Raw genomic sequence first — 72,089 nt, 5'->3', positions numbered from 1 at the left:
CAGCAAAGAAAGCAAGAGTGAAGAAAATATACTCAAAGCTATAGCCATATCTGTCACTTTTGCATATTTTGCATTCCCTGCAGGGAGGGTATATATACCTCTCTGGTATTACTTTATCCCCTACCAATAACATCACCCATACCCTTGGGAGAACTGAGGGATCTTCTTCTAACTGGACTAGTATTCCATTTTCTGAAGTCCTGAACAAACAGAAAAGAATTTTTTTTCCCCTAAAATATAGGTCAAGAGACACTCACAGGTGGACACACTAAAGCAAAGGAAAATCTCTAGGCAAGCAACAGCGTAAGTGTACACTGCAGAGATTCCAATCCTGTCATATCAAGCATTTTTTGGAACGAATTTTACCTTTTAGCTGGATATAAAATCTATCAAAAAGCATGTAGGATGGTCCCATTGCACACCAGATTTTATTCTCTCCAGCCAGCCCACCACCCAATGGCTCCCGCTGCTGCCGCTGAACATCTAAAGAAGATAAAGTACAGACCTGCAGTCCTGCATGGTTGCTACAGACTGACAGAAACAGCCCATTTACAGGGTAGATTCAGGCGCCATCCCTGAGTTTTAAGACATGTTTGCAAATACTTCCTGTTTAACAATAAACATAACTACACTGTAAACATCTCACTTATTTCTGATGACACACTGCTCAAGAACTGCAGAAAACTGTATCATTAGGTGCATTCATAGGCTCCATGGGTGGCAGAACCTAAGTCTGATTCAGACTCAATTGTCAGTGTTTGTTTCCACGGTAAACTTAGTGAAAATCACAAAACCATAGAGTAGTTGGGAGAAGCTACCAGAAGAAGTCTGGAGAAATACTGTGGCCAACTAGTGCACACAAATAAATGGGAAAAATACTCACTGTAAGTTCAGAGACATTAACCTACATATCAACTTAAAATAAAGGTAGACCTCATGCCCCTTTTTACTTCATATCAACCCTAAGATGAAGAAACTGCTGTCTTCTAGTCTCCACTAACCATTCTGAGACCACAGAAACAGTGATTTGAAAGATCTGTATGATATAATATGGATATGTGCATTGAAATCTCCAAGCAATTTGACATAGCCTATGAAACAGACACTCTGGGTCACTTCCAGTTTGAGCTGTAGCTGAAATGGATGTTCACTGATAGTGCAAAAGTCCCATGAAAACCTTACAAAATGGTCTTTCACTCACTGCTATGGGATCATGGTAATACCCAGGTACCCTTCATCACTGTGGTGTGGTGCCATTCCCAGCATCAGCTGAAGCCATAGGGAGCCATCACCCTTTGATAATTGCAGTCTAGGCCTTCCATTTCTCAGTGGGTTTTATAACCTCCCCAGTGCAGTATGAGATGGGCAGACTACTCTTACGGCAACACCGAAACACAGTGAAGGATCCCAAAACAATGCAGGATTCAGTAGCCACTTTAACCTGCTCCTGCTCCCTCTTCCTAACCCCATGGAAATGAAAGCAACCTTAGGAAGAGTTTATAAAAGCTACACTAACACAAACTGGTTACTTACTTTGTTTTCCTTCATTTGGTGGTTCTGTCGTGAGTTCTTTGCAGTAAACAAACCTGAATGGTGGTTATTTCTGTAGCTGCTCGTACTCTATGTGGCTTGGCCTTTAGCCTGGAGCTCTGCTTTGCAACCAGCCCAAGGAATTACATAAGAAAACTACACATGCTTGGTGACGTTACTCAATATCTGTGGAGGATTACAGTAGTTTAGAGGAGCCAAATTCAGAATTGATGAGTAAACATTATTTAGGAGCTTTGCAACTCAGAGCCTTGCTCTGAGTTACACCCATTTGAAGCCAGCAAGGTGAGTTGCTTGCAAATTGTGTTTATAATGGTGCCCCTTCAGAGCAGAAGCCCAAGGAGGCTAAGCTGGAATAATTTAAAACTCTTTCCAATCCCTCAAAGCCAAATTCTTCCTTGTCTTAGACCTCCGCCAATCTCAATAGACATGTTGAGACTGTAAATCAGACCAGAAGTTGGCCCTTGTTTGGTCCAATTACCCCATAATAAACTCCCTGAGGACTACTGTACTGATGTGTAATTTGCATCCTTTCTCCTCTGAAATGGTATATTTATGTTTATAGATTGAGTTAGCAGTTCTAAGGGAGGGGAAGGGCTGCCTGAATCATTTACAAATGGGAAAATCCATATATCTGAAACTTGGTATGAATATTTGCTTTTGGGCTGTAACCTTGTATACTAAGCTGCTGTCTAGAGTAAATATTTACAGTCAAGTTGCAACAAGTTCTAAGAATATGTGGTATTCTGAGTGGAAACACCGCCACATAAGAGTGCGACTTTCCCCCAATGAAACACTGAGTTAATTGTAAGTTTTGTAAACATTATCAAGTATAATCCTGAAATTAATTTTTAAATGTTCAGTGATGATTTTTAACCACGTATCAAGAAGCTGTTTCTTTGTCTGATTCCCAAGTTCTTAACCAGACAACTGTTTTCTTTTTACTGACTTTGTCAGACTTAACTTGGGATTAATTTGACTGCAGGTGTCAGATAAGCACAGTATTTTAGCAGCACTGCTGAGAACCATGTGGACAAAATGCAGAAGCATGAAGGCACGTTGATCAAAACTTTGAAAGATTGATGGAAGTGAGTTATGCTGCGTAAATATCTTTGTCTGTCCAGAAAAGCTAAACTTGTAAGTGGAGTGCAAGGTATGCTGCAGCTATTATTTTGCCCTCTTCCCTGTTAACATAGGTAACTGGTCAGACTGTTTTTTAATCACAATATCTCTGTCGACATAAAATCTTGCAAACAACCTTCATAAATCATGCAGTGACAGCTTGTGTGGTTGGCCAGTGCTAAACATGACTGGGCTCTTCTTTTTATGCCTTTGCTTCCTAGGTCTCCTGCGTCAGCAGTACTCTTCAACAAACATCTGCAGTTCATCTTATCGTTTGAAGAAATATATGAGTTTCTCCATTGGTGTGGTTTTTTTAGCTTCAGCTTCTTGATTTGTTTGAACACCATCTGCTACATATAAAATTCAGAAAATTTGTGAAATGTGCATGCAGTGAGAAAATTTTAATTGTATTAGCTTTTCTTTTTTGACAAAGACAACTTTTTGTATTCATCATCTCCTGATGTGTTCAGCAAAGCAAATAGACATGTCTAATGTACTACCCAGTTATTTTCTTTAATACCTAAATAGCCTTTGTAGTACATTAATAGTTCAGGTACAAAACCAGAGTCTATTCCTTGCAGCATTTAACAGTCATTTTATTACAGTTTGAGTTACGCATCCAAAAATAGTTTAGCAGTAGTAATCTCTTTTATAGAAGATTTGTTCTCATCTTATCACTCTGCACCTCTATGTGTATTATATGAATCTAAAAAAAATAATAATAATTCCTAGAATTAATCACAAGAAGACAAATAACTCTGTAAACGGCTCCAGCTGGCTTCCAGAAGCCCAGGCTGAGCTGAACGTAATGTCATGGCAAGACATTGCCACAGGGTGGTGGAAGTAGTGCGATTCCACATCCACACACCAGCACAGAGAAGAAAAACTTTTGAAAGGACGAAGGGAGAAATCACTTTCCAGTTAGTCTAAACAGAGGTATCAAAAATAAGGTTTAGCTCATGGTAAATCCAGATGGTTAAACATTTGACCCATATCTAATCCCTCTGCCAAGTGTGCACCACCGCCATCACTGCTGTCATAACTCAGCACATGCACTTAAAATCACTTTCCAAGAAGCAGCACATGTTTTGGACAAAATTTAATTTTAAAGCATGTTGTAGAAATGGAAAACACAGTTCTGACAACATGTCATGACTCCAGCTTTGAGAGGAGCATATTATATATATTAAAAGAATTCCTTGGGACTGCAACTTGCTGCTGTTCTGGGCATTTTGTTATCATAATATCATACAAAACATCGAACAGCACTTTGATCTTGAAAGACCTATTTATTCTACTTAATCATTTAATAAAAGGGTGGTGGCTTTGATCACAAGATGAGAAACAAATCAGAAATGGAAATTCTGCCTCTCTTGCAAGTCCTAGACATAGGATTGATGAGTCCTATAGCATAGGACTTAAGCATATTGCTTATTGCTGGAGAAATGTAAAGAAAAAGAATCAAGTGATACATGCAAACTAAACCCTTGGTTTGTGGCAATTGCATTAATGCCACTGATGTTCAGATTTACCTTCAAGGGAGGCTTACGGGAAACACTGAGCACTGACCATTTGTATTAGAAAGAATATCAGAGACATCTTGATTAAAAAAAAAAAAGGTAAAATACTAAAGTAGGAAACATAGCATGTGTTTTATATAAATATAATGCATAACTTACAAATACCTTCACGTTGGGATGAATGTAGTTATGTCCAACTAACAGACGAAGACGTGAGAGGAATATCGAGCTCAAGACCTTCAGGGTATGGAAGAAGCTACATATTCAAAAACGGGCAAAGCTTATATAGTATAGTATCATGTTTTAAACAGTTCATAAAAGAAGCCAAGTGACAACAGAACAGTGTGGATGATATAAAATAATGTAAACCTTCCTTCAAATATCAAGCAATTTTTTTTTCTGCCTCAACTCACTTTCCACAATAGAGTGAGTGAAAAATCCATAGAGAATAAAACTAGTGATCCCTTTGAGCATGGATACAAATTTACCTAGATATGTCAACCACACAGATTTATGGGACAAGGAGTTTTTCACCCTGAAGAAAGAACCTTTCTTGTCAGTCATCTACAAGAAAAGCTGAAAATAAAGCTCTCAGAGCTATATTTTTTGTTTTAAGAATTGCAAGAAATTTCTGTTAAATGTTGTTGAGGTTTATTTGTGGCTATTTTTCTTGAAGCTTTCCCATAGCCATGGAATAGTCCTGTTCATGCATGTATAAGAAACACTTGTGTTGTGCTGCTATTAATGGTATGATTTGTTAGTGTACTTTTATGTATGGAGTGTCTGCATCTGGTAAGGTCTACCACTGTACCTCCTTGACAGTGCCAGATGTTGTGAAGATAAAATACCTCCTGTGTGAGGAACTGCTGGAATCAGGCTCCATGATAGGTGTTCTTAATACAGTTTAAAAAGGCATCTGTCTTAAAATAATTTCAACATCTTACTTTTCTATTTATTGTTTTGTCTGATCTTTCTTGTTACTGGGGAAATGTTTTAGTGCCCTTCTAATTTGATTTTAAACTTGTGGCTTCAGTTTCTCCCAAGTTGGTTTTTTTTGGTTTTGGTTTTGTTTTTTTTTTTATTATTATTCTGAAGCCACTGCCCTAATAAAAGGGAGAAAAGAGAAAAAAGGAAGAAAAAGTTTGTTGTGGGACTCAACTGAGGCTAATCAGATTGGCCCAATCATGCAAAAAAAATTGGTCAGCAGGTATTTTTAAACCAGGTTATCCATGAAACAGCATGCAAAATAATTAATCTGAATTTAGCCACGATTTGTTCAAAACATTGCAGTGAGGAGACAAGACAGCTGATAGAAGGCAGGGGAAGAGCCCTGTTTCACTATCATACCCCATAACTCACTGCATTGTCGGCCTCTTAAAATAGTAATGATACTTGACCCTTATTAGTATTTCTGGGCAATATATGAGCTTGAGTTTCCTTGGGTGAAAGCTAATGCCTTAGACCACCCTTTAGACCACCATTCTATCTAGTTATAGTACATATTAATGTTATTCTTGGGTCATTTAACTTACTCTCAGTGAAGAGTGGAGAATGGTGTTAAGCTGTAAATCAGCTCTGTCCTGCAATGGATTCATGCCATAACAGATCATCTCAAAAATTCCAGCCTTGCCTGACCATGGTAAAGAGATTATGGTATGTAAAAATTCTGCTAAACATAGCTTGTTTCATTTTTGTACTTCTCTGCTTGTCTGCCTAGTAAGGAAAGCTTAAGTCCCGTTATGGTGGACAGTGCATTGAAAAGGAATATTACTATAATAAAACCCCTAGGGCTAAAACTTTTACCATATGTGGTTAAACTCACCATCCTATCTAAAGGTAAATTGCAGCAGCAAGGAAATTATTAAACAAGGCCACTGATACAAGGCCACTGATACTGTGCAGAAAAATTATTTTTTTAGTCCTCAGGGAAAAAAAAATTAGTTCATAAATGTATTGTGCTTAAAAAGTATCCTCTGAGTGCCAGTGTTCACACCTCAAATGACAGCCTGAAACATTCAGTGGCATTTAGTCCATTTAACTAAATCCTTATTACATGAGATGAATTCATTTAAAAAGCAAATGTTAATACTCCCTCAGCCAGTGTTTCACTAACTGCTCTTTAAAATCATAAATATTTTTCCTACACTGCTCTGGCAAACAAATAATATTTACCTTTAGCTTCCTAGAAAAGATTTACAGATAAGTCCCTAGTCTGTTTTGCAGATGTGCCTTGGTGAATTTAACAGTAATATATACTGTCATCACGGTTGTCTTCAAATCTTTGAAATCACTTATGCCTTTTACAATACATATTTAATTGAATGTCTAGCTAGTAGATATGTATATGTATCTCGCATTTGTGGGTGGGCGTGTGTGAGCCCAATACATATATTTAGCACTTAAACATGGTACGATGAGTGATTGAGAAATGCCTAAGAGAGAGATATTTTATACATGCACATACAGTTTGTAAAAGCATAACCCCCTGAAACAGCCAGAGACAGAGAGGGAAGTGGAGAGACATCTGCAAATTAACAAATCATCTATCTTTGAGGTCATTCACAAATTAGTTTTGCAGAATAAGATAGAACAAAAATGTAATTCTGACGAGCATTTGTTCAGGCTATTTATCACATAAAATTGTGTAACAATATTAGACACAGGAATTTTTGCTCAGCCTATTCCTTATAGTATTACCATGATTTCACAACTTGGTGCAGATGTTTCATGCTGAATAATGCCCTTTGGTTGACATTTGTGCTTTTACTGTCTAACTTTTAAGTAGCTGTGATGCATATATTCCATAGGAATGCTCCGGGGAGGAGGGCAAGGGGAAAGTAAATAAAAACCAAAACCTGTTTTAGAAAAAGAAATTTTAAAAATCTGTTCCCCTCATGCTTGAGTGGAGGATTCTCCATTTGCTAGTTTTTTAATAGCTGCTTGTAATTTAAATTATTGCTCAGTAACACAGACTTTTAAGAAAACCTGAATATTCTTGGGATTTAGGTAGCCTTTGAGAGTGTAAGTGTTTTCCTGCTGGAGTGAGGATGGCATGTCCCTCAGTTGAGATAGGTACTAAAATCTATTTCACATTGTATGTTTGTTGCTAATTTTATTGCTTGAATGGAGCAAGCAGTTGCATTTATACCTCGAAAGGTTGTTAAATTAATTGAAGTGTTTCAAAGTTCCTTTTCCCTGTTAATTATTTAAAAACAAAATCAAAAGTCTTAAAAGAGCAAATTACTTCTGAATTAAGGTTAAAGAAAATTTCATGTTAAGTAAAACACAAATTAATCTGCCACCACAAAATGAACCTCGTTCAAAAAAATCATACAATCAGTATATTGATTCCCTCAACGCATACTTTTCATTTATTGGTATTATAAGATTATGCTTGAGCCTGCAGCAAAAGGAAAAAAAAAAAAGAGAGAGAAAAATTGAAACTGTGCACAAGTGTGGAACCTCAGCTTAGTTTTCTCCTGGCAAAATATTTTCTAGAAGTATGCCTTAATTTGAAATTAGTTGCTTTAATTCAAGATTTTTAATTTATTTCTTTTTGTGCGTAAAGCAGTATTGCAATCTTATTTATATGCCTTTAGACAATTGCCAAAGAATTCAAAAATTTATACTAAATTCTTTATAGAATATATTAATATATCTACTGAAAACACAGTATATAAGCATATTAATCAAATTAATAATTTGTTCATTTTTATTGCATGCTAGATATTTGTGAATATGTTCTAGCATGAAACTTCAGTAGGCTTTGTGCAAGTTTGTTAAGGAGCAAATTCCCTACTGGCCTAACTCCTCTGAAATCAGTGGAATTATTTCAGTGTAGAATTCGATTCTTCATTACTGTGTGCATTTTTCAAATGTGCAGTAACTTTACACATGCCCTTCAGTTCCTTATGTATGCAGAATTGATTAGCAAATACAGCAAAATCGTAGTTAACTTTGCTGGGGGAAAAAAAAAAAAAAAAGATAAAAGAAAAGCAAAATCTTGTTTCTACAATTTTCTGAGGTTTTGGGGCCAGGTCACATAAGATAAAATCCCCAGGAGGCTCAGTGCATATTCACTCTTAGACTAGCATATCCAATGCACCCTTTAGTCTTAGATTAAGGAATTAAAGCACTGCAAATGAATTTCGCATCCAAAATCATTCAATTTGTCCCTTTTGTCTCCTAGAATCCTAAGCATATGGGACCATACTAAGTATAGCAAAAATAGCTGCTGCTATAATCATAATTAGTACCTATTAGCCCTTCCTAGGTGCAAAACCCCAGTGATGAGAGCACAGCATGAGAACCTAGATAGAAGAGGATTTGAAATCTCTGTAGAACAGGATTGTTATTGCTGCCCTTGCAGGTTCACCAAACGCACAGTGAGTGAGAGAGAATTGCTGGGCTTGGGAGCCAGATCCTATGTGCCTTTCCCAAATACACAAAGACGTACAGACTGAGATCTTTTTTACTTCCTTGCTGAGGCATTTCTTCGTGTCCAAATACACTTTCTACGAAAACCTGCTTATATGTTTCCAACTATTTTAAAAGAGCAGCATTATTAATTTTTAATAGATTAGATGTTAAAATCTGTTAATCAGGATGCCAGATAGATTTTTTTTTTTTCTTGGATAGCAGCTGTTTTACATAGGCTGCAACAGCTATTCAGTCACCAACTTAATGTCTGAACTTTTTGCTGAACTATTTTGGAGAACTTATCTTTGGTACTACATACAGCTTAGATGCAGATTTCAGCCTTCTTTCTATTAATATGTGTAAGTTATAGGCTATTACAGATCTAAAGGACATCATCAATTAAAAAAAAATTAAATCTGACATGCAAATCTGACATGAAGCTTTTCTGCCTCGTGACATTTTTGAAAATATCTGCTTTCAGATCTATAGTGAGAAAATGTATATATTTACATTAGCAAGATGCAAGTCATTTTCAGAAGCAAAAATTCGAAATTATGCATGAAAAATCAGTGTGGACTTATATTTCTGCATTGAAAAATATGCCTCTTTCTATAGGCAGCTTTGTATCGAGTGTAATTCACTTCAGCAGCACGTGGGCTGCCGGAGCAACAGCAACACGAGCTTGTTTGGATGAGACTGTTTGCATGATGAGGCATTGAGCAGGGGAAGTGAATTAGACTCCTGCCTAACAGGGTCGGGCAGCCCAGCAATTCAGCACAAGCTTTGTGCGCAGCGCAGCGGTCATCCGATCCCCAGAAACAAAGGTCTTAGAAGCCCCTGTAAGTGGGAGCACGCGGACCCTGTCCCCCACGTAACACAGGGCAGCGCTGACACTGATCAGGGACCTTCCAGCTCTCCTCTCCACCCGGATGGGCTGTAACCAGCACGCATCAAAAAACAAAATCACACCTCCCTGCCTAGGCTCAAACATTTGACCACTGCAAATAGTTCTCAAAAATCAGAGGCTGTCATTTTGTTCAGGGCTTCACATTATCCCTATTGACTTCATGCATAAAATAAGGTGAGAGCCAGAGACAGCTCATAAAAGTGAAGTTACATGTGATAAGGAGAGTATAGATATCATAACCTACATGTAAAGGAAAAGGGAAGGAGGTTATGATCATTGTTTGAGGAGATCTGTTCAAACAATGTAATAGAAAGATGCCCCCTTTAAATAAACTTTTGCTAGAGGGTTACAATTTGCAGTTCTAGCATGCTCTTTTGAGGTGGTGTGAATACATTTAATATAAAGATGTCTATACAGCTTCCATAGCTTGCACGACAAGCTCTGTAACTACATTTTTTTTAATCAATAGCTCATAACTATTCAGTGAAAGATATGTTGGTATTATACCCAGTAAACTTACAGGAGAATCACCACAACCATATTAAAATCAACCTTTTCCTTTGAACCTTTTCTTGAAAATGACAAAATAATTGGACTTGTAAAGCAATTTTAATTTATTACAAGAGAAGAGTTTGGATATATGTTATATACATTGCTACCAAATTTTCTATATAATTAACCTAGTGAAATCTGTTAAGAAAACAAAGAGAAACTGTGATTCAACAGCTAGATCCATCACATATATATGCAAAGGAGACAAGGGAAACTTTACCTCCGAGTCCTCCCATTGCAAAAAGCTGCCCAGTCCCGACCCTCGCCCACAGCCTGCATCTCCTGCAGACAGCCCCTGCCGCTGCCGCTCACTTTCCGTCAGTTGTCCGAGGATGCAGGTCAGCTGGTCACCTAGTTTTTCAAAGAAAAATATTTTTTAGAAAGTGCAAGCTTTTCTTTCTGTCTGTGGAAGCATTTTGATCATCATTAGAGAAACAGCTACTCAAAGCCTAAATACAATTAAAAGGTTGGGTGTATTTCTAGATACACTACTGGTCTACATGACTGAATATGAAAGCACGTCATCTTTATTGGGATTTATTCTGCGGTTAAAATAATGCAGAACTTTTTCTCCAGAGTCATCTCTGTTTAATTTATTGCCTGCAAAATAGATTAATTTCATTCCCAATTTTTAATAATATATTGCACAAGCCAAAAAAAAAAAATAGTAGTTACTGAAAAGGCAAATAACTGACATGTTGCATACAGACCTGGATACTAAGTTCTGAAAGCATGGACAGACTTAGACGATTGTGCTATATTAAACTCAGCAATTCACAATTCATACATATCTCTCAAGATACAAAAGTTATTACAGAGCCCATTTTTTAATAAAAAGATATGAAGGTAAATGGAGATGGAAGACCAAAATTGTTAAAGGAATTATGGGAACTGACTGATCATTTCTTGGCAGTGTCAGCTAAGCGAGAAAGGTGTCATCCACCCAAAATGAAATCCTCAAGCCTAATAGCCCACTACTTGGGGATTTTTTTCTCCCGTTGGCTCAGTATCCCATACAAAAAAAGTCTCACCATCACAATGAAAGCCCCATCTTAGAGTAACCTGTTCACAGTGAAGAGTCTGCATAAGACCCCTATTCAGCTCTCTGCATCCAGAGATGTTTAATTACTTGTTAAATCAGACCTGTATGGGAAGAGGTCTGTGGGAGAAGCCCTGTAGCAGCCTTCAGGCTTAGGAGCTCCCCCAGGAGCAAAGCCCTGTCTGCCCAAGGAGAGGAGGGAATTGAGGTCTTCCTTCCCTGGCTCTGTGTTTGGGCTAGTGAACAAAAAAAAAAAAAAAACTGACTTGACCAGCCATCCTTTGCTTCCTTATTTATTTCTTCTTTCTCTCTCAACTCACTCAAAAATTTCCAACCAGACAATTCAAAATAATTCAATCTTAATTTCAAAGACATTGGAAGGTAACCAAAACACATTTTTTAGCTCGTCTCCCTTTCAAAAACAGTTCACTCTTATCTATTCAAGTCTGCCTAACACATGCTATTACTGAGCAGCATTTCTAGTATTGAACAAAAAATTTGGAGGTGGTTTTCAGCCTTGCCCATATTTTTCAAGCAGCAGCTCCTCCCAGGTGCTGAGCTTTTTGCTGCCAAACTCAATTTGGCTGGCGTGATGGATTTTTACCACTGCTTCAGAGTACTCTTACTATGAAAAGAGTCAACTGTGTCCCTTGTAACTTCAAATACCAGAAATGATCTATGGAGGTGACTTATGTCAAAAAGTGTGTTCTAGAGAGACACTCATTTGGCAGCACTGTATCACCAATTAGACCAGGAAATTTTGCCTGTTTCATACTGTTTTCCATGTCACTCTGTGTGCAATTCATTGCAAAGAAGTGTCCGTGCACTGGATATTCTCCACGTAGCTGCATTGTCGAAATGATTTGTTACTTGAGTGATATATTTTCCCAACGGAATAAAATGAAAATATATGGTACCACAGTAATTTACATAGTCTAGAATTTTTTTGCATTGTCATGTGTTATAAGTGTATATTCCTATTCTGCCCATGCAACTTATTCTAACATTAAGGTTTTCAAAAAAAGAAGGAAAAAAAGAACAAAAAAAGAACAAATCACGTGTATTAACCATTTTACTGCTTCTTCCTCTTCTCCCCAGACCAAGGACCCTCAATACCACAGTGCACACCCAGGCCAGGTCACTGTGTGATACCAAGTAGGATCTTGGGGACTTCAAGAGCTGGCTATGATCTGTCCTGGTCTGTCCATGTGGCATATTTTGGCATGTTTGAATCAAACTTGTTTTGGCAAGTTTGAATCAAACTTGCAGGAAGTCATTGGAGTAGGTTTTGGAGGGATTTGCGAAATCTTTTCAGTGTGAATGTGATGTTCGCTGCAAAATTCAGGCATGGGTTTGGATATAAAATTTCCCAGAAGACTGAAGGTAGACTATGGGGTTAGGGATCTCATTCAAGCTGAGCTGGATTCAAGTTCCTTGTAACAGATGTTTCCTTTCTCCTGAATTTCATCAATAGGCTTTAGTACATTTACCCTAGGTCTCTTGCACCCAACTCAACTTGAATGTTAGTAATGGCTTAGTAACGACAAATGTCCTCTAGTAGCTAAGGTATGGCCATCGAATGCAGTTGTGTATTTGCACAACGTTAGCATGGAATATCTGACTTCATGACCAATGACCATGACCCAACACACTCTCTTCTTTCATGTACAGTGAGGTCTTTTGTTTTCTCCAGAGCCTGTGAGACTGTATGTTGTCTATACCAGAGCTGACTGGAAAGCTATGATCTACAAAATGATTGTAACTTTTTCTTCCTCTTCCTCATTGCAACCTCTTCTTTTAAAAACAGAATCTTTGAAATTCTTTTTCATTAATTCTTTTACAGAGACTGAAAAAGCTCTTAAATCTGCAAAAACAGAGCTCTTTATTCCTGACCACTTAATGTAAGTATACACTGACCTGTTTCTTGTTCTCTTAATTTAATTTTTTTTTTACAACTATATTTCTCAGAAACCATCTGGTTAGCTGAAGCATAAGGACTGACATTATTCACTCACAAGCAAATCTACCAGGCGTACACAACATTGCAAAATTCCCTTCAGGGTGCATGGAAGAGCTGCTGTCAAGAGCAAGTGTGTCATGCCCAACACCATCCACTCTTCAGCTCCATATATCAAATGGCTGCTGCCTGACATGCTGATTGCTTTGTATTTTGTTTTGAGGGTTTCTAACTTTGCTAAAAGCTGGACACAGGTGCCTGACCTTGTGTGGGCCGCAGAAAAGTCATGGCAGGGGAATAGCACCCTATGACTGGCGTGGGCTCAGACCGGCAGCACAGAAGCAAGTATCTCCATTAGCACATTAGCTGCCCTATGAGTCAGGTAGTCCAGCCTGCAGCCTCTTGCCATAATTGTTTGTCCTCTGTAATTAATTAAAGATAAACTGGCAAATAAAACCTACACTCCTAAGTATTCAATGTGTTCAGCATCCAGAACAGGCAACTCTTCTCCATCAGCTCCCTAATAAATACCATCCATTGGAATTTTGTGCATCATTTCTGTGTAGACTCAGCTAGGGCTGTACTTGCAATACAGTTTCCAGCTGTTCAGCTCCAATCTGTGCTACAAGCAAAAACTATTTATGAAGCTTCAGCAGCAGTTTATAAATAGTCACATGATAAACAGTGGGTTGTGCTGTGTGCAAGAAAATTCAGCAGAGACATTGCCACAGAGTATATCATTGCCTATCAGGAGTGAAGGGGCCCTCAGGAATGTTTCCCAGCAGTCAGCATTCTGCAGACTGGTACCCTCTTGTGCAGGCAGGACCATGGCAGATCTTCCTGCTGGTCTTCGCAGGACCTGCGGTGGGACTGGGGCTGGTGTGGGTCGTGAAGTGAGGAGGACAACCTGCAACCCACGGCCGTGGAGTGCAAGTCACTATGGCCACATGGGAAGCCCCAGAGTGCCTGCAGAGCATCCCCACGTCCCTGTACCCGGTCTCATCCCTGGACCTGGAGAGGCCACCTCCATCCTGATTCAACTGAGAAGCACACAGCCTATCCCACGCTGAGCTCCTCCTGAGAGTGTTGGGATGTTTCCTTCCTCAACTGCACCAGCTGTGTAAGGGACACTGAATTTAGACCACAAAATCAAGGGGGTTTTTTGCTTACGCCTGCAAACAGACATCATTTGGGAACAACGAGAGCTGTCAGGATGGGGGAAGGGAGCCAGCCAAACTGCAAATGCGGGCTAGTGAGATGATGGAAAGAAAAGAAACATTTCTCCGGAAAATTTTGCCCTGAAAACCAACAAACTTCATTAGCTGAAAATGAATGCTCAGGCTATTGGGATGTGCCCCATGCCCAGAGAGCAGCATAGCAGGGACAGGTGACATATTTTCCTTGGAGGGGAGAGAGAGAGAGGTTGCTCTCTATCGATCCCATGCTTCCTCTATCATTTTATATATTAGCTTCTAGAGCCTGTAGAGGAAGCATCCAGTAATGGAGTAAATCATTCACAACAAATAAATCATCTGACTAATTTAGCTTATTTTTCTGCTTGTGGCTCTTCTGTGAGCATACCACCATTTCCCCAAATTTATTCAGTATTTAGATTTATCTCACAGTTTTGGGGGTTTGTTTTTGTTGTTCTACTTTTTTTTTTTTCTCTACAATTTTCATTCCTGCAAGTTAATGAAAAAACTATTAACTCAGTTATGACGAGACAGATGAGTTGCATGAGGCTGCTTCTGACCCCAGACTGGATGAGCTCAGCATGGCTGTTGCAGATGTTTGCATGAATAATCAGAAAAAGAAATCAAATTCTGTAAACTGCTAAAGCCAGCAGAGTCCAAAATTCAGTTTCTACAGATGCACATGTCCTTCTGGGCAGAGCCTCCCAGCATCTCTATAATACAAACACCCATGGTGCTGCCCAACTGGGAAAAAAAAAGGAAGACTGGCAACAGTAGTGTAAGAATTTTCTGCTGCATGTGTGGATTTTAAAGCCAGAAGGATTCATTAGATCATCTGGTCCAACCTCCAGCACAAGTCAGGACATAAAATTTCATCCAGTCTCTACTGTATTGAGCCTGATGACTTGTATTTACCCAAAGCATATCTAAATCAATCTGTATCATATTCTGGCTAGCAACCGTCTCAATAAGCAGCACATGTTGGGTGATGTCACATGGAGGATCACTCAGCTTTACCTCTTGCTAAAACAATAGTAAAAAAAAGGAGAAAGCTGCAGTGCTGGATTCAGGCAAGGTCTGTAGGATGCATTAGACTGGATTTGGGAAGCAGCAGCTGCCTGCTGGCATGAATGAAGGGTGCAGAAGGGGAGGGAGCCCTGAGGCTGAGGGCTGTAGTGAAACTGGGGAGGTCGTCTTCTCTCTCCAGAGATGCCTCTTTCCCCAGCAGAACAAACTAAACAAACCAGAGGAACAAAATCCTGGTGACTTCAGGCCTCAGTACATGCCCATATTTCTTTCAACTTGTATGTATATATTTCTGCATCTTTTGCTTGCTCTACTTGAGGGCGCTGCACCCTTTCAAGAAGATTCAACATACACAAAAGAACAAGCCAGGAAACAAGCAGGCAGCAAATGCTGCCCAAACTAAAGCACCACCCAAAGCACAAAAATACCAGGCAACTCCCAGGCATGTTTTCCCCCACCCACCACATCAACTGGGAGGCTCTGTGGCAGACCACAGTGCTCTGTCCTAAGCCATAACAAGCCCTAACACCCAGGTGTTGGGCAGAGAAAATTCCCGACTCCATAGAATATAGGGAAAAGCTTCCATCCATGTACCACAGAAGCTCTAGCTCAAGTGCTTGTCAAGCAGCCTCTGCAAAGACAACTAAGAAAAGAAACAGTACTTTGCCTTGCCAGATCTCAAGCTAAGCAGTAGTGATGAATCAAATTTTACATGCAAGCTGATCACAAGCTGATGCAAGCTTCAACTGAGTGGTGCAACACTTCCCTGTGTAAAGAGCTGCCTAAGATGCCCGTGTCCTACTACACAGCCACCACTCATTGAACAAGTGCAGCCCTTCTTTAAAAGCTCTCTATTTCCTTGCCAATCTGAGCTCAAAAGGTAATCACTCTGAGAAATGGCTGCAAGATTTAAACTGAATCAAACTGGGCTCTTCCTGCCAAATTCTGAAGAACTGACCCATGGCCAGGTAATACTCAAAAGTAGACGTGATCCTTCCTCCTGTCTCCTCAAATTACCAACAAATTAAGTGTCCTGTGTACTCCCTTGACAGACAGGTTTAATAATAACAGCAAGGCCATACAATCTTCTGAGGAGTACCCTTCTTCCAAGCCCTCATCCTAGTCTGTAATCTAATGTTTCAAGCCTACCGCTGGTGATTCCTATCTGAGTGTAAATCAGGGCTCAAAGAGATAGTGGAAACTATGTGTAGCTGTGCCATCTACAGTGTGACCAGCCACCTCTGTCGCAGCTGCAGAACAGATTTACCTCTGTGCATCTGAAAGGGATATCCCTATCAAATGGGGATAGTTTGGAATGCCACTTGTCCTGGGCTTAAATGAGAGGGGGTTTTTCCCCATATTATGCTCTACCCTGAAGAAAAGAGATTTTTTTATCCCAGAAGGGGATTGTATGTGGGAGGATGTGGGGGGGGAAAGAGAGTGAGTGAATCCCAAGTAACTCTTTCAGTTTTTAGTTAGACCTTTTTTTAATTTCCAGCTGTCTTGTGTAGACAAGCCTTGAGACTTAAACCTGACAAATTTCAGAGGTCAAACCCTATTCCCCACACAGTCTTTTCTTACATCCTTTGACCAATCAGTTCACCCGATTGCTCCTCAGTTCGCCTAGTTTCAACCGCTTGCAATTTAACTATTAACTATTGCAATTTAAGCTGTTTAACCATCCTTTATCTTTTCCTATTTAAGTGTTGCTAATTTTAATTTTTTTTTTTCCTGACAAATACATGAAGTTGTTTACTTGTTTCCTCCATTCCAGTCTAATTTTTTTCTCTCTTCGTTCTAGGAACTATCCTGATATGGGAGGATAAATGAGAAACAATGCATGGGATCACATGGGTGCCTTCAACAATAAGGGGATGAATGAGCATATGAACAAGCCACCATTGCAGCACAGCAGCAAGCCACAGGAATAGTCCAGCTACATGCTTTTATTCCTCAGTAAGTACTAGGTTATAGAAAGCAGCTTAGCATCCAAAGGAGCAGATTTATGATGAGTACAGGGCTTCACATGACTTATGACTTCCTTCTCTGTTGTCTCAGAACACCAGCAGGAAGCAAAAGGGAATGGAAAATCCTGAAGATCCTGAATTAAAATGTACTTTTAAAGATATTTTTCATTACATTTTAATTTTTCATTTTTTATTTTGGATGAAGCAGCTGAAAATTGCTATGCAACTTTTTAGTCATGTCTAACTTGGTAGTACATTAGAAAGACCTTCAGCCTAATACTCTTGAGTCTATTGTAAATACTCACACATTCCAGTCAACCAGACTGATAAAAAATTTAATGGGGCTACTGGCAAGAGTGATCTCAGATTTGCTGAAAGTCATGTCTATGTTCACACATGCAAAGCAGCACATTTTCACTTACCAGTCTGATTGACTGGTAAAAAATCTTAATGCAAAAAAACTCTACTGACATACACTGGGAGTGTGAGACTGTTCTTGGCTGGGTTTTGTAGGCATAAAGGCATCTAAAAAGTATGAAGACATTTTTTAAGTGCTTTCAGAAGTTTTTCTTATGACATAATTGAAAAAAGGGTCAGTCACAGCTACAAAGTGAATGCTTCATTTTGTATGAAAATGCATCTTTGGCAGTTCTGTAAGATAAAAATAAGCTCAGATTTTAGGGTGGTTTATGGCAGAAATAAAGTGCTGTGTTATTGGGGATATGCTGGAAATTAGTGAAAGCCAAAGAAACACCACTGTAATAGCTTTTTAAAAAGTTATATTGAAATGTTTAAGGTCAGTTTAGTCACAAGATCAAAGATATTTGGGGGAAGGAGAGATGGTTGGCCTTTGATCTGTTCGTAACACTTTCTTCTCTATTTTTATCCTTTTGGCGATACTGACAGAACTTTTGTCCTGTGTTGTCTAAATGGAAGTGATGTTTATTATTAAAATTACTAAAGCAAAGACCATAAACTAGTGAGCCTTATGCAACGAATACAAAATTTCAGAAAATAATTGCACAAGCACTAAATCATGAGTATTTCTCCCAAAACCAAGCTGCCTATATGTTCAGTTAAAATATAAGTCGTGGGGTTATTTACAATACACCATTCTTGCAAAAACTCATTACTAAGGAAGTACTGGCATTAACTTTCTTAGCAGAATTAGGGTCATGCAATGTACAATCCCTAGAATCTATTCCTAACACTGTTTTAATTTGAGCATTATGAACATGTAAATTTTTGTTTGTATTTTGAGCAAGACTAACTGAAGGGCAAAGAAGCTAGTGAAGGGTTTAGAGCACAAGTTTTACAAGGAATGGGTGAGGGAACTGGTGTTGTGTAAGCTGGAGAAAAGGAAGCTGAGGAGAGACCTTATTGTTCTCTATAACTACCTAAAAGGAGGATGGATAGAGGCAGTTGGCCTCTTCTCCTAAGTAACAATTGATAGGACAAAAGGAAATAGCTTCAAGTTGTGACAGGGGAAGTTTAGATTGGATAGGAAAAACTTCTTCACCGAAAGAGTTGTCAAGCACTGGAACAGGCTGCCCAGGGAAAGTGGTGGAGTCACAACCCCTGGAGGGATTTAAAAGACATTGATGTGGTACTTAGGGACATGGTTTAGTGGTGGACTTGGTAGTGTTGGGTTAACAGTTGGACTCAGTAATCTTAAAGGTCTTTTCCAGCCTAAACAATTCTATGATTCTATGATACTGACCTGGACACTGCTGCTGGAACTGAACAGTCATCTGACCTGGGTTTCTAACTTTAGCACCAATGTGAAAACTTTACAAAGAACGCCAGAGTTACACACCTACAGAAGAAAATGAAATTATCCAGGTTACCATTAACATAAATTTAGAATGTCTGGGCTATTCAGTATTCTATATCAACCAGATATCTATCTCAAAGCTGGCTGTAATATGAGATTTCAGAGAATTGCTTTCTGAGTTCAGAGAGATGACAGATTTTGTTACAAATAAGGTTTTGCAACATGACTAACTTGGATAAATAAAGGGATTGAAATATAATGTACTGTGGTGGCTATAAACTGTGGGGAAACAAACTGCAAGCATGATCAATGATGCTATGAAATCTTCCTCATGACCAAAGTCATCTGGTGGCTTGGGTCACCTCCACATGCACTTTCACTAGCACGCATTTCACAACCTGTTCTTTACATCTCAGCATGACAGTGAACGCCGACATGAAAAGAAGTCATAGCTACAGACTGTTAGTTTGTTGTTTGATACCTGGTCTTGCTATGTGGGACAAAGATGGTGCTGTGTTTGTGAAATGGTCTAGAATTTTTTGCATTTCTTTCAGTCTCTCTATCTTAAACTGATTTTCTTCAAGCCCTAATACATATTGCTCTTATCAGTAAAAATGCTGCTAAATAGCAGATAAAAAAAATGCATCAGATTCTTAGTATTTCAGACATTATGCCATAAGCAATTTATGCACTACAGAAATTATTAGATGTATGTCATATCCTCTTGTTTATCTTGCCCTATGATGTCTTTATTCCCATGTGTCTCACTGAAGGTTTTCAGCTAGTGTGACTCAAGTCCCATACACTTTTTTCTTCTCCAAATCAGATGGTCAGTACCAGATAGATTCCCATGGATCCTCCTGAGGGCTGAGATACTCACTTCTGCCAGGACAGCAAACACTCATAGAGGTCTCCTGGACTCCACAACTCCTACCTCTGCCAGTGAGCAAGGCAGACCGGACATGATTAAAGGAGGTTATGCCTCAGCTGATTCTCTTGCATTCCCTCCCAGATATAAACTACATGCAACAGCAGCCCAAGAAGCAGCCCTTGGCCAGACATGTCATAAAACTCTAATTACTACACAAAACTCTTTGTATAATGTCATATAGGATTAGTTAATCTGCCTGAGGTTTTCTTAAGGAGAGCTCTTTCTAGTGCTGAGAATTCTGCATATTCTGAATATTTTTCACCCTAGCACGATTTCTTGATAGCTTTCTATTTTGGATGGCTACAGCTTTTGCAGAGGTGAAAATGATATTCCCAGCTGATTCTAACCAAAATAGCTCAATAACAGATATGAAGCGTTCATCTGGCTTTTATTTTGCCTCCAGCCATAGTGCTTTATGGTGGTTTAACTGCAACCCCAGAGATCCCACCATAGGTTTCATCTCCCTCCTTTTGTGAAGCATATCTTGAGGCAAGTGAATAGGCTTAGAGAATGCTTGGACACCTCCTCCATTGTGGCCCATTAATACAGGTCAGTACTATTTATTCTTTGATTTGCTTTATCTTTCAACAACCAGATGTAGGCTCAAAAATAACAAAAAAATGAGCATCATCCCATTTACTTCTTTCATCATGAAGTGTTGTCTTTGGGCAAAGCTTTGACTTGTCCATGGGTTCTGAGTCTGGCAATAGGTTCCATTCTGGGAATAAGTTTTCTCTGGTCCTACTTTACCCTCCATCCTTTATAATTCTGTTTTCTTCGTCTGTAAATTTCGAAGACCCAAAGTATTTTTTTCCAGTTGACATGGGTGTTTTCTTATGACTTTGTCTGCTAGTTGGTTTACACAATCATATGACCCATTCTAGTATCCACTTAGATGCCTCTCAAAAAATTGTCTTAGTCAATGAAATTAGTGTCCTTAATTAGGCCATTTACTTTGGAAGGCATTAGTGACATTGGAACAGGGCATTTCTGACTGATTACATTAGTTAGATCAATATAGAAAGCAAAAACAATGTGAAACCAAACCGTGCGATGGTAGGAGGGAACAAAGGAGTGGGGGAACATCTACATTTGCCTGATAACACTTCCATTGCTAGGCATGCTGATACACTCTGCTGCATGTATCTCACACTACCAGTAGCACTGCTCTGTAAAGAAACAGCTGTCACAACTTTAGAGATGCTTAATTAATAAAGCAATTTGAGGAATCTATCATCACATGGAAAGAGTCCAGCAACAGCTCTTCCTTCAACAAGGTAGCTGCAAATGAACCGGCTACTTTGCTCTTCCTTTCCACTGGCATTACAAAATCAGATACAGTGTACTTGGGCTGTCACCTTCCCCAGTGTACTATTTTGAATTTCTCAACAGTACTGTAACGTTTTTTGATGCTTCTGATACTGCTGTTATTTTGCTGGATACGCAGGCTCCTTCCTCCATCTTATGGCATGCACATCCTCTTATTCTGTATTTGTATTGTGTCTCTATGCCTTTTCATGACAAAGAAAGTCAGCGCACTTAAGTGCAGTAACACCATGGTCTCCAGATCCATCCATCCTTTCAATACACTCAAGCAATGGTCTTTGAACACTGATTTTAGCAATACTTCTTCCTAAGCTTTAGTAAATATGAGCTACTTTGTTCACCCATGTCTCCTCTTTAAACACTGATTTTAGCCAAACTTTTTCATAATTTTAATAAACATAAACTACTTTGTTCCAAGACATCTCAGCTTTCTGGTTTGTAAACTGTTCTCAGTGTCATCAGATTTGTCCAAACAGCCAGTTCCGTATTATTCCATTCTTCCTGCTCACTATATACTCCTTTAGCCAACAGATCTCTCCTGAACACATCACATAGGCGAATTTCTTCATACAGCCTAAGGATAAGCAAAGAGAGGACTGAGCTCAGTAGTCCTTGCCTTTCCAGCTGGGAGGTGCATCTTCCCTACCTGCCCATTTCTTTACTCATGCCACCCATGGCCAGACAAGTTCAGCAGCAGCTCAGCTGATGGTCACTTCTTGGTTACTCCTAGCAGTAGGAGCAACAGCACATTCTGAAGCATGGTGTCCAAACTGCCCAGAGGATTTGGGGTGCAGAAGTCAAGGTGTCCTGCACATTTGTACTGCTTTCCTATGCCAAATGCAACAAGCTGACAGAATCTTGCTGACAAAGCATCTGCTGTGGTTGCATTCATGTAAATTAGGCTGAAAACACATTTTCAGATCACTCAGTACCCAGGGAAATAAGAAAAGAAATTCAGGTTAGGTGTTAGGTTTTTTTTTTGTGTTGGTTGGGTTTTGTTTTGTTGTTTGTTGTTTGGGTTTTTTTACTATAACTATAGAAGATAAAAGCCAGGCGTTGGCTATTGAAAGGGGGCAGAAACAAACACCCTATGTGTTATTGTACCAGGGAGGCTGACAAATGGTTATAAATTCTCAAGCAACCTGGCATAGTTTATTTCAAAGATTGAAAGCTCCACTATCCAGAGACCACTCTTCTGCCTTCTGTAAGAGGATTTCTTAAAAAAAAAAAAAAACCTTGCCAAAAGCAGCTGTCGGCTAATGTAATACACAGCACCACTGTAAGAATGGATCCGTGAGCCCTGGCTGAACCTCAGTCCTTGTCAGTACCCATGAATGAAACTGTCCTAGGGAATCTGCAGAGCAAGGCTGCATATTTAGGAAGCTCAAAAGAGAGTCAAAACAAAACCGAGTGGAGCAGGAAAAGCAGCGCAGACATGTCAAAGGGCTGCCCACATGGCTCAACCAGAGACCGACCTAAAGCCACCGCCACACAATTGTTTGTGAAGCTCACAAAGGAGCCAGATGCTCCTGTCAAAATTATACCTTCCACAAATCAACATGGGAAATCTGCCACCATCCTGCCTAAAAGGAGAACTGATACTATTTTCTTGACTAAAATAATATCTTTTCAGTGAATTAGCTAAAGAAAGAACAAGAACTGTTTGCCTTGGACTAGTATATTTCCAAGCATGTCATCCCCACAAAAGATCTTTTTTTATTTGCTCTACTTTCATGCGACCCTGAAAGCAAATATCTGATGGATATGATCAGGCTGCCTCCACATCTCCAAACAAGGCCAGGGAGCTGATGGCAAGTGGGATTCTTCTGTTGCTCTGAGCTAATAGATATTAGGAAGAAAAATGCAGTTCTTGTCTTGGCTGGATTTGAAATGTACTTAACTTCATTCATTATATTCTTCTTATATCCACAAAGCTCAACAAGGCAGTGAATATCATTGGCCTGTTTCAGAGACAAGAGGAAAATGTGCTGCCCGAGGTCTCACATCACAGCAACAGGGGTACGGACAACGAACCTGAATCTCAGCCACCATGTCAGATGACACGATCACATGGTCCCAGCCCTTTCCAGTCCTTTCCATGGTGTTTTAAATGTTGATCAAAATTTAAGTTAGCAGAGAGCATGCCTGAAACAGCTCATAGTCTCACAGCTTGTCTTAGTTCTCAGATTAATTGTTCTAATTAGCTGCTCCACAGGCAAATATATATTGACTCCACATCTCAAACTTGGGGCCAAGCATGATTCAGAAAGCTGTGACTTCATCCCAAAATTTGCCACCCATCTAAATTGTAAAAATTGCAGCTCAACTCCCAGTTCATAACACAGAGAAGCAAACTCACTTAGTGTCATCTCATGGTTTTCTTCTCCATTTTTTTAATTTCAGAAGAGGGCCATCTTAATAAAGTATATAAAATCCCATGCATTATAGCATGCAGAACTGCATTTCTGCAGCCATGTTGAGTCTGTTCTATCTCAGGACAAGATCAGGAGGAGAGGTTGCCAACCTTTCAGCCTCATCTTGGAGACAGGAATGTTGAATAAGCTGAAAAGTGGCCTAGGAAATTTTGGTGGGACAAAAGATTTCAAATACAAAACTCAGATTTGTATACTCTCATTTACAACATAGGAAAGTGTATTTTGGCACAACCTCATCTGAACTTTTCTTTATGTTTTTAATGATTTTTGAAGATTGAAGTGTTTAGTGTGAGAAAATAAGTACAGTATCTCCCACACAGTATGTGCTTTGTGTATGTGTTAACTATAGATTAGATTGCATGGGCAGTGCACATACCTATTCTTTGTTAGTAAAGTATATAGTTTAACAGATAACTAATGACAGTCATTTACCCAGCTTTGCTACATGCTCTAACAATTCCCATCTGTCAGTCGTGTTTATAACTTCTTGTGCTGCTACTAAGCTGCACCTTGCTTTCCAGTGGCTTTCGCACTTGCCATACCCTTTGTTAATTCTCTAAATGCGAATGAGGTATTAACTGCCAAGTCCAGAAATAACTATGCAAAATGAAACTTGTCCATCTCAAGAAAATTATAAATGTTTGATGAAGAAACAAAGACAGTCTGATGATAAACACAGATGATGTAAAGAATTATGAAAACATGAAAGAGCAAAATAAATCGTACATGTCAATTCACCATTGTTATTAATATACAGCTCATGTTTGGCTTATTTTTATGGCTCCTTTGTACTCACACTATAGTGTTTTCTCATGGTGGCATTAGAGAATTTGATATTTTATAAGCTAAATAAGTACTAAAATTTGAACTTGAGTAGAAATGCATTTGAGCCATCAATATGACCTCAAATGATGATTATTTTGTAAATTATGAACACCTAAAAAAATTAACTCCTAAATTTACATTGAAATTTGCAATTGAAATTTAGGAGGGAATCTCTTACATCTTTTCATTTCATTACTTTGAACTAGTAACCTTCTAATAATTTCAAAGACTGTTGCTGGAGCTCTTATGGACTGAAATTGTTCACTCTCAGTCGACCAGTTTTTAAGTTTTTCATTTTTAAAAGAGTAGTAGAGAAACAGATTTGGAAAGGTATTGTGCAGCAAAACCAGTGTATGGGTATCCATAAAAACAAAAAGCTTTCTGTCAAACTTTATATGTGTTGGAAAGGATCTCTGTTAATTAAAAACAAGTCCAGAAAATTACAGCTGAACTGAAGAGTCCTGCAAATGCTTTTCATTTCAAAATCTGTTGATAATTACAACACAACTGCAATTCAGTTAATCTTGGAAGGGAAGGACAGACAAACAATATAACTGTTGGGTGGCAAATAAATAGGTAAACATCTAAAAATGAGAAAATTATTTCCAGCAGAGGTAAACAGCCCAGATTCAAATTGAAATATTTCTGCAGAAGTTAAGCATGTCCCTGCCAAATACATTTTTCTAATATTAACTCTGTACTGCCCAAACATAGTTTCTCAAATCCTGCACAATTTATTTGCCCAAATAAGGCCTTCAAAACAACTCGTAAAAGACAGATGTGAGGGTATCTGGGCAAAAGCGTATCACTCCATTAGTTTAGCTTTTATACATAGCTCCTATCTATGCTGCATCTGTCTTATTTAGTAGCTGCAAATGATTTCCATAGAGAAATCTCATCACCTCGCTATTTGCTAAGCCATCCAGCACACTTAATGCAAAGAGAGGATGTTATAAGATTGTATTTTCCTGTTTGGTTCTCTTTTTCTTCTGCTGTAGGAGTGTGTGTGTGTGCCTGTGCACATGGATGTTTGCATGTATGGCAGTGCATGTGTGACATTAGATGTTCCGAGGCCGGCTGGAAAAGCAGTCGGTGGTGGGACCAACAGTAGTACCAGTGCCCACTTTCCCAAGTGTAGCGCTGCTAGCTTGTTCTTGTTGCCACAGACATTATTTACCTATATCCACATAGTAATGCAAGTTTATGCACTTTCATAAGCTCCTTTGCACATTCTGCATTAACTTAGCATTTTATTGATCATTTGGGAGCAGCATGAATGCTAATCATTAAGTTTTATATGAATGTTTCTATTACGTGAAGTCTTATAGCATATGTGCTGAGTTAAGGGATGCTGCCTATGTAAATGAAAGATAATTCCACATTAAAAAGACATTTTCTGGAGCATCTTTATTCAGTTAGATTTCAGCTGATCTAAAGGGCTCCTATCAGCACTAACACAGAGGGGTAAGTCTTAGGAATGTAAGTGTAGATAATAGTTTGCTAGGCCAGGATACTATTTCTCTGCTATGGAATTCAAAAAGACTTACTGTACATACTGGTTCTGGCATTTGAAACTCCAGGCTTAGTTGGGGGATGGGAACAGACAGAGGAAAAAAGCATTTAATATGAACAAAACATTTTTTGTGAAAGGCAGATCCCTTTTTGTTTCCATGTGTCATACAGTCAGCATTTTTTGAGTCTTTACTGATGCTTACACACAAGCAAAGTGACTCTTGAAAATGCACCATTACAACTTAATATATCTGGTATGTAATTTGTACTTAACAGAAAGATATTTAGGACCATTTGCCTCAGCCATAAGACTTTCAGCTGCACAGTGGGAGGTAGTGCTTCAATTAAACCTTTGTTTTTAATCTTCTGATACAGTCACCAAGGCAGTTCGCTGGCTTTAAAATTACATCAGCCTTCTTTTTCATCTAGGGTTTGCAAGCAGTAGTTAGTTTGAGGCATTCACCAAAACATATCATTTCATGGGTAGAACTACCACCCTTTTTTCCTCTATTGTGTAAGGCACACCAAAATCAGTGTCTAGAAAAGAAGGAAAATGAAGAAGAAAGTTTCCTGGTGAGCACGCATATTCCGGGAGACATCATCCCAACCAGCGTGTACAGTGCAGTGCAGCTCAGTCACGTTTACTTTGCTTCCTCCTCTTCCTAAAATTAGATTACGATTCCCCAAGTGAGCACAATGATGCTGAAGCTGGACAACCCTGGGTCTGAGTCACTTCAAAGCAGCCCCGTTTTCACCAAACGTCACCCGTCTGCTGCAGCCCTGCAGAAAGCGCATTGCTCTGCATAGCAAGTTGGGTGGCAATGGGTCCATAATATAAAACTGTTGCCTAGTGTTCCTCTAAGCTCTGCCCTCCTCTGAAAAAAAAAAAATCCCTCATAATTCAGGCAACAGCTGGAAAGCTTAGCTTAATGGTCTGTGCTTAAATGTGGAAGGTCACAGGGTGCTGATCTAAGGAGCGGAGAAGTCTTGCTCAGCCGACTGTTGACACTTAGTAAACGGAGGAGGAGGGGACTGTGTGTGCATCTGAGAAAGCCATACCCCAGCCAGCAAAGAATAGGAAGCAACTTCTATTCAAGATTTGCAGGGGTCCTGGACCCAGTAGGGAAAAGCAACAAGGCCCTTCACTGCCTCTAAGTTACCTTGTATTATAACAGGATTAAAGTACATTTAGCTTCTCTATTAGCATACTTTAGCCCCATTTAGGCTTACTTGATGTTTCCGATAGCCTTTGATCAGCCTTGCATGGTGCTGGTCAGCTTCAGGACACAGCAGTCAAAAAGCGAGACTGTGAAATTATCCTGATGTTGAATCTCACAGGAGATATTTCTAGCTGTTTTCATTCAGTCATTCCTAATATTCAAGTTTCTTTCTCTCTCTCACTCCCCACCCCCCTTCACTCAAGAAAATAATTTACACATTGTTAAAAAAAAGGGGAGAGGGGGGAGAGATAAAGAGGGAGATATTAAAAGGAAAAGGTAGCTTAGTGACCAGTAATAATTAGCTCCTTCTTTGAAATCAGTGCTGGCTTGTGTGCCAGTGCTGAAGCATCTATGAAAAATACTATAATTTCTGCAGTGCCTGGCTTTTTATTGCTTACATTTGCATACAAATTAAATCCATATTGTAGCTTTAAGGCAAGCTAGGCTTAGAATGCCGTACAGCTCAGGGTCCTATTGTTTTACATCTACTTTCTATACTGTGGTTAAATGAAAAGGAAGGAGGAAGTAAAGGAGGGAGAAACTCAGCTTTGTAGCATTTTTAATTGCTTCTCTGACAATTACGGGCAAATTAATATTTAAACTTTGTAGTGCTTTGAGAAATTGTTTATGAAATCCACTTTCTGGTGTTAGGTGTTCCCTGCACCCACAGCAATATCTATATTGGAATCTTTTGTTGAAGAAAACTAAAAATAATTTAAGATAAATTCTGTTCTCTTCTAAAATATTTTATGGGAAAAAATGTTGTTAATTGAACTGTGAATGTTTCAAATATAGGCGTAATGCTTATTCCCAATAGCAGCCTGAAAAGCCATTACCAGCCAACATTTTTTCACCTGATATTGTTTATGTGCATGAAAAGCTCATTTACTTTGTTCAATCTTATTTTTTCTTCTTCTTTTGCTTTATGCTGCCATTTCCGCTCGACCAACATAGGTTGGCCTTTCTGAGTTCCCATTTCAGCGTGGCTTAGAAATCCACAGGCTGCTAACGCTAACACATCAGGACAGAGCCTGGGAAGACAAGAGACATTTGCAAAGATGAGTAACAAGAAGCAAATGGTGCCTCAAAGTCTCCCTTTAAAAATTCTTTAATGAGATACAGTACAATTTTTTTCATTCTTTTCTTGGGCTAATGCCTAGTATGCACCAACCACTGGGCCACATTTTTAGGAAACATCTAAATCAAAAGTCAGAAGATTACACAGGGACATAAGAAAATCTTAAGATGGCAGGAGGCCAGGAAGCTCAGCTAGGCCTACTCTCTCCTCCGGTTAACAGTTGTTCTCCATAATATACTGGTTTTCTCCCCCTCTCTCTCCATATGCTTCTTGCTCTATTTGAAATCTGGTCAGTTCAGTCACTTCTAGAGCAGCATCTGGTAGCTTATAATATATACCCTCTGGAAAAAAAAAAATGTATTACATTTGTACAGTGCAAGACCTCACTGGAGCCGTGTCCCTCATCCTCATATTTGACATTAGCTCTAATAACTGCAGCATTGCTCCTTGCGGTTCCCCCCAGAGCCCTCTGCAGCTCAGCGAGGTCCCCTCTTAATCTTTTCTCTTTGCGAGGGATACAGACCTAGTTTCACTAACCATTTTGGAGCCTCCAATTTCAAAGTCATTATGGGACTTCATTGTACTATTTCCATTTCTGCAATATTCCTTCCGTAATTAGGTAATCAAGACTACACATCTTTCCCATGTGGCCTTGTGAGGTCGATTTTATTTATCAGTTTATTTATCCCTTATTACTGATTTTAAAAATTCTGGTTGCAATACCATCAGCTGGGCATATCACTAGTCTACACAGATGTCTGCTTGCTATTGTAATTTCCTTTTTCGTCTTGCCCACCACCCATTTGTTTGTTCTGTCTGGGTTTTTGCAGCTGTTCATATTAATAGAGGATGTCACAAGTGCTTGTAGCACAGTGAATGAAAAGTCTCCTATGGACACCAACAGGAGCATGGCAAGGAATGACCTCTGCGTGAAGATTTTGGTGGGACTCATTTGGCATGAGTTCTTCTGGGCAGAGATAATCCCTGGTTATGTGATTAGATGACACCTTGTCTGAAGAGGTCCTGCCCCTGTTTACGTGCTTCAGCACTACCAGGCTGGCAACCACACATGCTGCTGTATAGCCGATTTCACACACACAAGGACAGGGCTTGCCAAATCTACATTAGCAGTATAAATATTCTTCCTCAGGCAATTGACTATAGCCTGGACTATGCTGCAACAATAAAAGTCTCACTTCTTATTTCCACCACAATAAAGCAATTGCCTTCGACTTATAGATACCCCTCTGTATGTTCAGATCTTTCTTATCAGCTATAAAACAACACTCCTAAAACCTTCCCTTCATTAATCTTTGGAGCAATACAATTGATAGCTGATATAAAGCTCCATGTACTCCCTCACCTATCATAATTTTGTACCTATCCTCATACTTTGGTTTTCTGTAGCCTCCGCCCATTGCTGGGTGAGTGTCTCCTTTTCTTCAGAGTGCTTTGGGTCAATTTTAAGCTTTATTTCTATAGCAAACTTTCTCCCTATTGTCTTTCTGCTGTTCAAGATCGTCACTGTGAAAAACACAATGTTTTGGTTTCAGAGGTAGCTGCATGGTTACTAGTAACCCATGTTGTGATGACGTTTCAGCACCGGATCATTCTATGCAACCCCCAACCCCTCCCATCATCAACCTGGCTATGGTGGCTAGCCTTTGGATAAATGAAGATTGAAAGTCTGCTAAGGTCCTTCTCCTGGAGATCCTGATACATTTCACTGACAAGACTCACAAAAACCTAAGGATCAATAAGAAAATACATGCGGTATCATTTTGCAGGTGAAGGAAAGCAAGAGAAACCTGCCCCTGGGGGGGGTCCCTGTTCCCCCAGGCCAGCGAAACTAAGGACAGCCCTGTGCCTCGCTGGACACCTGGGGCACAAACTTCATGTCCCATTCAGCCCAGGACCAACAAGCCTGGCTTCCTGAAGGGGACAAAATGTGCCCAGATTCAGGCTGTCTGAGCACTTCAGTTTGTCAGACCTAATTTGCAGAAAGGCTTTTTCTTTGCCACCCAAAGCTGGCTGTTATAGAATTACTTCTCCAGCCCTCTATATTGTACTAATGGACCTTGAAAGACACACCACCGAACTTTAAGACCATACAGATTCTGTAGCTATATATTTAAAGAGACTTAATCTACCTTTTTCCCATATCAACCTATTAGGTTTTTGTTAATTCCTGGTCTTATGCTTGATATAATGCCCGTCCTATCAGTGCAAAGGTGACTGTGAAAATGGCATTTATTAAGCTTTTTTTGTGTATCGATGCCATTTTTAAATGTTATAATTTTGAGCCTCTCTCTCACTGTTTCCAAAAAGGGATAGTGAATAAGAGAGCAAGACTCTTGGCAACACTGACCAAGGCTTCAACCATAACCAAACACAGCTTATTCTGAGGCTTGAAAAGATTTTGTTCCTTGTTTACAGTTATCTTTGCTCCTTCATTGTTTCATGTTCCTGCTTCATGTTGGGCTAAATCAGAGCCCCATGTTCTGTGGTACACCTGAAAGTGAATCCACTCAAAAGGTCCCATTCTTCTGAAATTTTGTCTTCACTTGTTGACTCACAAGACTTAAACAACTCAGACAACTGCATTTCATAAGAGCAAAATAAACTGAATCCAAACTTCATGGCATTTTATATTCCCCTATGAGTGGCTTCAGTGTTTGTTGGTCCTTCAGATTTTAGCTTTGTGTGTTACAAACCCCATCTTCTGGCAGATTATCAGGTGTCCCCAGTATTGGTTTCAAAACAGATATTAAATACTGCTCTTGCTCCTCATAGCTGCAGTCATTTCCAAACGTATTGAACAGCTTTTCTGCTCCTCAGTCGTCAAAGATTATACACTGAGAATAAATTACTCAGCTGGATGCGTTGTTTGCAGGCAAACCTGGGCAGTGACAGCATCAGTAGTCTCTGTGTTTAAAAGCATGTAGAACACTTTCTCTTTTTCTCTGCTTTACATTTTGAGCCTGGAAACAGCAGCTCAGCTACATCCTTTGCACAAACGAGGATGCTGGCAAAGATGTCCCAAGGTATCACAGCTGTCAGCCCAGTTCCTCAGCCTTCGTGCTATGGATGAGCCCCTCGCTTGGGAGGGAGAACCCTGAGGGAGTAGGGTGCTCCAAAGGCCAAGGTGGCATCCAGCTGCCACCCCAGGCAGAGGAACTGTCCCCATTTCATTCCTCCCAACCCTTGGTGACTGCTAAGCTTTGTGTGCTCTCTGGTTTTAGTCTCGATCCTCACAGAAAACAATCCACAAAATTACCAGTGATCTCCTTTCACTCATCACAACTTGGATTCTCTTTTTCCCTTTTTCTTTAAAAAAAAAAAAAATAATGTGCTGACTATTAATTAATGTTTAAAACATCAGACAGCTTTCTGAGGTTTCCCTTAATTTTTCTTTTCTCTTTTGTAATTTCTTATTACAAGACTCACGTTATCTGCTGCATCAGTATATCGCTCTGCTGTCCTTCGATGACAATATCATATTTCCTTTGAATTGCTGAATAATTATGCAAGACTGTATTCACAAACGTAGCATCAAACTAGAAACCAGGCCAGAAGCTGTTTTATTGATTTTCTTTCCTTTCCACAACCCATGCTTCCTAGGGTGTTTTCATGCAAATACTCACAAACAGTGAACTTTGCCTTAAAGTTGAAAACAATTTAATCAAGATTTGAAATTTGTCTGGGACAGAAGCAGCAGCAGGTCATAAATGCTGCATCAGTTTGTTGAGGACCAAAAATGGTATCTGAGTTAACATAACCAGTCACAAAATATCTCAGATATCTTTAACTAAATTTTAAGCCCCAGACCTGCAAGAGTTTTTTCCAGAGGGAATAGAAAGAGGTAGGTACAACCAAAGGGAATTCATTCCTTCCTCATCCTCATAGAATGAAGCACCTTTTTAGGATACCAGTTTTTCTCCCTTCAATAACAGAAGGCACTTGGAAGACAAGTTTATGTGTGTCCTTAACTTTCAGCTGGCTACCTCAAATATCTTGCTGTGGACAACTGACAAATAATCCATAATTCAAATATGTTCTCAGAAACAATTTGTCTAACCATTTTCACATAGCAAACTTGAAGAGGAAAAAAAATTCTGCTTGCTGTCAAACTGCAAGCATAAAAAAAGATTATTAAATTCCTGCAATTAAAATATCAGAGTAAATACTGCTGTTGCTGATATTAAGTATATTTGTGAATGAGGAATAGTTTAAATCAAACCTTACATATAATAAATACAGGAACAGGGTTCTCACTGTGCATATGATGCCTTCATTATCGCTAAATATAAATCCGATTTATTCATCATTGACTACTAAAGACTGGAGAATTGTTTGGGGTTTTTGTTTTTTGGGCTTTTTTAATGCACTCTAAAGTCAAGAAACAGGCATTTTCTTCTCCTGTTTTGTTTTACTTTCTGCATATTTCATGAGTCCTTTGGATATTCTTGATTCTGCCTGATACATAAGACAACCTTCCAGGTTAAAAGAGCGAGTGATGTTGCATGCTCATTTGCTCATGTGCTTTCCTATAATAGCTGTGATCTCCCTGTTACTTCATCATCTGCAGAAGATCAGGAGAAAAGACTGACATGATGTGATGCACCTTGTTTGATAGATCAGGAATCAAAACAAGAAAATTCCTTCAGAGAAAGTTTCCCATTTGTAGGTGTTTTCAAACTCTCCTGAAGACAAACTCTTCTTCCAGGTCTTTTATGTCTGCGTTGCTCAGTGTTAACAGCTTCTTGGAGAAGGCTCAAAACACTTTCCAGAAAAGAAATGCAAATATCCACAGATAGTTTGCCCTTTTCTAGTTTTTGCTCTTGCAGCTCAGCCTAAGCAGATATCCAGTATTCCATCACTGTCATGCAAATGTCTTGTCTCAAATTTAAAGCAAAGGAACCCATTAAAGGTTTGTGGCTTTGGCATTCAGTATCAGTTTGTTCTGGTTAATATGAATATTGGAGATGTAAGGAGAGAAATCCCTTGAAACAAAGACAGCCATGAAGAGAGAGTCCCAAGAGATGTTTCAAAAATAGATGGTGCCATTTTTATTAGTAAAGTACAGAAGCAAAAGTGGGGAAAGATAAGTTTAGAAAAATCACTTGTTTACTCAAATACTATTGAGAAATTTGCTAAGATAGTCCTAAGCTTAAATTACAGAGCAGGCTTTAAGATATTTTGAATTCTTACATGCAGAACAGATTCTCTTTCCCATACTAATGGCTGTCTCTGTCTGTCTGTCTGTCAGCTTAGAGTTCAATCAGGTATTCACAATAAAGTATGGGTCAAGTCCTAGAATGTTTGTGTCTTATAGTCTTATTCTTGGCTGACAAGTGCTACATCTAAATCAGTGTATGGCATTAAGTTATAGCCTGAAACAGGCTAGACTGGTAAGACCAGTTCAGATGATAAATGCTTCTTGTTCCCCCCAGCCCTCAGCCTTGCTGAGACCACTGTTGCTCAAAGACAATTTCCAGCATCATTTATCTAATTGTAATTCTACAAAGTGAAAGCAGAGCTCAATGATAATGCTTCATGGGTCTCGTCTGGGCAAGTTCCTATCATGTGGCTTGAGTCAAAAGATTACACACCAATAATAGAAATTTATTCACAGCAAAGATATCCTAGCATAGTAAGACCATCTTGCTTCACGCAATCATAATTCATGCATCCAGAGACAGCTGTCCATCAGATATATTGTAATAGCTGTCTTTGATTTCTATAATGAGTTTTATTAGTATATTTATGAGGAAGAACAGTGACATATAAAGAAATTATGAATAAGTTGTTATGTGTGCAGAACCAACATTTGGGATCTTCTATGTCTTGCAGGGAAGCCAAAGTCTGAATGGATACAGACACTGATATACTCCCCAGTACATGATCCGTGTAGACCTATTTCATAACACACAGCATCAGCACTACCCATTGCTTTGTTTCACATCCATGAAATCATTTGATATATGTAAAAAAGAAGTTTAAATGGGATCTGGAAAAAAAAAAAAAAAAAAAAAAAAAAACAAAAAAAAACAAAAAAAAACAAAAAAAAAAAAAAAAAAAACAACCAAAAACAAAACAGTGAACAAGAATGCCAAGGTTTAATTTATCTTTTGTAATAGATTGCTGTGGTATAAAATGATCCTTCTTCAAATACAAGAACTAGCACTATTTGCCTCCATTTCCCCCATGAAGCACGTTCAGGCTATGCTAGATGAGATATTTTCAATTTAGAGAGTTTCAAGAGAGGATGGTTGATTCTTCTGCCAAAAATGTTGAAAAGTGATGGAAATGTGGGACCAAAGTAAAGTGAAAGCCACTGAAATAAATGTTAATGAAGAGTAACAGAAAATAACAACAGTCATGGAAGTGGTTAAGTGATACAGAGCAAGGTAAAAGGAGTAAGCACTAAGTATTGACAGCTCTTTAGATATATACCACTGGAGACAATTTTCTATAGGCCAAATACATAAATGTAAAAGTCATTGCAAAATCTATTTAATAGTTAACTACACTTAACAGTTTTGAAGCCTGAAGTGAGACAGCTGATTTTGAAAATGTTCCTCCTTCAACAGAACAGCCTTTAGGGCTGTACTCACTGATATCTGTAAGACTGCCTGCTCCTCCTCAAAGGTTTCAGAGAGCTGCCTTCTGGAATGATAAACTGTCCACCTCCCTGTCCTCCAGGTCTTCAAGCCATGCCCAGACCATCCCTGCCATGCTGGCAGACTGGGAGACATCAGACAACCGAAGGCAGCTGCTGCAAGATCTAAGGGAAAATTAACCCCCATGCCAACATATCCTGGTAAAGAGTGTCCTGTTGCCCAAGTGTACCTCATCAAAGCAGTTTGACCAAATACTTCAGGTTTCCTCAGCTACCAGACAAAAGACCAGATCCCTTGTGTAGCTGAAGTCCAGACCACACACCATCATCCTTCAGCTTTTCAAAATGCACCACCAACAGCCAGCGCATTATTTTCTGCATGAAACATTAATAGGTAGGGCTATCACACACTCTTCACAAACCCCAGATATCTATAAGTGATCCTTAAAAAAATGTCTGTTTCTAAGGGGAGAAATACAAGAGTAACCAAGGCAAGGTCTGATTAATAACAGGGTATGTACACAAGGGAAAAGGATGCAGCATGCTCGCACAAATAACAAGAATAGCCAGGCACTGCAAAAGCCCAGAACCTCATCTGTGCCCTCCTAGATAGTCCCATCAAAGCAAGAAAAAATATCAGGTAAAAGTCCTCAACTGAGCTACAAAACTGGGCAGCCTCTCCTCTAGGAGTCACTAGCAAGTCTATCAACCTCTGTTATCTGATCACGTTTGCTGTGGCAGTAACTGAGGGTGAGGCATCCAGTCTGATGTTTAGAATCCAGAATAGACTTCTGCTTTGCTGACCAAAAACGCTACATTGACAAAAAAAGAGTTCAGCACACAAGACCACCTCTGTGTCACCACTCAAGTTCACCTACTGCCTAGCTGCCAGGTTAACCTGTCAGTTTCAGTAAGAAACCAAGCACAGTCAAAAGTGATCCAAATATTTTGGATCTTCCATAAAGCTGAGAGTTTCCAAGGAGGCAGTAAAAGGTTATTAGAAAGACTTTAGCAACTGCTTATTTGATAAAGAAGATAAATTGCTGGCAAGCAGTGGGTCCTGCATGACACCTGCACAGGACTCAGATGGGATGTAGCCTCAGTGTCCCAAGTATTGCCTGAAGGAATTACCTCCAGAAAGACCTATGGTCCAAAATTGTAGTAAAGATTGTATTTGACTGTCAAGAACTTATTTCATCTTCAGAAAGAAAGAAAAAAACAGTGTGGTGCTGAATGATCTTATCAGGACAGTAACTGAAAAGATCCCCACAGTAAGAGATGCTCAACTGTCACCATGTGCAAAGAGCCTTGATTAGCCAGGTTGTTTACTGCTCACAACTGCTGAGCTATTCACGACTTTACTGACATTATGGTGAAGGGCATGGTAGCAGTTCTTGGCCTTATTCCTAAACACAACATATTGTTTCCATAGCCCTTTATGCTACCATCACTCCAATTAGGAGCTAGAGTGCCTTCACAAATGTTCTGTCCTCCCACTTTGTCAGAGAGAGATGATCTGAATACCACAGAAGCCTTTGAGAATGGGAAAATCACAGAAGAGGGCATTTAGGGATCATAATGGCAATGAGTGGCAAGAACAGATGATTACAGAACTTCATAAATTTTAATCAAAATATCAAAAGAGTATACTGTCAATGCAGAGATATCCTTCTGCTAACAGGAGGGCAAACTAAAGCAGTAGCTTTATGACATCCTTTGATGCCCTAGGATAGCAGTACCCCCGGAGCAGACTGTTGAATCCCACAGTAGTTCGTTAGTATTGAAATTCCTAACTCCTTTTACTGGATCTGAGTTTTAGCTTTTCAGATCTGAACCCCAAAGAGTCAGAAACTTCGGAGTGCTTTTTGTGACACAATTCCTTAGTTTGGGAATTTAACTCCACAGTTTTAGAAATAAGGTGCCTTTGCCGCAGAAAAAGGAAAGGAATAATCATGTTATCTCTTAGCAAAATATTATTAGCATCACTCAGGCAAAGACCTCTACCACCAAATCATCCTTCATATTGCTGTTCTTTTCTAACTGTGGGGAAAATATGTCTATATTAGAGCTGAAAATTAGAGATAGTAGGATGGAGGTTACATCTTCTCCTTCTGGCTATGCATTTTACTCAAAATGGAATTTTGTGACTCACTCTCTTCTAGTCGTGACTCCTGAACAGATAGGCATTTTCCACAAGTGGATCTGAAGGGAGCAACCATCGAGTTAGAAAAAAGTAACTCCATTGTCTTATGTATTAGATTAAAAATAAATAAATAAATAATAGTGCTCTGACTACGGAGAGCTATCAAGCAGTTACCTAGAAACAAGTATCAGTAAGAGCCCACCAGTCCAACCCCTCAGTCTTTGCACGCAGCTTACCTTTGGCTCACATTTCTCACTGCACTGTCCCATAGAAACTCCCATAGAAACCCACTGACTTAAAAAAATGCTGAAAAAGGTATTAATTTGCCTTCCTTTTTTATTTTTCCCCAGTTCCCATTCCCCAGACAACGAGGGAATGAGTGACCAGACTCATGTCCCTTAAAACCAGGACAAAGTTATGTACTTTGATGATGATGAGAAAGGAAAGAGTTAACCAGGTTTATAATTGTTTCCAGAGAGTAATTATTCAGTCCCTAAAAATGCTGGTAGAAGAACAAAATGGAAAATTAACATGGTCCCAGCAGACAAATTATTAATATTTAGGAAAGGACTATAGCAGATTTTGATCCAAAAGAAAGGGAAAAGAGCATTTTAACAAGATTGGTACTCACACCACAAACTCATTAGATTTGGGTTTGCCATCTTATATAAAAAATGAAGGACATTCTATATCCACTTGTTTTGAAGACAGAGGTTTACGTTTGTATTTACTTTACCAGCATCTGTGTTCATGAAGAGGGGCATCCACAAGTATCATGAGCCCTGGAGGCCTTGTGGTACCAAAGCAGAAACACAACCTGGAGCAAGAGCCAGGCAAATAACCAAGAACAAAACATGCAGCTGATTAACACTGACACAGAATGTTTATAGGGAATGTTGTTTTTCTTTAATTTTCCCTTCCCTCCACAGCTTTCCTCAGAGCAATATCAGTGAATAATCCCCCCTCTCCAGCTGATTGGTGTGCAGCTCCCTGCACGCAGCTAATATTGGCACGGTGACATTTTAGCTGTTTTCGGTGGACATGAGCAGGTGCAAAGCATGACCCGCGGGAGCAGCACTGCCCATCCCTGTGAGAACAGGGAGGTGCCGGCAAGGGAGTCTGGCAACATTGCTGCCTGCCTTCAGCCGGGACTGATAGTTCCTGCCTGTGCCTTGTACATCAGCTTTCATGTTTAATAAAGTTGTGGCCTCTTGGCTTTCACCACAACAGTTTCCAGTTTTATTTCCCAAGGGTTCATAGCAACAGCAACACACAGTAGTTATAATGTGTCATAAAATAAATATTAGCAAAAGCACACATGAATCTCCACTGGTTTGGAATTTGCTTGGCATCACACATCTCCTAATGCACGCATCTAAAAGCAAAAGTTGTCTGCTGGCGGAGGATGTTTGTTTGTTTGCCTTAGTTTTGTGTTTTCCTCAGTCGGCTGGGCTTACACTACTGTCACAGCTAATAAAGGTAGGCACTGCTACAGCACTACCTTGCACATTGACCTAATCACATTGCTCTTGAATTTAAGTCTGTCATCACTTCAGCTGTAAACCCGCATTGCGAGAGCTTAATAACTCCACTGTGAGCAAAACAAAATTACTTCTAGACTTAAACCTGGTGTGCAAAACTTCTGCCTATGGGGCCACATTTTATGTGTTTCAGGGAATATAAAGAGCGTGCCCAAAATGGTTTAACAAATGGAATACATGAACAGAGAGACACAGTGTATGTGTGCATATATGCACACACCGGCATACATGTACACACACGTGTAAGTAACCTAATGTGGTATATTTTATATCTACAGTGCTTGTACAGAGAGGAAATAAATTCATCAGGATCCTCTGACTCTTTCCTATTAATTTTGTCAGGTTTTAGACTAATTTCAATTTCTACTTTTCTGAGTGTTTTTTCCTTTTCGCACGAGTAATAAATTTAACTCACCCACCACAAATTAAACTGGCCTGAACCTGAGGCAGCTGAGGTAAAACTCCATTCTAGAGCAGCACCAGTTTCTTTCTGTATCAAAATGTCCCATCCTTGAAGTTGAGTCTTGATAATGTCTTGCAGGAAAGCCCCAGGGCAAAGCCTTTCTCTGCCACAGACTTTTTGTACAAATTTGGGCAAATCATTTAGCTGAAGAGTAGACTCTTCAGCTCCACCGATGAAAAATTAGAATAATTAAATTGCCCTACTTCATCAAACAACTTTAATGATAAATACACTACAAAATGCTCTGAAATGTCTGTGATGAAGAGTACCTGCTGTAAGGAATGATACAGAGCTAGAAAGGTAAGCCTTGTTGCTATTCTAAAGTTTTGGCATTTTTAAGTCTGGAAGTGTTGTTCTAAACCAGTTTCAAAGTTTATTTTCTTAAAAAGACATGATCAAATAGGTTTTTTCTATAAAAACACTATACTTTTTTTAATTATGAAATAATAATGTAGATTGCATGTGTGGTATGACAGAGATTTGCCAACACAGTTTGGGGTGGCAATGCTGGAGCTGATGGGGCTCATGCGATAGATCTGAAGAGGACCAATGAAGCTGGTTTGCTGTCAAGTCAACATTACCCTACCTTAATACCTGCTCTTGTGACTGAGATGACTAGTCACAGGAAATTTGTCTGCCCCCACAAGAAGGGGCAGAAAATAACTCTGCCTGGGGCTCATGGCACTCTAAAGCCAGAGTGTCCCCCTTTATCCTCATCATCACCTCACCAGAGAGTCTCTGGACCCAGAGCAGGAGGAAGGGGAGGCATCGCGCAATGGCTCTGGGGCACAGACCTGGAAGTTCATGCTGTCACTTGAATGGCTCGTGCACCAGAAGATGGCCCCCTCAATGATCACAACTGCGGGAGTGGAGCTGTAGCTGCAGGACAGCCTGGGCAAATGGGTGCTGCCAAAGGTAAAGGACTTCTCTGCAGAAAGGACAGGTGAAGTTGGGTAATACTGCAGCTGATTATATGGACAAAGGGAAGGAAAATGGCCAGTGCTGGATTAAAAAGAAATTAAACACAGCCTCAACACATGGCGTAGTTATATTCAAGGGAGTGACCAACACAAAGGGAGGAGCTGTCCTAGCAGCATGCAGAAGCTGGCTCAGATTTTTGCCATCAAACCCTCCAAGCCCTCATTTTCCTTTTGCCTTGCCTCCTTTCTTCTGAGGTCTCTACCCAAATGCTGAGTTTGGGGAAAGCTCACAGCATGTATCTTCCCATCACTCTGTACAAACCCTACCTCCCCTAATCATCAGGTCCCTTGGGATCCCTTGCAATAAGTAAAACATTGGGACCAACACAAAAGGACTTCCGCAGATCCATTTTGGCCAGGGATGGCCACAGCAAAGCAGCACGGTCAGATAGCGCCCATGGACTGACATGCCTTTATTTGCCATGCTGGCCATCTATGGGGCACCAGCTGGGAAAGCCTGGGGTGCCAGGGCAGGGTCCCCAGGGTGCTGGTTCCTATATAAGGCCTCCACCCATCAATCTCAGAACAGTATGCCGTCATGGTTAAATAGCAGCTGTTGCAGTAAGCTCATCGGATAACAGGAACATATATTAAAGTACCTTTAGCACACTTACTAAAACATATATTTAGCTAGGGAAAACAATCTTGCCCTGCCTATTAAAGTCAAAGTTTGCCTTTATAAATAACTCCAGGAACCCTGCACACATCTCAGGAAATGGTGATGGTGTGCATGCTCAGCCTCCTTTCCCAGAAAGATCTCTGAATAAAATATAAACATGCTGAAATATAGAGAACAGTTTGGTGAAGATAATGAAATCTAGTGAAGCCAGTAATTTACTCTGTAAATCATATAGCTATTTCTTCCTTACAGTTGCCTGCCCTGATTTACATCATGAACCTTATTTCCGAGCTTCTCCCCGCCTTATTGCAAGCACGGGAGCACTGACTACAGCTTCTGCATGTCTTTGTGACTGATAAAAAACATCTATTTATACACGTGAAATGTCCCACTCTAAATATGCCACATTAGCTCAATACACTTGTTCTTTTTTTCTCGTCTTCTTTCAGGTCTTCCTGAGAAGGGAAGGAAATGCAAGAATTCAAAAATACCTGTTTTGCAACCATTCTTGTTATCACAGTAGCTGGAAATGGGAGCAATCCAAGTGCTGTGTTGGTGCCAACTTCAGGGAGCTGCATGTGGCACTCCCAGCCTCCTCAGTGTCCCCAGTGACTCCCCAGTCTCCGGTGTTGCATGGCCCTTTCCCATTTTATGCATGGCATCAAACTTCTTCCCATTAGCATACAAAGACTTTGAGCTCTTGAGCTTTCCTATATTGTCCAGAATACCTTAAGAAGGGTCTGGAACTTATTGGGTGCTATTGCCTCAATAATGCCACTGTGTACACTTGTGTGTATGGAAATCCGAAGTAGCGCCAAACACTCAGGGGTAAGTGGTGAGCACTGTGTGCCACTGAGCTGCTGCACAGGGCTTAGCCCCCGCCTCATTTTTTATTCACGCCTCTCCTTTAAGTCTAACCAGTCTGAAGTGAGGCTGTAACTCTATGAATTCAAGTGGATTTGTCTGCTGGTGCCTGCATGTACATTAGGCAGGCGTATTGTGCATACGTATTGCTCTGCCTCGGTCTATGCCGGAATAGAGACTGCAGGGAAAAAAATATATCTAGACGATTCTTTATGATGTGTGCTCCTTCAGTATTAAGATCTCTTCAGGTTTTGTATATCCGATAATATTGCTCTCATTTTAAATTCTGCTAGTAATAATTTTAAGAGAAAATTCTTTGTTTCAACTGCTGTTGATTTAAAGCTCATTTTAAGCCAGTAGTAATTGTATTAGACTAAAACCAGCTTCTGTAAAGTTAACCCCAGTCTGATTTTTAATTTACTTCATCATCAGCTACTTTTATGATACTATTTAATCTGCTAAAGTAAAACTATTGCTCTGTGAGTATCTCTAACATTGAAGAAAGATTGGTTTTAGCCGTTCTGCTCTTGGGCTGAAGAGTTGTTATTACATGAATAATTCCTGTGAATACATTTATTTGTATTTGTTTCAATTACCACAATACTCAGAGAAATAACGTGCTATATTTCACTATGAACTCACTTTTAACCCTGAAACTAGGAAGGGCAAAATGCCCATCACAACTTTGCATACGTATCAAGTTCATAAAATGCATCCTGCATTTCCATGGGGGAAAAAAGATAATACCAAAACAGTTTCCCTTTCTTTTTTGATGCCCTGTAAGGACCTGCATCATGCTCAGCCCGGCTGGTCGTGTTCACAGCTGTACACAGCACAGCAACTGCAAAGCTGCAAGAGCAACCAGTGCTGCTTTTGACAGGAGCCTGGTTTACATTCCCAGGACCCTTTTTCAACTGTGAAGCAGCATGGGGGCCTGATCCTGCTCTGTCCTCCCTGTATTCCTGATAAATGCAGGGAGACCACAATGATAGGTTTGCCCACTTGAGTATTAAGAAATCAGCCCCTGAGAGATTGTTCGAATTCCACCAGCATTGATAGAAAGACCTCTCCCGAATCGAGTGGGCTTTAGATGGGTCCCCATTGCCTCTGCATGGGTATATTCACACACGGAGAAGAGGCTTGTGAATTACCTTCATATAAGCCATAACAACCAATGTTACAAATAGACATTTTTATGCTTGTCTTGTTTATTAATCCTGCAGAAATAACATGCATCAAGGTCATGCAAAATACCTTTATGTCTCTGTCTATACCTAGCATCAGTCACCTTCTCAAAACAGTACGCTACTAAATTAAAACAGCATCAAAACCATTTTGCTGCTCCTTTGTGGATGAAAAAGAAATCTTCATTGGGAAAAAAAAAAATCTATCACAAGAAATAATCTTCACCCACCTAGTAAAAACAGAGGGCTGCTCTCTTTTCTTCTCCTTCTGATAAACAACAGGCTCTCTTAAAGATTACCCGGGAGATAAGTGGGTCTGTTGGAAGAAAAAAGACTCAGGGTGTGACCAAAAATGTATACTTATGGCATGTCAGTTGCTGATTTTTAATGCTCCTAATAAGTTTATATTGTAGCTTTAGGTTTATTTACCCTGATAAATACTTGATTACCTGCCTGTGACTACTAGGGGAGAAGGCTGTTGTCAAATCTATTATAATATGATCAAGCAATAGTTACAAGATAAAGTAAGGTAAAACAAATCATTCTTAATGCTGTGCAACCACCTATTATTTTACCCAAGCAACTTCTGGTTTTGTTATCTCCTTATGGTGAAATGCTTATTCCCTGGAAAGAGCGAAGTCTCTTTTTACCTCAGTAATTAGCTTGTTTGAAAGCTCCCACAAATTCTTCCTATCATAAATTTTGCATTGCTCTATGAACAATAATGCATATAAAATTAAATAAACAATTTAATTAATTTAATTAAAATTAAATATTAAACATATTGTGTATAAGAAGCCCATGTCTTTGATTTAATTGGGCAGGAGTACCCAAAGCAGTTTGGGTAACAGTGAAAAATAATTAAAAACAACAAGTACGGTAGCCTCTGGGTACGAAGAGTAGTTGGGGGCTTTCTCCTGAGAAAGGTTTATTTAATTAAAACTAAACTAATCTTTGGAAAACACTTGATAAGCATTTCATAATACAAATCATAATCCAAAAATGAAGCTTATATTTTGACTACATGATACTGGAAAATAATATTAAATAATTCAATTCTGCCATGAGCTGCTTTCCCAGCACGCACAGAATAACTCAGCAGACAGCGTGTTTACCACTTTTAAATTTTCTGTAACATTTAGTTCATCTAGATAAATATTATTAAATTATATGAAGCCATAATGGATCCATAAGTAATAAGGCGGAGAATTAATGCTTTATTTTGACTGTTTATGACTTCTTGTCGATATAAAACCAGACAAGGAAAGCACAGCTAGCTTACTTAACAAGGCTAGCTGTGCCTGCATTGGCAGGTAAGCCTTTTGGCTGTGTTCTCATTTTCTAACCTATTCTTCAACACTTTTCATTCATAATAGAGAATACTATTTCCAGGATCTCATATCACTGGAGAAGGAATAGATCATTTATAGGGTGGTGTCTCTATCAATACTTCATGTTGCCAAATGCTAGAATTTCTGTACCGCCTGATGATAGTTTCAGTTCCCTGAAAAACTTGGATCCTGCCCAAAGTGGCAAACTATCCGCCTGGAGATCAAACAGTCTGCCTTGCACAACCTCTCACAAGCTGGATTGCAAATGCTGACAGGCTTTATAGGTCATTTCAAAAACAAATGCTTCATTTTAACACCTTAGACTGCAGCAGCTACTACAACAAGCTGCTGATGCCAACTGGCTTTCTCAAAAGTGAATATATCCAAAGAGATCCTAATTGACACTCTCAGGCAAGTGCCCAGCATAACTAAATATTACTGAGGTTTCTGGAGAGTGGTTTTAAAGTGACCATATAATTTAAGTGAACTTTGAATATCATTTCAAAGGCTACTGTAGAGCCCAATTCCTCTCCCACTGAATGGGCTTCACCAATGGGGAAACTCCCATGGATGTTAATGAGGGCAGGATTGGGTACTTCCCTACTTACTCCCCTGAATTACCCAGGTTGCTTTATTCATGGGTGGTTTTTTTTTTTTATATTCTTGGGACGATCCTGTTAACTGACTTGTACTTTGGTTCATATCACACCACAGCTTTTTAGCAGAGAACTCTGTGCTTTAGCAGAGATTTCTGTTGAACAGAGGTATAACAGGGCCCTTGACAGGGTATGAGAATTTCCTGCATGTTGATTAACCTCATGCTGTAAAAGACCATAGGCCAAATCCTTCAGTCCTCACACAGACAGAAGTCCACATTGACTTATCTAAAATCTCACTGCAAACCCTCATTAAAGTCAATGACACTTTGCCTCTGTAAGAGCTGGGGATTTGGCCCAGCAGTTGTCTTTGTGATTGGTCATTGCCAGGAGAAGGGGATTACTACAACCAAGCCCACATCAGGGACTGACTTGCCCCAGATCTCATGCACTAGCTGCCCTCCAGACACAAAAACCCACAATAATATCACACTGTCGGTGGCAGCCTTGTGCTCCAGTGTAAAATGCTGAGTGATGCCCTGCATCACCCCTTGGGCCACCACCGTGGTACACCCATGATGCCACCCCAGGGAGCCCTGCTACCCAGCTTACCCCACAGGGCAGGCAGAAAGCAGGCAGGGTGTTAGCCACCAACCCACAAGGCTCCTATCCTCCCCACTGTAGCTGGTATCAAACAAAAATCTGGCTTACATCCCCTCTGAGACAAGATAGCCAGTAATTTAGAGCTACCTTAGAGCAGGGTACGTCTATCCAGAAAATAATAGAAATATAACAAAAAAAGTGGGCTGGTTTCTATTTGTTTGTTTTAGCCGTATCATAGCTCAGACCTTCCTTGTCATTGTGGTTCAATATTTACTGATCGAAAATATAGACTAGCTGTGAGTCGCAGCATTTGCCAGAAAGAACGATTATCATCAGAAAGAAATGGGCATTAAAAGAATAGCTCTTCCATTTCCAGAATATAAAACAGACATTCAGAAGAACAAACAGAGCAGAGAAGAAATGATGGTCATTTGCAAGTAAAATATTACTGAACAATATAACATTGGATTAACTGTTTCATGTATTTATTGTGAAAGAATATATAGAACTTTACATGAGAAACTATCAGTACAAGCAAGAAACAATGCAGCCTTTTACACAGCTTGCTTTTAATTTTAATGCTTCTGCACATAGACTACATGAGCTTGTTCCCACTGAAACCTATGCAACACCTCCTATTAAGTTCAAAGGGGTCAGGATCAGGCCCCAAAGTTTTTAACTTTTCTCCTGTAAGGTCCTTTCAATAGTATCACAAACTCCCTGGTCTCAGTAACATTAATGTCCTTGGGACGTATTTATGTGCAATAAGGCAAAGAGACAACATAAGATGCAATCGGGGGGGGGGGGGGTGGGATCTGGACCCGAAAACTATGGAGTAACTTTTTCCTTCTATGTACATTTAAAATGAAAAGCAAGGGACGGACAGGAGAGTGAAGGAGGAAAAAAATCAATATATAAAAAATGCAGGCACATATTGAGTCCAGTCCTGCATTCGTGTGAACAAGCCACTGAGCACAGCAGAGAGGGCTGACTGAATCGGACAAAACCTGACTCCATTTACTGCCTTTTGTTGTGGTGTGCCAGGAATGCAAGAGCTGTAGTTTTTCTGAATTAGGGCTGGCTATGGGGATGGTTTTGTGCTCCCAGGATCTGTCGATCACTGAAAATTGGTACAGCTCTGATCTCTGGCTTCGGAGATTTTTCTTCTTTCATGGTTGTGTAATAATTTCAGTAATTCTGTGGCAAATAATTCATTATGTGAATTTGTAAGTAGTTTTCTACTTAAAACTGGATTAGGTTTATATTCTTTTACCCAAAATACAGAAATCCAAAAAAGGATTTCTAACAAATTTTATATGTAAGTCTATACTAGCTCTTGTCTTGGCTTACTCAGAAATCATTCTAGAACATTTGCCATTCAGTGAAGGACAAAAATTAGAACCAGGTTAATTCTATTATGTAACTAAATATTAAAAAGTTACTGAGATTCCTACACAACTATATTTTTAAGTTATTTATTTAACTGACCAGAAAACCCATTTAACACAAACATTTTCCTGGGTCTTATTCTGAATAAAAGAACCTTTGCAGAAACAGAAACACAGAAAGAATTGCAGTGCTACGGCTAACCAATGCTTTCCTGGTAAACACAGTAACTGCTCTTTGAGATAATTAAAGCCCCAGTAGAGATGTATAAGATAAGAATGGAGAAATTTAGGGTTGGATTAATGCAACCTTTACTCTGTTTGATGCAAAGGGTTGGGCCAGATGACTCAAGAAGTTGTCTCCACATCTGTCCTCATTCTATGCATAGGGAAGAGTCATATTCCTTTTTAGTACTTGAACTCTCCTTGCAAGTGCACTCACTCCATCCAAATTAAATAAACTCTTAAGACCTTTTAGAATTGCATGGAAACAAATCCTGAAGCCCTGATTTACTTTCAGCTTCATACACACAAAATTCCTAGTGATTTCAAGGATGATTTTGCCAGACATACAGAAATTGTAAATTTATTTCTCAGAATCTCTTTTGCTGTAAGATTGGATATATGAAGAACTCAAAATAAAGGAGTCCCAGGAAAAAATATAAATAAAATAAAACACAAGCAGGATTTGGCCCCTAATATGTATTAATAGCAATAATGCTGTCATTCATGTTCAGTCATGTACATGCTTTCATAAATCATTTTTAATAATTTATTGGATATAAAGAAGAGATTGAAGTGTGACAAGCTTCTGTAATTTAAAATAAAGCTTTCAAGTAACTTTTCAAGTTCAGGGTGGTGAAACCCACTGAGTAATGTGTATCTAAGCACAACAATCCACAGCAGAGGTGTAAGCCTTCTTGAAAGGCAGAAGCAGGCGACTGGTGCTGTGTCCTCCTCTTCACTCAGCATCATCGCTGCAGGGACTTATCCAGAGCCGGTGTAAACCAGCATAGGAATGAAGGAAGCCCGAGCTGTCTGCATTCACTTTGCTGCAGAGCTAAACCACTCTAAATCAGTTCTCCAGTTAAGACACTGCCTTCAAAACCAGTTCTGTGATGGATCTCGGGGGCAGCAAGGGGAGCACCAAGGAATTTCAGGCAGTGGTTAAGAATTAGTGAATTAAAAAGAATCTGCAAGATCCTGAAGATTTCTATAGTACACTGGGTTTCACTTTTTTGGGGAAAAAAATCTTTCATCTTTGCTCCTGAACTCCCTGGGAAGCTGGAGCTTGCCCTGCCCTACCACCAACCACACTGCATCTCAGCCAGCTTTACAGAGGCTCAGCATTCCCACCAGGCTCAGACCTCAGGTGGGAGGATTAGGTGTTTGGCAATATGAACTGTAATTGTGCCTTCACATGGACACTCAGAAAGGTACAATATGCAAGGCAAAGAAGAATGTTCTGCTTTTTCCTGGCACTGCTACATGCCTGTAGTTTTTGCCAAGATTTGTCCTATCTACAGCAATATTCAAGTCACTAATCTATTGCTGTAGCTCAGGCTAAGCCGATGCTCATTTTTAAATTTAATCTCAGGAAAGCTGAAAAATCCGCATTTGTGTATTGTTTGTCTCTGCTTGCGATCTTGCATGCACGCACCCTAACACAGGGCAACTTCCCTGACCTGTGGCTGGTGGGGTTTTATTCCTGACAGGCTAGATGTGAATAAAATCATATGGAGCTGTGTTTTTACAGCTCAGCCTTCTGAGTCCCATCCTCCTGCCATTGAAATCAATGGCAAAACTCCCAACTTCGCTAGTCATATCAGATTAGCTTTGTTCCACAGGCTGAAACTATCTAATAGATACCAGGTGTCCTCAATAGAGCCTGTGTGGTCTTACAAGTAAGTGGAACATATTTTAAAAAGTCAAATATGAAACATCTACATCACAGAACCTGTAATAACCCCAGACTGATACTGTTGTCTATGGAGGACATGATCAGTATCTGAAATGTGACTCAATATATATTTATATGGTGAATCCTATAAGAGACGTGTTCTGGGGCAAACTCAGTTGCATGTTAAACCACTACAGAAATGGATCCATATTTATGCTATTTTCCACAAGAAAGTGTGGCCTTTGTGTGTTTTTACTTAAGGAAGAGAGCCAAAAAAACCCTAAATTTATCCAAAAATCCACTTCAATTATATAACCCTGCATGTAAAAAGACCTATGGAAGTTAAAGGCTGCATGTGAAACCTCTAGGCTGTTGCTCTAACATTTATCTCCCTTCGTGTTCCAAGCTGCAAACTTCTACCATGGAATTCCCTACCTGCTTTTCTACAGCCGTGGAGCCTCACCAGCACTCCAGTAGCATGGACTGGAGATGACACAGTGCTATAAATGTCCACACCTGGGCTGCATCAAGACATCCATCTCTATGCAGTGAGTGTAGCTGTAAAATCTGCAAGGAATTCCGTTGTTCTGCCTCCTGGTGTGTAGGTGGCCCAAGAGCACTGCCTGGCTCAGGCAAAACTCTCAATGTCCTGCTCTTCGCCAACATGAACAGAAATCGCGCTGCCCACTCCAGGGCCTGATCCTGATTCACAGCATCTGTAGACTGGGCCCTCGGTGCAGCTTCAGCTTGTTTTGCTCAAGGGAGGAACTGAGTTTCCACCCCAAAACCCATCATACAAGTACACCCAGGTCAATAACCTAGGAACACACAAATGGAGAATTCCCAAGGGAAAATTCAGACCTTCCTGGAGAACAACAACAAAAGATTTTTCTAATCCAATTAAAGGTCCTCAAATGTGGTAAGGTCTAGTTTGGTTCCTAGCCAGGGTATCTCCTTGGGCCAGTTTGCATGCAAGCCCTTCAGTCTTTTGCTCTGTTCTTACCCTGCTATGTCTTGGAGGCAGATTCCACTGATGGTCCTGACTACAAAGTTAGCCTAGGGCTCTTGTGACAGCACTAGCATCTGATGGATGGAGAGCTGCAGTCGGGAAACTTCAAAAGTCTTTTCCCCCTCTTTCTGCTCGGAAAGCAGGAGCAAGCTTCATACTGAGCCTCCCTCTCCCATCTCAAGCACTGATTGTTGTCTCCTATGGCTGATGGGCAGCATGTGCTTGCCCCAGCCTGGCTTAATGGCAAGCAACTTCTCAGCTGGAGTCCAGGTGTCGCTGCAGCAGCCCCGCAGGAGGAGACCACAGCAGTATCCAAGATGTGACAGAGACACCCAGGCAATGTTTTAGGCAGCAGAAGCTGCCAATGGAAAGGGCAAAGCTGACAGCCCTCTGCAGCAAAACTGCTGCTGGAGTCAGTGCCCAGCCTCTGGTACTGATGTCAAAGGGTACACATTTAATTATTTTTGTTTAAACCTACACCAGGGCATCAGGAAAGCACCAAGCCCCATGAAAAGGGCATGATCCAATTAGTATTTAATTTTGTATCTGAAAATCTAGTTTTATCTCTAGTCTTATCTTTTACCAGCCACCCTCCTTCACTGTAGAATAGTTTCCTTAAGAGGCTGAAATACTTGTACTTTTCCAATAAATATCTTGCAAAGTATGTTCAAGGGTAGCTTATTTTAACATTCATCACATTTAACAAGACTTTTACCATAGCAGAAAGAACGCGTAACTAATTGTTGGACGATATGGTCAAGATTATTGTGACGGGTAACTGTCGGGCAATTATGATTTATTTATTCAGAGGGAGATAAGGGATGCATTGTTCTCTGGGAGAAAAAAAAAAAAAAAAATAAGGCTGATCTTAAAGTTAATGTTATTTCCCATGCCTTCTTCAGTTTTTTCATAAATTGAGGAGACCCACCAAAACACAATCCTCATTGGCTCCGTCCATTCAAAATTTGGGGGTTTAAGCTTAACCTCTCCCCAGCCTGCCTCCTGGGCCAGGCGAGGCCAGGCAGGCGCGTCTCCTCTTCCACCTAGCTCTTAAAAGGTTTGTTGTCATGAGGAGACACCTGAGCGCGCCTGTGTCCCCCACAGGGTCGCCGAGCCTCGGTCCCTGCCGGAGGACTGGGTGCCCGGCCGGAGCCCCAGCGGGGAGCCAGCTTCCGCCCGGGGTGGGGGACAGGGGTAGGAGGTGGAAGCTTTTTAATCTGGCAATCAAAGAAAGGAAGACAGACAGATAATGAAAGTGCCCCATTGCTGCCATCCTTCCTCGGGGCCCTGCGTTGCCTTCGCAAACGGAGACGCAGAGAAGCGGGCAGAGAGCGTCTCCGTAGACACCGGGGGCGGCGGGAGGCACTGCTCGGCCCCGTGGCCAGCGTAGTCCTTTCCCACACCCCACGCGCGCAAACATATCCCGGCCTGGGCAGCTGCTGGCGACGGTTGAGGTGGGTGGGAGGCGGCCGCCGTTCACCGATGCCAATGAGGGCCCCGAGCCGGCGCCCCGGAGTGCCTGCCCCTCTTTGTCCATCCCTGTTCGCTCTCGGTCCCCTCGCTGGTGCTGTGCCCGGGTGACCGATGCCAGGTGTCTCTGCCTGGCCCCGGGGAAGCCTGAGGCTTCGCTGGGACCGGGGAGGGCTCTTCCTACGTGCCGAGGGAGGTTCGGCTGCGGCCCCGAGGGGGAACAGCGCCCCGCGGTACCCCGGCAGCGTCTGACGTCGGGGCTGCCTTCAGTTCTGCCGTGAGCTTACTGTTCCCTGAGTCCGGCAGCTCCAGGCAGCCCAACTGAGGATGGGAAAGGAAGGAGGTGCAACAAAAAATAAAGAAAAGGTGCCCGGGCCCGCCTGTGCTCCCGCACTGCCCTGGCGTGGCGGCTTCTTGCCGTGCTCCGCCAAGTCCCTCAGCGGCAGCCTGGGGCAGAACGGAGCTGCCACCAGTGTGTGCCCCCAACAGCCCCTCGGAGTCCCCCACGACCATTACGGCATCGCCCTGGCCACGGGCCGCAGCGGGTTCGGCTCGCCAACCCCTTGCCCCTTACCCCTCTACCCGCCTCCCCCCCCGACGGCTGTGCTGCTGCCGTAGCTAACAAAAGTTTTTATTCTCATCCTCGTTATCTCCAAACTGACAAAGTGACCAAGAACAAACAAAAAACTTTTTTTAATGTAAGGGTTGCTCACCTGGTGCAGTAAAGGTCAGTTCTCAGATCAAAGGACTTCCACCTCCAGCAAAGTCTGGTTTCCCGACTTACTCAACCGGAAGAAAGAGCTCCATTAGCTATTTTACATACACTCTTCTAAATCTGTTTCAAAGGCATTTGATGTAGGGTATAAAGATGCACCTTGCGCTGCTGTCAACACCCAGCCCGAGGCTGGGGATCGGGAGCTACGTGTCTAACTCCCCCACAGACGGAAAGTGGCAAATTTTTTTTTAAACTCAAAATTTATAACCCTTTTCACCAAATTTCAGCCCTTGGCCACTCGACAAAGCTTTTTACAAACGGTTTTGGATTTAATCGGAAACCATTTGAGTTGTGTTTTGATCCGATCGCTGCTTTGCCTTCATGTGTTGTAAGACAAAATAAAAGTAAAATCGAACCGGTTTCACCGACAAGAAGCCAGAGCCCGGAGTTTGGAGTGTGCTCAGGGCCGCGCCCCCGTTGACAGGACCCTCCCGGGGAGAGGCAGAAAGCGGTGAGCTCCCCGCCGGGACCGCCCGCCGCCGATCCCCCGGGATCCTGCCGGCGGCTTCGGAAGCGGCTCGACGGTTCGAGGTGGGGAGTGCAGCCGGGGCAAGGCCGGTCCCTACATCCCCCCACACCCCACCCCACGCCCCGACTCCGAACAAATACCACCGCCTCCTTGGACAGCAGAGCTCCTACCTCAGCCTAATGACTGGTTAGTGCTCCCTCGGACCTGACTCGACGGGGCAGGAGAGGTGCAATGCTTGACAATAGGCAATATTCACTGTAAACCACTGTGATGTTCACCCGCTTAATTCCGGCGTGGCCTTGAGCACCGCAGAGGGGTACAGAGGGAGCCCGGGGCTGGGGCCGCCACTCGGTTGCCCCCGCCTTTCGGCGGGACGAGCGCGGCACTCGGTGGATAGGGGAGCACATCCCCCCCGGCTGGGGCCGAGGCGAGGGCCCCCCGCACCCACAGCGCTCCGAGCAGAGGGGAGGGAAGTGGAGCCCTCTTGTAAAGCTCCCAGCCGTCGGAGCCCGCAAGATAAACATCATTAGAAATCATTGTAATTGGGATTGTGAAAGCTGACCTCTGACCCGCCGGGCTACGTGTCACAACCGTGTCTGCTTTGATTCCTCGAAAGGCAGCACAAAGGAACAAGGTCTGTGACAGGAGGCAGCGGGATCTGCGCCCCAGCCCGAGAGGACCGACGGGGGGAACACGCGTGGCCTCCCCCTTCTTCCCCGAGCCTCATTTGCATATGCAAAGCAGCAGGCTGCCGGGCAGCCCCTCCCGGAGGGTGGTCGCCGGCCTGGGGCCGGGGTTCTAGAAGGGGTTGTACCCGGCTTTCCGGGTGCTTTGGAGGGAGAAATGAAAGTCCGTGCATACTTCCACCAGCGGAGAGAGGAGGGCAGGGGGTCGTCTGTTGGGTGTTGGCTGCGATTCACACCGCACAAACGTGCTGCTGCCTCGGGAATCGAGGGAGGGGGAAGGGAGAAGGGGAGCTGACCCCCCTGACAAGAAGGGAGGGGAAGTTACCGCTTCTCCCCCAGAGCTTCTCCGCCTGAGTTTATGGGTCCTCCTCCCGAAGCTGAGGCTCCCTGGTCCCATCCACCCAATCCAGTCCCCAGCTATCTGGCCGGTGGCCCCGGTGCGTGTGCCACACCTCCCTGCTCTGCTCTGCTCACACCTGGTCCCGCTCCGACGGGGAGAGTGCTGCGGCTCCTGCTTTTACCTCTGAGGTCCTCGCAGTCCACCGCGGGGCTGGTGCTGAGCCAGGGGAGAGGGACCCCACGACTACCGGCCGAAGGGCATCCCCCGCGGGGCTGCGTGCTTCTGCAACCCACGGGGAACCGAGGCCTCTCAGGGCACCAGCGAGAGCAGACCTGGACGACGCTCTCCTGCGCCAGTTCCCTCATGTTCCCCCCTCAGCTGCTCTCGCCGAGAAATCCTAAAAGCATAATTACATTAAAACCCCTGATTTGTTTAAATAATCCTCTTTAGGTTCCCCTTAATCTGCCCTGTATTTTCCCCGTCGTCTTTATCCCCGACTTGTCCACCTCAGCTGAACTTGGCCGGACACCCCGTGCCTGAGGAACCCCCTTTTCATTCCTTCTTCTTCCGGAGCTCCCCATCCTGCGGGTGATACCCGCGCACGGCAGCCAGCCCCTGGCTGAGGTAGGCAGCGGGCCCGGGGCCCTACCGGCAGGCGGGGGAAGGCGGGGGCCTAACAGCCCCGCTCTGCCCAGCCTGAGCATCACCCGTGTCCCACAAGCCGGTGTCTTGTCCCCTCCGCATGGCCCGGCTGGGTCCGGCTGGGGAATGTTCTCGGGGAGCATCGTTACCCGATTTTTAAGAAGAATTTACATTTTTCCGCCTGTACAGCTCCAGGGGACTGCCAGGCTACCTGTGCATGAGAAGGCAGAGAACTGAACTGAGATTGGAGCGGGTCGGGGGGATGACCTCTTTGCGTTCCCTCGACAGCAGGAAGGGAAAGGGGACGGGGGTGTGTGTCTGAACGCGCACCCAGAAACCTGCAGCTTCCCCCGCCGGGACCCCGGCAACCACTTCCCCCCCGAGCTCTCAGTTTGAAGGAAGGTTTGTTTTTCTCGGTGAGGAAGATTTAAATTTATGCTTGAAACCCAACCAAAAAAAAAAAAAAAAAAAAAAAAAGAAAAAAAAAAGGAGAGGGAGAGGAAGAAGAAATTCAGAACTTTAGATGGCGCTGCACAACATTTATTTAAGCCCTCCAAGTATTCCCGGCTGCTCGGCCTGCAGAGCGAAGCACAGGCCTCGGTGCGCAGACGAGGGCTGAGCTGGGCGGGGATGTGTGGGGATGCGCTAGAGTAGGATGCGCTGAGGTGGTATGGGGTGAGATGGCGTTGAGTAGATGTTCTGCTCAGCTGGCAGCAGGTGCGGAGGGCAAGAGGGCTCTTGCCGAGCACGGTAGCCCCGTCCTGCACCTCCATTCTCGGTCGGTGTTAACTGGCAGCAGCCCTAAGGAGAAAGAGTTAAAAACCAGAGAAAAATGAGAGGCCATCTCTGTTCCCCTTATCCTCGAACAGACGGAAAACCCCTAGCGCCTACGACGGGGCGAGGAGGGGCGAAGCTGTAGATTTGATGGGAGCTGCAGGCTGTGCCGGCCGCGGGTGCCGCTGCTCGCTCACCTCCGCGCCCCAGCCCACCCGGTCCCGCTCTCACAGTATCACAGTATGTTAGAGATTGGAAGGGACCTCAAAAGATCATCTAGTCCAATCCCAGGGGCATGGCCTCGGCGTAGCCCCCTCCTCCAGAAGTGGTGCAGAATAAGGTCGTACCCCTGCTCTAGCTCTGTCTTCTTCTACTCTCCGCCCCGCCGGCAGCAGCTCCCGGGAAGGAGTTCAGAGGAGGAGAAAGAAAAAGAAGGGAGAATAAAATCCGACAGACAGCCCCGCCGGGCGCCTGGCGGCTCTCCGCCCTCCCCGGCGCCCGGCTTCTGTAGGGGCCGAGAGAAGCGGACCCCCAACTCCTGCGGCTCCGCGGGGCTCCACGCAAAGCACGCGTGGCCGTCAGGCCAGCGCACGGCGGCCCTCGACGGCTCGAGGACAAAGCCACGGGCTCCTCGGTGTTCCGGGCAGGCGGAGCGGAGCCGTCCCCGAATTTACCTGATGTGGGTGCAAAAGCAGAGCAGGGGCAGCAGCTGGGAGTCCTGCCGCGCCGCCGGCCCTCCGCTACCCCGCGCTTCCCACGGGAAAACGTGAGCCCTAGCACTGCTCCGATAGGCGAGCGGTGGGCAGCGGCGAGGAGCGGGAGCGCTCCCGGGCAGCGGTGGCAAAGCGCCCGCTGCCGAGCGGCAATCGCTCCCGCTACGCCTCCTCTTCTCTCCTCGCCGCAGCTCTGCCCTACGCGGGGAAATATCCTCGCTGGAAACTCAGTCGGGGAGCAGACAGACCCCCTCGGTGCAAGGCAAGGAGCTTCCAGGCAAATAAATCCCTTTTCATCATATCCCGGAGTTCTAACCGTCCAGATGGATTCAGGCTTTTTTTTTTTTTTTTTTTCTGCAGGAGCTGGTGATACATTATTACCATTATTACGGGGTGGTTTTTATTTCCTGTTAAAAAGGGAGATACGGGAGGCGAGGCACGACCGCAACAGCAAAAGAGAATTCATTTTTTAAGAAGGTAGGAAAATAAAAATACTTTTTTAAAAAATCGAAGGTCTCAAGGTTTTAGGCAAAGGATGAGCGGTTTAAAAATTGCCGCACTGTTCTATCAAAAACAGAACCTAAATACGCCTCTGCAATGGCACTATATACACAGCGTATCGTGTGTGTACATATATATTTATTTTTTATATTTTTGTGTATATATATATATATATATACAAACGTCCATACACTAAAACAAAGAATTACAGCCACTCTGGATCCTGAACACAGTCTACACTTTATTTCAGACTACAGATTTCTGAACATAATAAAATCTTTGGCTTGTAGCGGCGGGTTCAGTCTCGCAGTCTGTGGATCAGAACATTTTTTTTTCCTCAGGAAAAAAAAAGTAAAAGACAGAAATTCGCACACGCACACAAAAGAAATGAGATCAAACGAAAGATCGGAAAAGTCGGACAACTGCTGTAAAACAAGAGCGACGGACATCAAGAGAAAAAATAAAAATGAAAAAAGGAAAGCAAACAAAACGAACAAACAAACAAAGGAGGGGGGGAAGAGAGAGAGTGAAGAGAGAAACTGTCCAGCAAATAGAGATCGCTACACATATTTCTTACCTGAAATTAAATATATACAAGGTCATATGCAGTTTGGCTATATAGAGATTTTTTTTTTTAAGTGTTCGTATTCTTTTTCGTGATTGGAGTCCTTATACTATGGATAGACAATAGATCTGCTTTTAAATAACACCTGTCCGCCTCCCCGCCGGCAGGCCAACGCCACAGCCCAGGGCTGGGGGGGTCATTCGCTCTCCTCTTTGTCCTGCACGGTAGTGGTGGAGTGGTTGTAGAGTCCCTGGGCCATGAGGTGCAGTGCCAGTCCGTTTTTGATGCCCGTCGCTTTCTTGATCTTAGCTCGTTTGTTCTGGAACCAGATCTTGATCTGGGACTCGTTGAGGCTGAGCTCTTGGGCCAGACTCTGCCGCCGCTGCTCCGTGATGTACCGGTTCGCCTGGAACTCCGCCTTCAGTCGCTGTAGCTGCTCGGCTGTGAATGCCGTCCGCGGCCGCTTGTCCTCCTTCTCCGTTTTCTTTTTCTTAAGCTTCCTGGTGCGGGGGCCTGCGGGCAGGGTACACACATGCCGCTGGGCAGGGCCGCGCCGCAGGGCGACTGACCGACCGCCGCCTCCCCCCACTGCCGGCCGCCGGAAAAATGGCCGACGGCGAATTTGTGCCGGTCCCGTGTATACCGTCCTCCCCATACCCCTAATCCCGGCACCGCACCCCAGTACAGCGGAGAGAAGGATAGGGAAGGAGAGGGCAGGCCGGGGCCGAGAGCGCCGCACCAACCGCGTACCCCCCGCCGAGCCAGCCCCTCCGGTACCTAGAGTTCTCCTATCGTCCCCCGCCCCGACACACGTCGGGGAGCCGCTCCGCCCGCCTCGCCAGGACAAGCCGCGCTCCCCTTTACGGCCCGACACCGGAGTTCGCCGGCCGGGCAGCGGCTCCGCCGGGCAGTGCAGGGGGCGAGGGCCCCGCAAGCCGGCACTGCGGAGCCGCCGTGAGCAGCAGCCTGGCCGGGGGCTGCGCCAGTCTCTCGTGGGGCGGAACAACCCCCATCGCATGAGCGGCCCAGTCCCGGGGGAGCCTTCTCCACCACCACTCCCGAGTCCAGCGGATGCCCGAGTCGTCCGGGCTCTCCAACGGCCGATCTTTCTCGGGGAGCCCCGGCCCCGCCTGCGACTCCCTCCACGAACCCCAGTCTAAAGCAGTGCCACCCCCGCCTCAGGCCTGGATGGGGCAATGAGAAGTGTCACAGAGCTCGCCGGGAAGCAGCCCGGCTCCGGGCCACATTCTGATGGCAGTGCCCGGCCGGGTGACGGGGATACCCCAGGTCCTCTCTACGCCAACCCGCCCCGGCCCGGGGGGAGCAGAAAGGGGACAGAGCCCTGAAGAGAAGGAGAGAATGATCTACAAAAATCCCCCGACAGCTGCCTGGCTCGGCGGGCGGTCCCGGGTCCTCAGCCCCCCGCCAGCAGCAGCCGCAGCCGGCAAGGCCTCCTGGCCGCCGAGTAGGCCGAAAGCTTCTCTTCTCCTCTCCCGGCGCAGCCCTTTCCCAGGAGGGGAGTTCCCCGCGTCTCGGCGGCGTCTGCTGGCAGGGAGAGGGAAGGGGCCCGGCGGGATGCCCCCGAGCTTGGCCGGCGGAGGGGCAGAGGATGCGGGGAGAGAGTCGCTGTGCTGCGGTGCCTTGCAGCGGGGTGCCGGCGTCTCCGACTACTGCAGCCCGCTAGTCCCCGAAGCCGGGAGAAGCGGCCGGGACCAGCGGACAGCTCTGAGCACAACAAAGAGGGCGACCGAGCAAAGCCGAGGCGCACCAGCCTGCCCTCGCCCTTCTCCTCTCCGGGCTGGAGCAAGGAGAAAGCTTCAAGGAGGATAATGGAGGAATAATCCTATGCCCGAAGAAAGGGAAGGAAAGGAAACGAAGGCGCAAGTGCAAAACGCCTGGCGCACGGAGGCCCTGGGAATCTGTAGCAAAACACCCGTGGCCGGGCCGGCCGGGAGCGACGGCCACGCTGTCTGACAGCTCTATCACTCCATCAATCACACAAGTCAATCAAAGTGGCTTTTCTGAGTTTCAAATCACTGGACGTGTCAATAACGGGGGATGGAGATGGCTCGGCCGCAAGCGCCACAGGGACCGCAACCAGGGAGCCGCAAAGCTGGGCCGGGGCCGGCCATAGCTGCCTTCTCCGCGTCCCGGAACGACCCCGGGAAGCTGGCCCCGTGTCCCCGGAGGGGCACAGGGGAGCCGAACCCGGCCCCGGCTAGCGGATCCCTGACTGCTGGCCTCAGGAGTCAAGGGGGAGCTCTATCTCCTCGCCCTCCGCTTCTTTCAAAGAAAAAAAAAAAAATTTGAAACCAGAAACTAACGGTGATGAAATAAGGGACTGCCAGGGCATTTGAGGGAGTTTAAAGAGCGTTGAAGGGGCGACAGAACGGGCTGAGGCCGGAGAGCCGGGCAGGCAGCTCTCATTGGGGCAGCCCCACGCAGAAGCACGTCCTGTTCCCGAGAGCCGGGCCTCATACCACGGCCGGGAACACCGGCTCCCGCGGCAAAGCGCGGCCTAAGGGCCTCAGCCTCGTTGCAGAGGCCCCGGTAAACAGCCTCTCCGCCACCTCCCAAAAAAAAAAACCCACTACATCTTTTTCTTCTCCTTCTGTGAAAACAGCCCTCAGCACGCACCTCCAGCAGCCGCTCAACATGTGGCTCAGGACTCCCCCCGGCCGCCACCCCTGAAAGGCCACCAGCACCCAGAAAAAAAATAAAAGGGGACAAAAAGCCCCCAGCCACGGAAGCAGCCGAATCCGCGGCCGTTTTTCTCAGCGCTCCCGCCCCACGCCGCCGCGCTGCGGAACAACCCGGGCTCCGGGGTTGAAGGGCTCGCTCCCCGCCAGGTCTCCGCATGAAAACGCGGCCGAATCGGAGCCCCGGCGTCACATTCAAATTTGGGAGATTCGGAGGAGGAAGGAGGGGTGGTTCGGGGGAGCACGGGGGACGCGTTTCCTCTCTCCCGGGTGACCCAAGACCATCCCCTCTCCCCGCGCCGCCCCACGCGAAGTCTTTAGCAGGCCGGGAGCCAAAGCAAAGGGAAGAGGGAAGAGGGGGACGACCTTGTCACGATTTTAACAACTCCCAGATGCGCCGCGGTTCCTTACCCGAGGACGGTCTGTCTGAATACCTAGTGCAGTAGACCCAGGCCGGCCACACCAGCGGCTGTTGCGAGTCGGGCTTTATAACAGGTCCTCCATTATTAGAGCCCATGAGGAGGATGGCGGGGCTGCCGTGCTCCCCGTACTTCGCCGGGTGAGTCTCGCCCCCGTCAGCGGGGGGCTTGACCGTCCCCGACGCCGCCGCCGCCGCTGTCGCCGCGGCGGGGCTGGCTTTGGCGGCGGCTGGCGGCGGCGGCGGCGCGGGGCCGTCAGGACGGCAGTTCGAGTCCGGGCAGAGGAGGGAGGGCGGATTGGGCGGCCGGGCCAGCAGCGGGTTGACGTTTTCTCTACCTGAGCTCTGCCCCCGGTCTCCGTCCCGCTCCCGGCTGCCTCCTCCGCCGCCGGCCGGCGCGGGCGGCTCCTTCTTGCAGCCGAAGTCCGGCCTCAGGATGTTGTCGATGAAGAAGTTGGTGGTGCGGTGGGGCGGCGGTGGGGGTGGCGGCGGGTGGCGGCGACGGGGCAAAGGCAGGGGGCAGGGCGCGGCGGGGGAGGCGGGCGCGGGGCTCGGGGACACGGGCACGCTCTCGCCATCGCTGCCGCTGCCGCTGCTCGCCGGGCCAGGCGCCGCTTCTCGGTGGCCGTGCCCCTCCGGCGGCTCTTCCATGCTCAGCCCCCGCCACGGAGCTCGCTGCCTCCTTTCCCCCCCACCCACCCGCTTTACACCCACCCCACTTTGCCGGTGGGTGGCGGGGTGGAAAAGGGGGAGGAAAAATCTAAGAAAAAAATATCTATTAAAAAGAAAAAATGAGGAGGAGAAAAAAGGAAAAAAAGAAAAAAGAATAAAATCCACTTGTTGGGCTGGAGCTGAGATATTTTTTCTCCCCCCTGCACGGATGGATCCAAAACCGGGGAGACACTCGAGAGCTTTTCTCCCCCTTCTCCCGATCAGCTTATATTTCCATCAAAAAAAAAAAAAAAAGTGAAAAAAGAAAAACCCCCACACTGACCCCAAAAAAGTGTGCGGCGGCAGCTCCGCTCGGGCCCCAAAAAACCCGCCCCAACAAAAGCCGTCAAAATCTGCCCATCGCCCCGCCGCCGGGGCTGCTCCGCGCTCCCCGCTGTCACGCTCCGCTCTGCCCACGCCGCGGCTGCCGGGGCCCGTCCCTGCCAGCGCGGTGCTGCCCGCCGACCGGGCCGGGATATTAGTAATTAATTTTATATATCTTTTTATCTTTTTTTCCCTGGGTTGGTTTTTTTTTTTTTTTTTTTTGGTGGTTTGGGTTTTTTTTTGCCTTGAAAAAAAAATAAAATTAAAAAAAAAGCCCAAATCTCTGACAGCTCCGGTCCGCGCAACAAACTCTCCCTAAAAAATCCCTCAGCCACACTTTTTTCACTCGCACCGGAAGCACGTGAGGCGGCCCCGCACGTGGGGGCGGCCAATGGCGCTCCGCCGCCGCCGCTGACACCCCGCGCAGCCGCCAATGGGCGCCCGCCGAGCCGCCGCGATAAATACCGCGTGGGGACGGACCGGACGGGACGGGGTAGGGCGCGACGGGGCGGAGGCACCGGCACCGCGCCCCGCCGCCAGGGGTGCACAGGCACCCCCCCCAGCCCCCGCCCAGCCCCATAAACAACTTCTTCCAGCCGCATCGTGTCTTGCGCTGGAGTTGATCATCGGCTGCTTCACTATTGCCCCCCCTAATAATAAGCCCCCTGAAATCTCTGGGTCCTCTTTTAGTCTTTTGAGTTTCTTTTTCTACTCCCCCGCAGCCGGGTTTGGCAGCGAGGAGAGGTGGCGAGAGCGGTGAGGGTTGCGAGGCATCAAAACTTCTTTTTGACGAATGAAAATTTTTATTAATAGCAATAATAATAATAATAAATAAAGGCAGGAGCCGGTGCCGGGGTGAGCTGGGCTTACAGCTGCAGCTGCTCGACTGGTTTGTTCCTTTATTGGGATTTTGGGCTGTCTTTTTTTCATTCTTCGGAATATGAAGCAAATTAGCTGCCAGCTCACAGCTCAATTCGTATCATGTTTCGTCATCTGCTTTTTTTTGATGTTTGTTTGGGTTCGGTTTGCTGCTTTCGTTTTCATGTTTTCTTGTTGTTTCTTTGTTTTGTTGTGTTTTTTTTTTGTTGTTGTTTGGTTTTTTGTTTGTTTCCTGGATGTTTCTGGGGGTGGGGTTTCGTGGGGGTTTTTGTATTTGTTTTGGGTTGGTTTTTTTTTTGCCCGGCAGAGAGTGAGCACCTCGGCTCACATGTAGAGCCAGAAGGGAAATTTAAAAGGATTTTAGAAGCTGGAAGCAAAAAGCCACTCTTTGGGGACTGATGAAGCCTTTATAGAAAATAATTTGCAGAAAAGAAAAAGTACAAATGCCCTGAACCTAGTTTGGATTTTGCTGGACTGCCAAGGCCGAGCTAAGCGCCATAGGAAGGGCGGCTCTGCTGCCGCCGGTGCCTCCAAACCGGCTGCTCCCTGCGCGGAGGTTCGGCTGCCCCGGAGAGGGAAAGTCTCGGTGTCCCCACGAACAGACACGAGGGGGTGGGGCTCCCACGACATCTCAAGTTTTACACGACAGCGTGTCCCGACAGGCGGGGGGCTCCGAGGCCCGGTCGCTTCCCGGACTACCGCAGACACCTGCTCCGGGCCGGAGACGCTCCCCGGCCCGCAGCTGCTTCCCGGGTATGCAGGAAGAGCAATTGCCGGCGTTTTCTCCTCCTGACGTAACAGAAAATCCCCATCTTCACCCCCTCCTCAAAACGGCGGCCGGGCAGCAGGGTTGAGGAGGCCGCGGTGTCCCGCGCTCTGCTCCGCGCCTTTCCGTGGGCCGGTCCGCGTCACTCGCAGCCGCCTATGTATTCTATATGTGCACGAGTGCGTGCTCAACCCCCCCATGCCAGCATGTGTCTGTGTCCCGGCGCTCCCCGGCGGGCTGAGACCCAGTGCCGGCAGCGGCCGGTCCTCTCCCCGCCTCGCTGGCCCCGGCCGGCTCTTCCTTCTTCGGGAGCCGCTCGGGAAGCGGCCTGGCCTGGGGTTCCGCTTTCGGGAGATAACCGGCACCGGGAGCTGGAGGAGACACCTCCGGGGCTCGGCAGCAGCTCCCTCGGTTACCGGGCAGCGTGTGCTCCCAGTGTGTGTGCTCCCATCTCCGGGGCACAATAGTTGTTTTCCTCACCGGGAAAACCTTACCGAATTGTTACTTCCAGCCACACAATAATCCCCTAAAATAATAACTGGCGAAACACAATCAGCCCCAGAATCAAGAGCTTCATCCGCAATTAAATGAATGTTAAACACAATCCCCCCCCCCCCCCGCCGGCATTCACAATATCATATCATTTACTCGCACCGAAATTGGGTTTATTTATATTTAAGTTAGCAAAATTGAAATCTTTATCCCAAAAGCGAGCGTGGGTACTTAATTAAATTCTAATTAGGACACTATCAATATCCCATTTAGCCACGTAGCCTTTGTGAGCCGCGGTCCTTTTCAGAGCTGTAAATGGGGGCTCGCTGCCTTATCTCTCCTGCAAGAGACGCCTTGAGAAGGGCTGCAAAAGATAATTTATAGGTTTTAATTACTCTTCATTCCGCCTGATCAGCTTGGCGTTCATCACAGGACGGCGAATAAAACCTGGTCAAAAGCACTGTCACTATTCCCTGGCAAGACGCTTAATCAAAGTAAGCAGGGCCATATTACACGCTGCGAGCTTCTTCACGTAATTTCCCAGCTGCTGATAAAGCTAGTTGAATAATGCTGCAGTCCTTCGGAGACACCATTTACAGAAATGACTTTATTGACGGCTTAACGTCGGTAATTCATTTTACCTTTCATGTATTGGGAGCCCGGATTTGTTACAGTAATAGGATGATAAATGTCCTGGCGGCCCTATAGCTTTTATTATTGAATACAATACACACACCCATCCTTAAATGTTCCAAAATTGGGTAACAAAAGGGAGAGAGAGAGAAATCGAAGCCTTTAACTATTTAATTTGCCTTCCCGCGGGCAGGGGAGGGGGGGAGGAAGGAAGGAAGGAGTGTGGGGGGGGCGAAGTGTGTGTGTGTGTTTGTACGTGCGGGTGTATGTAGTGGGGGGGATTATTTCATCTGGAATCCTCCCTTCTTCTAGAAACTGATCTGGATTTTAAAGGCTTCTCTATAAATCGAGTAGGTTTGTGTACGGAGGGCGTGGGGGATCTCCTCAATGAATAAGGAGGGGTTAAAGGAAAAGAGGATATACATTTCCAGGATGCATATTTTTTCCACCGCGACCCTTCCTATCGAAATAGATAAATATTACTCTCCGACTTGCAAATAGTTACAGTAATCGGGGTAATATGTCTACACCGTGTCTCAAAGACGGAGCCTTAAAAAAAATAATACTCCCTTCTTAGAAAAAAAGTTCCCTCTGTGACATGTGGGCTCCGCCGGGTTTCGGGGTGCTCGTCAGGGGGACCCGGCCCCACGGAGCCCCACGCCCTCTGCCGTCGTGGGGGTTAGGGTACGGAGCAGTCCCCCGAACGGGAGCCGGGGGCTGGGCTGCGGGGCTCGCTACCCCTCGGAGGTGCCCTGGTGCGGTCTGAGCCTCTTGCAGGACTATGTCCCCACCAGCTCCCAGCTGCGGGGCTTGGGTCAGCCGCCCCGGCATAGACGGAGAAGATGAAATCCAGGAGGGCGAAAGCAGCCGAGGGACAGCGGGGCTGGGGAGCCGGGCCCTGGTGCCAGCCGCCGGATTGCGGGGAGGAAGCCCGCACTGCTCCCTTCGCTGCGGCGTCCTCAGCCTCTTCAGAAACTGGCCGGAATGATTTCTCCAAATTTCGTTGCATTTACTTTCTTTTCTTCTTGTTATTCTTCTCTTTTTATTCTGTTTGAGAGAGGCCACCAAGGGGAGGAGATTTTAAAATTTAAATTAAAAATAAAATTAAAATAGTATCAGAATTCCTTCGCACCTTTTTTTTTTTTTTTTTTTTCGGTGCCCTTATAGGAAGGATGAAGTATAGAAACGTGGTTAATATACGCTGTGGTAATCCTATTTCTAGGTCTAGATCAGATCTCATTGGGGCCTTTGCTGAAGGACATAAATGAGTTGTTCTAATACAATAGATTTCATCCTTCCTACAGGGACTGGCTGACCAGAGGTTTTGTTAAAAGTGAATACGAATAGATTTCTGCTACAAGTGCAGCATTATTATTATGAGCTGTAAGGTCAGACTATACATTCCGGGTCCCCAAAGCCTATAGACCCTGGGAAAGGCGCGGGATATACCACGTCATTGTACCTGACAGTCTCTTCAATAGACTAATTCAATTATCGCTTGGGGATTCAGTCTTCATTGAAAGCAATAATAGCAATGTAATTCGTTGGTAAATAGGTATTGGAAGCAGCCCCGCTCGAAACTTTTTTTTGGGGCACAGGTTTATATCTCCGGGGTACCCAAATCTCGCCCGTACACATGCAGGGAAGGAAGAAGGGATAGGTTTTAGGGAGTAGGAGGGCCGGGCTGCCGGGAGATACGGCGCGGCCGCAGCCCCGCGGTCCGACCCGGGCGGGTAGGGCCGCCTCCCCGCTCCCCCAGGAAGTTCCCGAGGCGCCGAGAACGTGGTGCCCTGGCGTCCTGGTGTACGGTTATGAATCAATTACCATCCGGGACCACCCCCGCCACAGCAATGCAGAGCGGCTCTAAAGTCACAGGGAACTGTAGGAAAGGTTTATTTTTATTTACTTCATTGTCTGTCCCAGCTTCCCAAGGGGGACGGAGACGAAAACATCCCGCAGAAGTTTCTGGGAAGAGGAGGGAAAATTGTCTTTCTTATTCTCAGAGATATATTGGTTTGTTTCATCTTTTACAAAGGGAGAAAAAAAAAAAAAAAGAAAAGAAAAAAAAGAGAGAGACAAAGAAAGGGAAGGAAGAAAGAAAAAAAGAAATATAAAAAGGAAAAGGAAAGGAAAAGGGGAAAGAAAAATGAAAAAGGGAAAGGGTGATGAGAACAACAAAAAAAGTAAAGGAAAAGAAAAGAAAAAAAGAAAAAAAAGAAACCCCAAGACAATTAAATGAAAAAGGAAAAGAAAATAAAGAGGGAAAAGAAAAAAGACAAAAAAAAACCAGAAAAGACAGGGAAAAAAGAGAAGAGGTATGGAAAAGAGGAATATAAAAACGAGAGAGAAGAGGAGAGGAGAGGAGAGGAGAGGAGAGGAGAGGAGAGGAGAGGAGAGGAGAGGAGAGGAGAGGAGAGGAGAGGAGAGGAGAGAAGATTAGAGAAGAGAAGAGAAGAGAAGAGAAGAGAAGAGAAGAGAAGAGAAAAGAGAAGAGAAGAGAAGAGAAGAGAAGAGAAGAGAAGAGAAGAGAAGAGAAGAGAAGAGAAGAGAAGAGAAGAGAAGAGAAGAGAAGGAAAATGAATGAGAAAAGGAGAAGAAATGAGAAAAGGAAAAAAAAAAGGAAAAGAAAGGAAAGAAAAGGAAAATAAGAAAAAGAAAAGAGAAATAAAATAAAATAAAATAAAGGAAAGAAAAGAAATGAAATAAAAGAAAGAAAAGAAAAAAAGAAAGAAAAGAAAAAAGAAAAGAAAAGAAAAGAAAAGAAAAGAAAAAAGAAAAGAAAAGAAAAGAAAAGAAAAGAAAAGAAAAGAAAAGAAAAGAAGAAAAGAAAAGAAAAGAAAAGAAAAGAAAAGAAAAGAAAAGAAAAGAAAAGAAAAGAAAAGGACAAGATAGGAGAGAGAAGAGCCCGCTGCTTTCCAGTGGCCTGGCTGCAACCCCCTTCCCATCTGCTTCCCGAGCCCCCTCCCGCCTCCCACCCACATCTGCAGCCCACCCTACCTCTCTGCGAGCAGCACAAGTCACCTGGATCGGCCTTAAGAAGTCTCAGCTCCGCGGGCGCCTGTCGCAGGCAGGACTAGAGTCGGGCGGGCACCGACATCCCTCCGGCGGGCGAGCTGTCCGAGCGGCAGCCTCCAGCCTGGCCGCCTCCCTGCAGCCTGGCTTAAGCTACACTGGATGTTCCTGAGAGCTGCTCTACCCCGCTCCGGGGCAGATCCCTCCGTCCTCTCGCTAAATACATTACCGACAGGGGCTGAAAGTTCTGTGCAGGGTTTGGGTCCGCACCCGGGCTGGTCTCACCGTGCGCCTTCTCTCCCCCCGCTCACAGTGTCCTGCTGGCTCCAATCCATTTGCATTTTTAAATATGTTTTCAATTTCCTCCTGCTCTCGCTACTACCTATGTCTCTCCCTGTTTCTGTCGCTGCTCGGGGAGCCGTGCAGCCCGTGGAAGAGCCGGGGACACTTTCGCCTCCGGGGCAGCGGGGCCAGGGTAGGGGCTGCTCCGCGGGGCTGCGGGGATGTGAGGAAGGTTCCTGCCCGAGCCGGGTGCCGGGGCTCGATGTTGGAAACAGTCCCCTACGACTTTTTGCACCTCGCGTGAGTGCGGAATTCTTCGTGGCAGTAAAGACTTCCCCTTCCCCTACTTCTGGAATTTGGGCTGACAAAGGGGCACACGGGAGCAGCCGTGTCTCCCAGCCCACGCGGGCAGCGCTCCTGGACTTTCTGAGCGTGCATTTGCGTGTGAGGATTTGAGCTTACATTTGCGCATCTAAATGTGGGTGCAGCGAGTGTGCAGGGAAGTATCCTCTTGCACACCAATTTGTGCAAATAGGTGAGGCTGTTAGCTCGAAGGGTGCATAAGGACACGACTCCCCCTCCCGGCTTCCTCATAGCCCCGAGGGGCTCTCCCTGCCCGCACTGCGCCCGGGAGCCGGGGGCCAGCGCTCGTGGGAAGTTTGCTCCACTTTCGGACTGCGGGATGGATGCTCCCGGCTCCTCTCCCGTTCCTCAGGCGCACGTCTTATGCAGCCCGCTGAAGGTGCCTGCTTTACAGGGTGGCTGGGGCTGCCCAGCACAGACTTGAGCAGATCTAGTCTTGGTTTGTTATTTTTTAATTTTATTTTAATTTTATTTTTTATTTAATTTTATTCTATTTAATTATATATTTATTTACTAGCCCGAGGTCAAAACAACAGCACCAGTGCTGGGGGACATGGGTGTCCTCATTGCTGCCCTCCCAGATCAGGGCCATCTCCCAATACCAATGCTTTGGAGGAGAACCGAGTCCTGTGCCCTTCACAGCCAGTCTTCCTCATACTATTTCACACACCCCCATCACCAAGGCTGCGGGCAGGGTCTGGGCCTGGGAGGCGATTCCGGGGGGTGGGGTTGTCCCGGCCTTCGCCGGGCTGGGGTGCAGGCACCAGGGAGGTGTGAGGCGGGGAGAAAGGGGGAAGTAGGGGTGGAGGTGGGGGGAGAAATCCTTTGTGGTTTTGGCTTCCTTTGTTCCGGAATTAACTTGACCAGTGGGGTTGGCAGGCAGCTCGATTTCGATTTGAAAAATTAGGGGAGAGGGGGGCTCTTTTGATTCTCGTCGGGAAAATGATGCTCGGGGAAGTGGCTGCAGGCGCTGGTACTGGTCCCGGGGTCTCTATGCGGCGGCTTACACCAACATTTCGTTGAAGGCACTATTTCTACCTTGGATGGAAACTTTCGGGTTTAATTATCCATGTTGCTCCTACAAGCCGGGCTTGCTTCTCTCTGCTCATCCGTTCCCAGGGAGAGAAAACTGTGTAGGGCTAAAACGCAGCAAGACAAAATAATCAGCTTTAAAAGTCCGTGTTGGGGAGGGGGGTGGGGGAGGGGGGTGGGAGAGAAAAAAGGGGGGAAAAGATAGGGAAAGGGACAGAGAGTAAAGCAAATAAGTCTATTGCCTGGAGAAATGATGCAATGTTGCTGCTGCCCAGTGGCAGTAGTCGGAATTGGGTCATTTTAGGGACAAACGCCGGTAAAATTCAAGTCACGTCCACTTTTGGTATAAGGATGTGTCCTCTTTAAAAATTGTTATGCAAAAGACTCTCGTACGTGATCTTCCTGCGGTAAAAAACAGCAAGCCAAATATTGGAGCCCGAGTCAATAATGTATGAACAGATTAAGCAACCTTTCTCCCAGGCAATTATTTCAGCAATTGAAAATCTCGCTTGCTCCAAATTTCAAAAATAATGATAACAATAATAGCAAGAGTAAATAAAGCCCAGCAAAAGTGCCATGGTCTTTTGCTCTTTGCCCCTTGCTCGGGGAGGGTGGTTGGCTTCGGTTTTTCTTCTTTCTAGCCGGGGAGAGTGTCTAAGAAGGTGTTTAAGACAGCAGCAGTCTGAAAATCACAACAATTCATAATAATCTACTGATTGAGGGAGTAAATAGGCATATCGCGAGGATACCGGCCTGCCTGTATTTATTTGTCTTTAAAGCTCCAGGTAAATTAAGTTTCCGGCTGTGTTATTCTAACAAAAGGTGATAGAAAAAGCACTGGGGAAGTAATAGATGGTGGCACCAGGGATCGGAGGGGGGAATGGGTCTAATTCTGATTTATGTGCCGAAGGCCGGGGCGCTCCGCCGCCGCGGGAGCAGTGCGGGCCGCTCCGCGGGTGCGGGGCTCCGCGGGGGCTGCGCGGGGGCGGCCGTGCCGAGCGGAGCCCTGTGCACGGCCCCGGAGCAGCGGTTCCTGGGTAGGCTGCTGCCCTGCATGGGGAGAGACACGCATCTTCCCCCCCGGGCCGAGATCCCTTGGACGTCACGGGAGGGGGGGATAAATTCGGCAGCAGGAGAAGGGAAGCGGGTGCGGGCAGCGACTGGCCGCAGGAACCCAGCTGCCTCTGTTCTCCCTGCCAGGGTCAGGAGGCAAAGAGCTGGCAGTGTCTAAAATAGCTGCAAAGCTTTGAGAGAGAAAGCCGTCAGTCACCCACTGCAGACTGCTTCCTCCCACACCATTTTTACTTTTGGTCCCTTGCTCTGTGGCTGTCGGGCAGTGCTGACCACTCAGGGGGTAGGATTTCCTTCATGTGCTTAGCTCTGGCTCCCCAATAAAAGCTTTCCCCCTTCTTCACCGGTTCTGATCTTGGTCTTGAATTTGGTCAACGGCATTTGTTTTGGTTGCAAAAGCAGAGAACAGGTCACAAGCAAAGAAATGGAACTTTCTGGAGACCGGGGTCTGCCTGCACCAAGAGAAACTGCAACCAGGTTTGAAGTGAGGGACAGGACTTTGGACCCATTTTGGGGCTGGAAGGGAGAAAGATGGCAAAAATTATTTGGGACCAACGATTCCTGCCTGTGCACCCAACAGAAGGGGTCGTGTGGAAGGGCTGAGATATGGCAGCACCCAGCCTCACTGACCTGCTATAGCTGAGAGCCTTTTCCAAGCCACACCGGAGGAGTACAATAGAAATACTCCTAGCATGGCACCTCACCTGCACACCCAGCCCTGCAGCCACATCCCACATCCCTCTCCAGACAGCAGCTTTACATTCCTGAGCTAGACAAATGATGAAAAAGTTCCAGTTACTGTCTAATGAAAGGCCTCCATCTCCCTTCCCCCAGAGGTTTCCGATGCACATATAATTAGCTCTCAATATTTCATGAATATAGGGTTTTACTAATTCCTTTTCACTCAGGAGATTTCGCATTCGCCGTTTTACCCTCTCTGTCATTTTGCACAAAGCCGTGGCTGTGGCTTGAGGTAGGTTCTTCTAGCTGGATACACAACACGCCTTCAGCTGCCCCAGGCCTCAGCCCAGACATCCTGAGAGACACAGATCCCAAATGAAGGACCACAGCTTTATTTTTTTTTATTTTTTTTTTTTTTTAATCCATGCAGAAAATTAAATGTGCTGTGGGATTTTGGTTCTCTGGGGAAAGCATTTCTTTGGGTGGGTAGCAATTCAGTAATAGGTCTTCTGAGTTACTGCATGTTTTAGGGCAAAATTGATACTTTCTGACCAAAAAAAGTAGTCATCTCAGACAAAAGAAGAGGTAGAATTCAAGCTAAATGTCATCAAGAAATGTCCCACTAGATCTTGGTGGCTATCCACAGTATCAGCCTCAAATTGTCTGATTACTACACAGTTGTACTGGTAAGAACTCTAAGCTCCCTATCTGTGTAATGAAAGGAAAAACTATCCCAGCAACTTCTTTATATATATATAATTTCCCATTCGGTTCACTGGGAAGCAGCGACTTAAAAGTTCCTGTGTTCATAGTCTACATGGAAAAAATCTGGGGAGTCTTACCTCCCTTCCCCATACCGAGGATGCCCTTCATGTACAGGCCTGAAACACGGTTGATCAGGTGCCATCAAGCCACTATGTCCATTGTTATTCGCCTGCTAGAGTTGCCTGGGTGCTGCAGAGGGTCTGACCCTGTCACCCACATGTCACCCTCAGGTCACCTCAGCATCCAGTGTCCTCTTGCCTCAGTCTGCAGAAAGCTGCACTAGGCAGAAATCTGCTGGCCTCTGTGGGAAAAAAGCTTTAAACTTGTTCTTGCAAGGCCGAGGAGGATCTTCAGCTGCCACAAGGCAGGCTTTGCTGGGCTGGTTGTGCAGCAATAGCCATCCTTCCTCCAATCGTGTTACGGATACCAACTACATCTTTTTTTCTCATCCCGCTCTTTCTGAATGCATGTGCCTCAAATAAAGTGATGTAGAGATAGCTCAGTCCTTGGTGAGTTTTCCTAAACACACTGCAAGAACAAAGTTTAGTCTTTTTGTTCAGGCAGAATTAGACTAATGGGCTTTTTGACGTATCGCCTTCATGCTAAACACTGGCATTTGCAATGCAGTAGATGGGCTTCTGTGAATACAACCCCCCAACCAGAAACAGCTCATTAAAAATCCCATTATCCCCATAACTTGCTTATTATTAATTTAAATGACTGTCCTATGATTTGTCAGAAGGAAAACAAATCCTAAAACAAATGATGCTTGGAATCACTGAGCCTGGTGGGCAATGGATTTTATTAGCGACACATTTTTAGTTGGATGTTACAGAGGTTTTTCAGTTTACAGTAATTGCTGTCTCTCTATGTGGTTCATTGAAGGATAGCTTTGTTTTCTCACATTAAACTTTGTGAGTCACTAGTTACTGTGCTTTGCCGATTTCTTAATAACAACTTTATACTTATATGGGCCTTTTCCACCCTGCAATTCTCTAGCTGTTTACTAGGAAGCCAAGAGGAGCTGGTGAAAGGGGAAGAGTTCCCTGAGTGACTGACATGGATGCAGGATCAGGACCTGCAGGCATTCTACTGAGCTCTGAGTCATGTTCAGCAGGATTTTCCCCTGTGTCAGGGACAGACAGTTCATTCCCATAAAGTCTGTCTGTGGGTGTGCCACAGCAGGATTTTTCAGTACTCATCAATCCCTGGGGGTGACTGTGCAGGTAATGAAATCCATAGGAATTAGCACATTTGGAGGTTGTAAACCCAGGCCTATGCTGCCTACAGGGAATATTTTAGAACCTGAAAATATCTCCTCTAGCTCTCTCAGGAGTGACCTGCAGCAGGAGCAGGAGCCTAAGGGAGAAAGTGGTTGTCCATAATTGCTCTGGGCTGAGGTGGCCAATGCCAAGACCCTGGCTCACTGTAGGCT

At 44.2% G+C, this 72,089-nt stretch overlaps 1 protein-coding gene across 1 annotated transcript; it reads right to left on the bottom strand.

The window, feature by feature from the left end:
• Nucleotides 1-56,142: 56,142 nt before the first annotated feature.
• On the bottom strand, nucleotides 56,143-61,207 carry EN1 (engrailed homeobox 1). Its single transcript, XM_080620900.1, has 2 exons — nucleotides 59,637-61,207; nucleotides 56,143-57,039 (listed from the first exon to the last, which is right to left on the bottom strand). The coding sequence occupies exons 1-2, from the start codon at nucleotides 60,292-60,294 to the stop codon at nucleotides 56,723-56,725; spliced, it is 975 nt and encodes a 324-aa protein (XP_080477026.1). The 5' UTR covers nucleotides 60,295-61,207; the 3' UTR covers nucleotides 56,143-56,722.
• Between the last annotated feature and the right edge of the window lie 10,882 nt (nucleotides 61,208-72,089).

The sequence above is a fragment of the Psittacula echo genome, assembly GCF_963264785.1.
Source record: "Psittacula echo genome assembly, chromosome: 6".
Taxonomy (NCBI): domain Eukaryota; kingdom Metazoa; phylum Chordata; class Aves; order Psittaciformes; family Psittacidae; genus Psittacula; species Psittacula echo.
Note: the sequence above shows the minus strand (reverse complement) of the source record. Positions and strands in the feature narration are given on the sequence as shown.

Excerpts from the sequence above, each read along its gene's own strand:
- EN1 (XM_080620900.1), bottom strand. The coding sequence starts at position 60,294 with ATGGAAGAGCCGCCGGAGGGGCACGGCCACCGAGAAGCGGCGCCTGGC. Across the intron at positions 57,040-59,636 it reads TTCAGACAGACCGTCCTCGG|GCCCCCGCACCAGGAAGCTT; the intron begins GTAAGGAACCGC and ends CCCTGCCCGCAG.